This window comes from Schistocerca cancellata, chromosome 7 (assembly GCF_023864275.1).
Source record: "Schistocerca cancellata isolate TAMUIC-IGC-003103 chromosome 7, iqSchCanc2.1, whole genome shotgun sequence".
NCBI lineage: Eukaryota > Metazoa > Arthropoda > Insecta > Orthoptera > Acrididae > Schistocerca > Schistocerca cancellata.
Genome location: NC_064632.1, coordinates 200,312,567 through 200,384,655, shown reverse-complemented (window position 1 = coordinate 200,384,655; position 72,089 = coordinate 200,312,567). Strand labels below are relative to the sequence as shown.

General features: G+C 44.3%; 1 pseudogene; it reads left to right on the top strand.

Annotated features, from left to right (window-relative positions):
- Positions 1-42,772: 42,772 nt before the first annotated feature.
- Positions 42,773-42,890, top strand: LOC126093169 (5S ribosomal RNA; annotated as a pseudogene).
- The last annotated feature ends 29,199 nt before the right edge of the window (positions 42,891-72,089 follow it).

Sequence of the window (72,089 nt, the reverse complement as noted above, 5' to 3'; positions counted from 1 at the left end):
TGCTCCACCGGCGGGTTTTCCGGGTGAATGAGTGATGAGGGAGTCTCTGGTCGGCGTTCAACGAGCCAACTTGTGTTGAAAACAAGCCCGCGTCCCTAACCGTGGTGCATGGGCCTCGCCGTGCTCGCCGCCCTTGTCTTTTGTCGCTCCGGATGTACGGCGTCGATCATTGGGCAAAATTGTTTTGGTTCGTCGTCTCACGCTGAACAGCTTCCCAGATCGTAATCTGCAAGCTCCAAGTTACGTATGACTTTTATTCTGTGTTTAACTCAGCAGATTGTCGAAGCTTATTGTGGCATGGGTAGCTGCCGGGGTTGGTTCTGAACTTGGTTCCACAGTGGCTATTTTAAGGAGGCCGTTTTTGATCATCCGTGGAGTGTGTGTTTTAAGTGGTTTTCATGCAAATTTTAACTTGTTTTAGGACATATTGTCCGCTTTGGGACTGGCTGCTATTGTGTACGTGCCCGGCAGCCGTAGAGTTGACGGTTTAATCATTTGTCACGGCAGCATTTGGTATGTTTATTTAATGTTGGAAATGCCTTAAGGCAACTGGAAGTGATCTCTACGTTTCCTGCTAATTTACTGGGAGACGGGTAATGTTAAAGTATTGCTCCTTAAGAATTTGGGGGCGTGCTTATTATATATTCCAGTGTGGCTGTGATTTGACCTTGTTTTCATTGTAATCTTTGTGCTGCAGGCCATTTGTTAAGACTGCTCGTTCCGCGGCGTCGGCTCGGTTATGGATTCTTGTCAGGACCGCTCATTGTGGGTCCGGTCGGATTATATACACTCCTGGAAATTGAAATAAGAACACCGTGAATTCATTGTCCCAGGAAGGGGAAACTTTATTGACACATTCCTGGGGTCAGATACATCACATGATCACACTGACAGAACCACAGGCACATAGACACAGGCAACAGAGCATGCACAATATCGGCACTAATACAGTGTATATCCACCTTTCGCAGCAATGCAGGCTGCTATTCTCCCATGGAGACGATCGTAGAGATGCTGGATGTAGTCCTGTGGAATGGCTTGCCATGCCATTTCCACCTGGCGCCTCAGTTGGACCAGCGTTCGTGCTGGATGTGCAGATCGCGTGAGACGACGCGTCATCCAGTCCCAAACATGCTCAATGGGGGACAGATCCGGAGATCTTGCTGGCCAGGGTAGTTGACTTACACCTTCTAGAGCACGTTGGGTGGCACGGGATACATGCGGACGTGCATCGTCCTGTTGGAACAGCAAGTTCCCTTGCCGGTCTAGGAATGGTAGAACGATGGGTTCGATGACGGTTTGGATGTACCGTGCACTATTCAGTGTCCCCTCGACGATCACCAGTGGTGTACGGCCAGTGTAGGAGATCGCTCCCCACACCATGATGCCGGGTGTTGGCCCTGTGTGGCTCGGTCGTATGCAGTCCTGATTGTGGCGCTCACCTGCACGGCGCCAAGCACGCATACGACCATCACTGGCACCAAGGCAGAAGCGACTCTCATCGCTGAAGACGACACGTCTCCATTCGTCCCTCCATTCACGCCTGTCGCGACACCACTGGAGGCGGGCTGCACGATGTTGGGGCGTGAGCGGAAGACGGCCTAACGGTGTGCGGGACCGTAGCCCAGCTTCATGGAGACGGTTGCGAATGGTCCTCGCCGATACCCCAGGAGCAACAGTGTCTCTAATTTGCTGGGAAGTGGCGGTGCGGTCCCCCACGGCACTGCGTAGGATCCTACGGTCTTGGCGTGCATCCGTGCGTAGCTGCGGTCCGGTCCCAGGTCGACGGGCACGTGCACCTTCCGCCGACCACTGGCGACAACATCGATGTACTGTGGAGACCTCACGCCCCACGTGTTGAGCAATTCGGCGGTACGTCCACCCGGCCTCCCGCATGCCCACTATACGCCCTCGCTCAAAGTCCGTCAACTGCACATACGGTTCACGTCCACGCTGTCGCGGCATGCTACCAGTGTTAAAGACTGCGATGGAGCTCCGTATGCCACGGCAAACTGGCTGACACTGACGGCGGCGGTGCACAAATGCTGCGCAGCTAGCGCCATTCGACGGCCAGCACCGCGGTTCCTGGTGTGTCCGCTGTGCCGTGCGTGTGATCATTGCTTGTACAGCCCTCTCGCAGTGTCCGGAGCAAGTATGGTGGGTCTGACACACCGGTGTCAATGTGTTCTTTTTTCCATTTCCAGGAGTGTATAAATGTATACCGCCTGCTATGTGACCCTGTGCACAAGCCATGGGGAGTGAACGCTCGTATTGCCTGCCGACCATAGCGTTATTGCTTCCAAACACTGCTATGGGCCTTAACGCTGTTCTCTAAAGTTAGGTACAATTTGGGATACATTGAGTCATTATGTCCGTTAATTAAGTGACACCACATTGTTAATATTGGCGTTTCTGTAAGTCATTTTATTGGTTATTACTAGCCCTTCTTATTTAACACTTATGTTAATCATTTGTGTATCTTTAGTGAACGTGCAACTTGTTATTATTCCTGTGTGCAAGTTTTGCGACCTTGGTTGGTCCACTTTGTATTTTTAGTAAAAGCATGTTTCACTGTGGACCTTTATGTGGGCAGTTCAGTTTTATTAAGCTTTAATATCTCATTGTTCTTTATGAAGTTGTGGTATTATGTGGCTGTGTAACTTTTGCTGGAAGTGTATAGTGTTATTAGTCTCTTGAGACATGGTTAAACAAGAACGATTGTTTGTGATTCATTATCCACCGTGCCTACTATCAATGATTTTGATTGCTGTCGCAAAATAATATGATCCTTATTCGTGTTTATGTAATTCAATCAAGATTTGTACATTTCATCAGTAAGAGGGTAAATGTCCGAAATGAAGTTTATAATAAAGTCTGTTTTGAGTCAAAATTGTAAAACAATCACAAGCTTGTCCATCACCAGTGATCCCGGGCTTCCTATTTCCTTTAAATAACTGTAGTGAGATTCTAATTTTGATTTTCTAAAGAATTGGGTAGTACCACGGTCCACCTGTCTTTCGATTAAAGTGTTTGTACATCCTTCTTTTGTCGATTAGTTGAAGTATTTGTTTTACTCAAGGTTGCTTTGCAGTTGCATTCTTTGTATGTACATTTCTTTGTCCAGCGCCTGTGATTACCCTTCTTCGAGGTGTTCATTCCTCTTCAATTGAACTGCCTGCTGTGGTATTCATTACTGCAGTGTTTACGGCGTTAGAGAATTTCAAACGCTTATCGTCGTTCTTCATCGTCGTACCTTGGAATACTTTCCATACTTCAGCCCCTAGTCAGCAGTGTAACGGAAGTTTAATATTTTTATTATTCTACTACGAAATGGTTGCATATACTTCATGAGTATTACAGTGTTTTCCTGAAATTAAAAAAAAAATTACTCCGGAAAAGTAACATTTTCCAAATTTCAAAAACGGTTCCAAGGTACGACAGGCCATGTACGTGGGAAAAATCTTCTTCTCGAATGTAAAAGATTACAGTCGAGAAAATCTTGTCGGCACTGTATTTAATAGTCTATATGTTACATTATTAGCCTACTACATACCAATAATCAGTAACTGAAATCAAATTAAGTGGAAATATTATAAAAAACCAGTTAGACTTAAATGTTTTTGAAATAGAAGCTAAGGACAGCTAACACAAATTTCCATTTACAAGAAGGGCAAAGTTGTTAAAACATGTAACGAACTCAGATCAGTTGCAAATATCTCGCGTTCCATGGTGAAAGACCTTCCATTTCAAGGTAAAAGATGGTGCACGGCTGACAAAGTATGGCTTAACCGTTCACACGTGCTGTAGCTAGTTTTAAAAACATACAGAATTTTACTCACCACAAAACTGTGTTATTGGAACATAAACAATATCCTCCAAATAGCTTTAATATATTATACAGCTCTTAATTTGTAGAACTCATAATATTTACAGCCTCATGTCATAATAACAGTAGACAGTGCCGGTAACTACTTACGGCGGTTTCTAGTGCCCATATATTCATGTAATTCTAAAATCACTCACTCAATCGAACCACCGACCAGGAAACATCATGTGTTCCTAGGTACACTATCCTCTAGATACAACACTCGCCCCTGCTTCAGTATCCCATTTGTTTCCACGTAGATTCCTCCGGATGATACTTTCAAATATTAGCCGCCTCTTCGTCATTACTAAACCGTGATCTGGATCTATATCCGCTCCTGTTACTCCTTACAATCGTTTATCTGATTTTGAAATCTCTCCTTCACCATAATGTAATCCAGCTGGCTGGTGACATCAGCATGTATAGCTGAACTATACGTATTTGTTGGGACTGGTCTGATGTCCTAACATTGGATTGTTCACATTAACTTACTCTCTACCTTACCTTCTTTTTCATGCCTAATCCTACTTCTTTCATAACAATTTCTGCTGCTATTATTATAAATCTATATTCGTCTCACCAGTAATCCTTGCCTTCTTTACATTTCACTTCACTTTCATGTCTCAAGGCCGTTTCCAAGTATACTTCCTCCTCTTCTGACTTTTGAACACTGTATTCGCTGTTACTAGCTGAAATTAACTGTAGAACTCAATTAACCTTTCTCCTCAAACATTCCTACCACCAACCCCATCTTCTACCCTAACCCATTCTTCTATTTCCATCCCTACTACAGCGTTCCCGTTCCCCGTATCATTTCCCTTTACATACTGTGTTACTCGTTCTATGTCATCATGTACTTTTTCTATCTTCTGCTGGTGACATCGGCATGTATGCCTGAACTATATTTGTTGGGAGTTGTCTGCTGTCCTATCACTGGATTGTTCACATAAAGTCACTCTCTACCTTACCTTCTCATTCATGCATAATCCTACTTCTTTTATAACAATTTCTACTGCTATTATTATAAATCTATATTCGTCTCACCAGTAATCCTTGCCTTCTTTACATTTCACTTCACTGACCCCACTATATTTACACTGAAGCGCCAAAGAAACTGGTATAGGCATGCGCATTCAGATACAGAGATATGTAAACAGGCAGAATACGGCGCTCCTGTCGGCAACGCCTATATAAGACAAGAAGTGTCTGGTGCAGTTGTTAGATCAGCTACTGCTGCTACAGCGGCAGGTTATCAAGATTTAAGTGGTGTTAAAGTCGGTGTACGAGCAAAGGGGCAGAGCATCTCCGAGGTAGTGATGTCGTGGGAATTTTCCCGTACGACCATTTCACAAATGTGCCGTGAATATCAGGAACCCGGTAAAACATCAAATCTCCGACATCTCTCCGACCGGAAAAAGATCCTGCAAGAACGGACCAACGATAACTGAAGAGAATCGTTCAACGTGACAGAAATGCAACACTTCCGCAAATTGCTGTAGATTTCAATGCTCGGCCTTCAATAAGTGTCAGCCTGCGAAGAATTCAATGAAACATCATCGATATGAGCTTTCGGAGCCGAAGGCCCACTCGTGTACCCTCAAGACTGCATGACACAAAGTTTTACGCCTCGGCTGGGCCCGTCAACACCGACATTGAACTGTTGATGACTGAAAATATGTTGCCTGATCGGACGAGTCTCGTTTCAAATGGTATCGAGTGGATGGACGTGTACGGGTATGGAGACAACCTCATGAGTCCAAGGACCCTGCATGTCAGCAGGAGACTGTGGAATCTGGTGGAGGCCCTGTAATGGTGTGGGGTGTGTGCAGTTGGAGTGATATGGTAGCCCTGATACGACTCTGACAGGTGACACGTACGTAAGCATCCTGTCTGATCACCTGCATCCATTCATGTCCACTGTGCATACCGATGGACTTGGGCAATTCCAGCAGGATAATGCGACACCCCGCATGTCCAGGCTCGCTGCAGAGTGGCTCCAGGAACACTCTTCTGAGTTTAAGCACTTCCGCTGTCCACTAAACTCCCCAAACATTAACATTATTGAGTGTATATGGGATACCTTGCAACGTGCTATTCAGAAGAGATCTCCACCCGCTAGTACTCTTACGGATTTATGGGCAGCCCTGCAGGATTCATGGTATCAATTCCCTGCAACACTATTTCAGGCATTAGTCGAGTCCATGGCACGTGGTGTTGCGACACTTCTGCGTGCTCGCGGTGGCCGTACACGATATTAGGCAGGTGTACAGTTTCGTTGGCTCTTTAGTGTAGAATGAGCGTGGTATTTCCCATTTTAGATTTTCTAACTTCCCTCTCACATTGAAACTTCTAACTGTATACTCCGACTAGCAGAATGTCGATTACTCCGTCTTTTCCTCCTGGTCACCTCCCACTTGGCAGTCCCTTTCTGGAGATCTGAACTGAGCTCTAACGTGGAATCTCTTGCCCATGGAGAGATCATCATGACTCTTTTTCAATCACAGGCCACATGTCCCGAGGGGTCCCAATATAAATGCAGTTGTTTCCACTGCCTTCTGCGTTATTATTCTTCACCCTTTCAATGGCAGTTTGCCACTCAAAGGGCAAGAGTGTGCCTCGAACCTCTAGTGGCTCCGCCGACCTCTTTGACAAGGCAGTTTTTGATGATTTTTATTCGAAAGGCTTGATAAGGTCACCGAAATTAGAGGAGCCAACATTATGAACAAAACACAAATGAAACACTGGATTAAAACACGGCAGAGAGAGTGGGACGCATCTGACAAGGGCCGCCAAGTACACTCTTTCTTTCCTGGCGTACTGAAACATGTAAACCCAAGCCGTTGGATGGTCCATTTCCTGACAGGCCACGGGCCTTATCCGGTACATTTAAAATGCATGGAACTAACTAACGATGAAATATGCATTTGCGGAGAAAACCAGAACATGTCACACTGCTACGCAACAAATTTGCACAAGTGAGACCTATACAGAACGACAGTGACATCACCAGAATAATACGTAATCCCGATGATTGGAACACAATAAATAGCGTAGCCGATATTGTATCGAACACACTGCATGAAGAATACAAGCGCCAGAACCCATACGGAAGGAGGCGTAGACAAGCACAAACAACATAATAAACCACTTGGGAAGACACAGCACGATCACAGATTCCGAAACCGAGGAAGGAACCCACACACTAAGTGAACATGACTGAGAAGGGGTCAACACGTAAGGGACCCAACCCAACTACGCATGACACTGTATGCCACGACACAGATACAAACAACACAACAGGCAGTAACTATAATAAAACAAACAAATACCGACACCACGTACTAAGACTCTAGTAATAATGTAACGTCGCTTGGGAGGAGAAGGCTCGAAGAACTTTTATTCCCAGGCTCCTACTCCCCGACGACATATTGCATAGTGTTTGAACTATACTGCACAGAAGCAGTAATGTATTGTTCGTCTTATGATGTGTAGACGGAAGTATATTCTCTTCTCTATTTAAAGCTACACTGAATTGATTTTCCACATCAAATGCATTTTCTGTATAAAGTATGTATAAAACTAAAAATGTAATGTATTAAGTTATTTAAGGAATAATGCACTCAAGTAGCAATGAACTACATTCTTTTTCTACTAACAAATTTACAGACATAACTGTATTTCTCACGTAAAGCTAAAATTCATGTATTCCATGTATCAAATGCTCAGTCAGTATTGAATCTCTATAATACCAGGTGTATATATCTAAGGTATCACATAGAATGCACCGCAACTACCAACAACAGAACAAACAAGCAGCTGCTGAATATCATGTAGTGTCCTGACTTGCAACACTCCCAGTAATACACCAATACACACAAACACAGTAAACATACGTAGGCACAAACCATTTCAGATGAGAAAAGCTCGAGGTTCTACCGAGACCTTCTCACCTGAAATAGGTAGAAATAGGCCATTACCAACCAGCATGCTACATAGGCTCTATTTCATACCGAGATATAGTATATCACTTCCCTGTACATATTGCAAGTTATTTCCAACACACTCATTGTATTACTTTTTTTAAATTTTACTTTGACTTCCGCATGTATAAATTACATTCTCATCAGCTAGGCAGAAACAAATTGTATAGAACCATTTGAACTACTGTTAAGCACTCAATTCGCTGTAACCTCAGAGAAATTTTTATTTTATGTTCTTTATATTATTTAAAAAAGCATTAACAACTGTACACCAATAACACTGTAATACTGAGAAGTTTTTGCTGTTGGATTCAGAAGCATCCGACCCACCTTACATTTTAAGGCGGTGGGTTACTTTGTACTGTTAATGAAATAAATAAATAAATATTCGAAACTTTAACAGAGCCTGGGTACGAACCTGATTCCTATGCAAATACGGTACCGCTAGCCCACAGTGAACCCCCAGGTAGGGACTACGTGAACATCACTGCGGACCACCTGCCTCGTTTCATTCTCGATGTGTTGCCGCGAGGTTAAGATGTCGCCCAACAAGATAACTGTCCACGTCACAAAACCAGAGTCTTCCTACCGTTGTTTGTGGAGCATGGTAGTGAACCGATGTCTTGCCACTATATTTGCGTGGTCTGAACCAAACGAAACAGCCGGCCGCGGTGGTTTAGCGGTTCTAGGCGCTCAGTCCGGAACCGCGCGACTGCTACGGGCGCAGGTTCGAATCCTGCCTCGGGCATGGATGTGTGTGATGTCCTTAGGTTAGTTAGGTTTAAGTAGTTCTAAGTTCTACGGGACTGATGACCACAGCAGTTGAGTCCCACAGTGCTCAGAGCCAGCCAGCCAAACGAAACACACATGGGCACCAGCTTCGCGCCCGCAAATCACCAGCCCGTAATTTATGTGACCCGTGCATAGCCATATGGCGCCATATGCATTCGAAAACCTGCTGAAGACTTGTTGAATCCGTGACACGTAGAAACGCTGTTGTATTGGTTTCCAAAGGTGGACCAACAAGCTATTAATCAGGTGATCATAATATTTTGGCTCAACTGTGTATATCTGTGGAAAAGTCTGCAGCTCGTGGTCGTGCGGTAGCTTTCTCGCTTCCCGCGCCCGGGTTCCCGGGGTCGATTCCCGGCGGGGTCAGGGATTTTCTCTGTCTCGTGATGACTGGGTGTTGTGATGTCCTTAGGTTAGTTAGGTTTACGTAGTTCTAAGTTCTAGGGGACTGATGACCATAGATGTTAAGTCCCATAGTGCTCAGAGCCATTTGACCCATTTTTATCTGTGGAAAAACGCAACTTTAGAGCTAATTTTTGGTTAATACACTACTGACCATTACAGTTACTACACCAAGAAGAAATGCAGAGGATAAACGGGTATTCATTGGACAAATATATTATACTAGAACTGACATGTGATTACATTTTCACGCAATTTGGGTGCATAGATTCTGAGAAATCAGTACCTCTGGCCGTAATAACGGCCTTGATACGCCTGGGCATTGAGTCAAACAGAGATTGGATGGCGTGTACAGGCACACCTGCCAATGCAGCTTCAACACGATACCACAGTTCATCAAGAGTAGTGACTGGCGTATTGTGACGAGCCAGTTGCTCGGCCACCATTGACCAGACGTTTTCAGTTGGTGAGAGATCTGGAGAATGTGCTTGCCAGGGCAGCAGTCGAACATTTTCTGTATCCAGAAAGGCCCGAACAGGACCTGCGACATGCGGTCGTGCATTATCTTTCTGAAATGTAGGGTTTCGCAGGGATCGAATGAAGGGTAGAGCCACGGGTCGTAACACATCTAAAATCTAACGTCCACTGTTCAAAGTGCCGACAATGCTAACAAGAGGTGACCGAGACATGTAACCAATGGCACCCCATACCATCACACCGGGTGATACGCCAGTATGGCGATGACGAATACACGCTTCCAATGTGCGTTCACTGCGATGTCGCTAAACACGGATGCGAGCATCATGATGCTGTAAACAGAACCTGGATTCATCCGGAAAAATGACATTTTGCCGTTCGTGCACCCAGGTTCATCGCTGAGTACACCATCGCAGGCGCTCCTGTCTGTGATGCGGCGTCAAGGGTAACCGCAGCCATGGTCTCCGAGCGGATAGTCCATGCTGCTGCAAACGTCGTCGAACTGTTCGTGCAGATGGTTCTCGTCTTGCAAATGTCCCCGTCTGTTGACTCAGGGATCGAGACGTGGCTGCACGATCCGTTACAGCCAAGCGGATAAGATGCTTGTCATCTCGACTGCTAGTGATACGAGGCTGTTGGGATCCAGCACGGCGTTCCGTATTACCCTCCTGAACCCAATGATTCCATATTCTGCTAACAATCTTTGGATGTCGACCAACGCGAGCAGCAATGTCGCGATACGATAAACCGCAATCACGATAGGCTACAATCCGACCTTTATCAAAGTCGGAAACGTGATGGTACGCTTTTCTCCTGCTTACACGAGGCATCACAACAACGTTTCACCAGGCAACGCCGGTCAACTGCTTTTTGTGTATGAGAAATCGGTTGGAAACTTTCCTCATGTCAGCATGTCGTAAGTGTCGCCACCGGCGCCAACCTTGTGTGAATGCTCTGAAAAGCTAATCGTTTGCATATCACAGCATCTTCCTCCTGCTGGTCATTTTCGTGTTGTAGCAATTTTAATGGCCAGTAGTGTATTAAATTCTTCATTTTTGTTTCTTTTGTTTTATCCTACATTTTTAAAACACTTCATCAGTTTCTTTCATCTGTTAGTCTCTCTTATCCTACAGAATGACCCAAAAGTCCCTTAACATTTGAAAACGAACCAATTTAGGGAATAACGTAGGTAGAGAAATAAAAAAGATATATATGCCTGAACTGATACGGTGCTTAAATGAAACCAGAAACATGTACAACAACTGACCAAAAGACGGCAATGGACAGCAAGACTTTATTGACGCCAACTGAAATCGGGTCTGAAAAGAGCTGTAGAGGTAGGTGGAGTCAGACCATCCATAGCCTGGATGACAAACACCTTCTGGATGCTACGACTTTAATTCAGGATCGGGCTCCATATTGCTTCACGTGGGAAAGATCTCTCGCGCAAATCGTTTGGTGAGGAACGTGTGCTGAACTGCCATGTCCGTCGTGGTTGGCCTACCAGGCCCCCAGACCCCAGTCCGATTGATTATTGGTTGTCACATTACCTGAAGTCGCAAGTGTACGCAGAAGTTCGACTTCATTGGGGATACTAAAAGACAACATCCCAAAGCATTTTTTCACTATACCTGCTGATATGCTGTACAGTGTTGCTCACAACATTGTCCCTCGACTACAGGTATTGTTAATGAATGACGGCCGATATGTTGAGCATTTGTTATAAAGAACATCGTCTTAACTAAAAAGTAAGTTGTTTTGCTAATTATTAGTTTTGTATCATACAAAGAGGTCCGCCCCGGTAGCCGAGTGGGCAGCGTGACAGAATGTGAATCCTAATGGCCCGGGTTCGATTCCTGGCTGGGTCGGAGATTTTCTCCGCTCAGGGACTGGGTGTTGTGTTGTCCTAATCATCATCATTTCATCCCAATCGACGCGCAAGTCGCCGAAGTGGCGTCAAATCGGAAGACTTGCACCCGGCGAACGGTCTACCCGCCGGGAGCCCCTAGTCGCATGACATTTATTTATCATACGAAGCACTACCCTTTTGTCATTTTGTGCACTGTTTTGGTTTCAGTAAAACCTCGTGTTATTTCAAGTATGTGAGTCAATTTTTACCTCTCTACCTACATTATTCCGTGAAGTAACGAATTTTCAAATGTTAACTGATTTTTAGGTCACCCTATATATTAGTTACAAAAGTTACCCACGTTTATACGCATACTCCAAGTCACCGTATGGTGCATGGCGGAGGACGCCTTGTACCGCTGCTAGACATTTCCTTTCCTGTTCCACTCGCAATTAGACCGAGTGAAAAACGATTATGTATATGCCTCTGTATTAGGCTTTTCGTGATACTTATGCGAAATATGCATTGGCAGCAGTATAACGATTCTGCGGTCACCTTCAAATGTAGGTTCTCTAAATTTTCTCAGTAGTGTTTCCCGAAAAGAACGTCGTCTTCTCTTTCACATTTGAGTTCACGAAAAATCTCTGGAATGCTCACGTGTTAATCGAAATTATCTGTAGCAAATTTAGCAAGTCGCCTCTGAATTCGTTCGAAGTCTTGCTTTTTTACGACCTGATGCGGATCCCAGACGCTCGAGCAGCACTCAAGAATGGATCGCACTGGCGTTCTATACGCGGTTTCCTTTATAGATAAACTATAATTTCCTCAAACTCTCCCAGTAAATCGAAGTCGACTATTCGCCTTCCATAATACCGTCCTTCCGTGCTCGTTTCATTTCATATCGTTTTGTGGTGTTACTCCTGGAAATGTAACCGATATGTCTGTGTCAAGCACCGTCATCATTAGTGTTTTCACTCGGTAACGCTCCCCGCTCTCCTGTCCTCTTCCATCTTCTTCAGGTCCGCGAAATTTCCGCTGACAAATCTAGTTTCCCTGTTGTGGATCGTTGGGTAGTGCTGAAGCTCATTTTTCAGCCTCTCACAGTGTTCGTTGTTTAGTAAACAAACAACAACCTTGCGTGATCTTGTATGGGAGATACGATTCAACGGTGCTCACCGAGCATTTGAATGTAAAACTGTGCCTTCGTGGCATCTCCGAAGACTGGAAATCTGGTTAAAATCCTGATCAAACTCACACATGTAGCTAATAAAGTAAGTACTTAGCATGGAGTAAGAAATCAATAATGACACTAGTAATGGTTCACACAGAGTGTACGGGCCAGAAATTTGACTCTGGGATTCTGTATTCTACCTCTTCCCACAAGCCATGGCAGGTCATCACCGTTTCTTCCAGATGGTTCGCCACGTAACGGTTTCCAAAACATCACATTTTCTAGACATTCCATCACATCATCCGAGCATTGTCAGTGAAAACAGGTAGGACTAGGAGCTACAACACTTGAGCCACATGTTTTGAGCGCAAGTGCAACTAAGCAGGACGAAATTTTAAATTCTTCGTCTCCTAACACTTCGCGATTCATACCTGTTTCAGACACAACATTCTTCAAAAAATATAAGAAGCTATTTTCGCTTTTTGCCCAATGTAATTTCCGAAAGAGAAGAAATCGGAAATCGTATGGCCCATACAATATTACGAACGGTTTTTTATTGTTTACTAAACAATGAACATTGTGAAAGGCTCAAGAATGTAGTTCACCTCTGAAACGCAGCTTAAACTGTATACCCAAGGGCTATGAAACGGTAAAACTAGATTTGTACTGTACTTTATTAAAGGCATCAGGATAGGCTCAGCGCATAGAGGCGCTGCCATGAAATTACCGTTCTTACATCGTCACTGGTCATGTGAAAAGGAAATGAGTCAGCACAGCAAGATGTTTCAGTGCTACAAACTTCCGTCAGCCGGTGTCAAGTGCGTCTATTAGTGAGGTGACGATATAGGGAGGAGCAAAGCAGGTTCGGGAACACGAATGAAGAGCGTTTGTGGTGAACGAGAAGCTGTGGAGGCCAAGGGAAACAAGAGGCAGCAAATACTTCCTGCTTAGTGGTGTAACTAAACAGACTTTGTGGCTGTTACTGCCAGTGTATTGTAATTAACGGTCGTTGGCCTTAACCGCAGGCGGTCGGGCGCTTCGTAAGGATATTACGTGACTTCGGGTCAACTCTGTTATCGTGCCATTAGCTGATATCGTGAGCATAGTTTCTTACAAAAGCAAGATGGGCAGCATTATTTCTACTCAACTGTCCACACCCGCTGTCACCATCGGCGGCGCCAGCAGCGAGAGGCAACGCCCGTAAGTTGCTGCTTTATTAATACCACCAGCGCGAAGCTGACATTCTGCCTTCCTCTTCCTCTCTTTTCCCTCCATTCCTCCTACACTGCCTCTAGTCCTCCCCACTCTCAATCCACCTTCTCTCTCTCCCTCTCTCTCGCTCTGTGAAGTGTCCACCCCTACACGTCCGTTCAGCGTCCCTAGGAGAGCATCGGCCGTCGGCAACGCTCTGCGCATGCGCAAACAGCGGCGTGGCGCTGGATATAGTACGACCTTTCCACGGCTAGATGGCAGGCGCGGTAGCTGTGCGGCCAGCCACTGCGAACGCGTACCATTTGCATTCCAGCGCCCCTGGCCGTTGCCGCTCTGGTGGTTTCTGTGCGCGTCGCGTCAACAGGGCTCTCTTCCAGCCATGGCGCCGAGGCTAGCGACCGTCACGGGAAGCGGAGCACGGCGTGAGAACATGCCTGCAGAACTCGCCTTGACGAGCCAAGCTATGCGGGACCCACTTGGCGAAAGAATACGTATAACGACTGGACTTGCTGTGGCAACAAAGACACATTTCAGCCAACAATGCACTGTTATCATATCACTAAATCGATAGTTTTCGGCACTTGTCTTTAACAGACGGCCATGGTCGAAAAACAGCCATTACGGCTCTAGGTTATATCAGAAATGTTGTTTTTCTGCAAGACTTTGAGAACAATCTTCGGCACTATGTTGTAACAATCGAACAAGATTCGGTTCTTAGGGGTAGGGAGCTGGGAGGGGGTTCTCTAAGTGAGTCTCCACACTCTGCCCTCCTACTCTTAAATATATTTGTCATCAGGACCTGTTAGAAGACGTTTCCACGTGAACAAAACATCATTTCCCATCCCCCCCTCACCACACAATCTCAACAGAGGAATGTCGGCTGGACCTGACGGGATACCAATTCGATTCTACACAGATTACGCGGAAAGAATTTGCCCCCCTTCTAACAGCCGTGTATCGCAAGTCTCTAGAGGAACGGAAGGTTCCAAATGATTGGAAAAGAGCACAGGTAGTTCCAGTTTACAAGAAGGGTCGTCGAGCAGATGCGCAAAACTATAGGCCTATATCTCTGACATCGATCTGTTGTAGAAATTAGGAACATGTTTTTTGCTCGCGTGCTCTGTAGGAATCAACATGGATTCCGGAAACAGCGATCGTGTGAGACCCAACTCGCTTTATTTGTTCATGAGACCCAGAAAATATTAGATACAGGCTCCCAAGTGGATGCCATTTTCCTTGATGTCCGGAAAGCGTTCGATACAGTTCCGCACTGTCGCCTGATAAACGAAGTAAGAGCCTACGGAATATCAGACCAGCTGTGTTTTTAGCAAACAGAACACAGCAGGTTGTTCTCAATGGAGAGACGTCTACAGACGTTAAAGTAACCTCTGGCGTGCCACAGGGGAGTGTTATGGGACCATTGCTTTTCACAATATATATAAATGACCTAGTAGATAGTGTCGGAAGTTCCATGCGGCTTTTCGCGGATGATGCTGTAGTATACAGAGAAGTTGCAGCATTAGAAAATTGCCGCGAAATGCAGGAAGATCTGCAGCGGATAGGCACTTGGTGCAGGGAGTGGCAACTGACCCTTAACATCGACAAATGTAATGTACTGCGAATACATAGAAAGAAGGATCCTTTTTTTATGATTATATGATAGCGGAACAAACACTGGTAGCAGTTAATACTGTAACATATCTGGGAGGATGCGTATGGAACGATTTGAAGTGGAATGAATGATCATATAAAATTAACTGTTGGTAAGGCGGATGCCAGGTTGAGATTCATTGGGAGAGTCCTTAGAAAATGTAGTCCATCAACAAAGGAGGTGGCTTACAATGCACTCGTCCGACCTATTCTTAAGTATTGCTCATCAGTAAGGGGTCCGTATCAGGTCGGGTTGACAGAGGAGATGGAGAAGATCCAAAGAAGAGCGGCGCGTTTCGTCACAGGGTTATTTGGTAAGCGTGATAGCGTTACGGAGATGTTTAGCAAACTCAAGTGGCAGACTCTGCAAGAGAGGCGCTCTGCATCGCGGTGTAGCTTGCTGTCCAGGTTTCGAGAGGGTGCGTTTCTGGATAAGGTATCGAATACATTGCTTCCCCCTACTTATACCTCCCGAGGAGATCGCGAATGTAAAATTAGAGAGATTCGGGTGCGCACGGAGGCTTTCCGGCAGTCATTCTTCCCGCGAACCATACGCGACTGGAACAGGAAAGGGAGGTAATGACAGTGGCACGTAAAGTGCCCTCCGCCACACACCGTTGGGTGGCTAGCGGAGTATAAATGTAGATGTAGAACCTTAGACATTCTGTTAGGGTTGTTTTTCCTTTTAGTAGTACACACACATTCCTCTGCAACAGAATAATTTCTGAATCTTAGCCCACTATCAAGTACTAAAAGAAGAAACACTTAATTTTCATTTAAGGTAGTTCCTGGAATCTTTATTTATAGTGAAAGCAGGAAGAGCTAGACCTATTGTATTGCTCTAGCTTCAATAGAACTAGATCCCCACTGTACTGTTGTAGCTTCAATAAAAATGTGTTATAAACTGAGTGGAAGGTGAATCACAATTAGGGTTTCATATGTTCGGGTTTCCCCGGATTTGTCCTAGTTTTCGGGGCATCCAGAGGCATCATGATGTCTTTTTTACAACTGTGCGGAGAAAACCATGACCTTTTTTGTGTCTAGAGAAATTCGATAGATTGGAAATAAGTAGATTATAATGAACGATAAAGTTCAGTAAAGAAGGACTGGCACGAAGGTAATTTCGTTAGTTTTATATTAAAAATCCTCCCCCTAAGAACCATGGACCTTGCCGTTGGTGGGGAGGCTTGTGTGCCTCAGCGATACAGATAGCCGTACCATAGAAGCAACCACAACGGAGGGGTATCTGTTGAGAGGCCAGACAAACGTGTGGTTCCTGAAGAGGGGCAGCAGCCTTTTCAGTAGTTGCAGGGGCAACAGTCTGGATGATTGACTGATCTAGCCCTGTAACACTAACCAAAACGGCCTTGCTGTGCTGGTACTGCGAACGGCTGAAAGCAAGGGGAAACTACAGCCGTAATTTTTTCCGAGGGCATGCAGCTTTACTGTATGGTTAAATGATGATGGCGTCCTCTTGGGTAAAATATTCCAGAGGTAAAATAGTCCCCCATTCGGATCTCCGGGCGGGGAATACTCAGGAGGACATCGTTATCAGGAGAAAGAAAACTGGCATTCTACGGATCAGAGCGTGGAATTCAGATCCCTTAATGGAGCAGGTAGGTTAGAAAATTTAAAAAGGGAAATGGATAGTTTAAAGTTAGATATAGTAGGAATTAGTGAAGTTCGGTGGCAGGAGGAACAAGCCTTTTGGTCAGGCGAATATAGGTTTATAAATACAAAATCAAATAGGGGTAATGCAGGAGTAGGTTTAATAATGAGTAAAAAAACAGGAGTGCGGGTAAGCTACTACAAACAGCATAGTGAAAGCATTATTGAGGCCAAGATAGACACGAAGCCCACGCCTACTACAGTAGTACAAGTTTATATGCCAACTAGCTCTGCAGATGTCGAAGATATTGAAGAAATGTATGATGAAATAAAAGAAATTACTGAGATAGTGAAGGGAGACGAAAATTTAATAGTCATGGGTGACTGGAATTCGGTAGTAGGAAAAGGGAGAGAAGGAAATGTAGTAGGTGAATATGGATTGGGGCTAAGAAATGAAAGAGGAAGCCGCCTGGTTGAATTTTGCACAGAGCATAACTTACTCATAGCTAACACTTGGTTCAAGAATCATAAAAGAAGGTTGTATACATAGAAGAAGCCTGGAGATACTGACAGGTTTCAGATAGATTATATAATGGTAAGACAGAGATTTAGGAACCAGGTTTTAAATTGTAAGACATTTCCAGGCAGATGTGGACTCTGACCACAATCTATTGGTTATGAACTGTAGATTAAAACTGAAGAAATTGCAAAAAGTTGGGAATTTAAGGAGATGGGACCTGGATAAACTGACTAAACCAGAGGTTGTACAGTGTTTCAGGGAGAGCATAAGGGAACAATTGACAGGAATGGTGGAAAGAAATACAGTAGAAGAAGAACGGATAGATTTGAGAGATGAAGTAGTGAAGGCAGCAGAGGATCAAGTAGGTAAAAAGACGAGGGCTAGTAGAAACCCTTGGGTAACAGAAAAAATATTGAATTTAATTGATGAAAAGAGAAAATACAAAAATGCAGTAAATGAAATAGGCAAAAAGCAATACAAACGTCTCAAAAATGATATCGACAGGAAGTGCAAAATGGCTAAGCAGGCATGGCTAGTGGACAAATGTAAGGATGTAGAGGCTTATCTCACTAGGGGAAAGATAGATACTGCCTACAGGAAAATTAAAGAGACCTTTGGAGAAAAGAGAACCACTTGTAGGAATATCAAGAGCTCAGATGGAAACCCAGTTCTAAGCAAAGAAGGGAAAGCAGAAAGGTGGAAGGAGTGTATAGAGGGCCTATACAAGAGCGATGTACTTGAGGGCAATATTATGGAAATGGAAGAGGATGTAGATGAAGGTGAAATGGGAGATACGATACTGCGTGAAGAGTTTGACAGAGCACTGAAAGACCTGAGTCAAAAGAAGGCCCTGGGAGTAGACAACATTCCTTTTGAACTACTGACGGCCTTGGGAGAGCCATTCTTGACAAAACTCTACCATTTGGTGAGCAAGATGTATGAGACAGGGGAAATACCGTCAGACTTCAAGAAGAATATAATAATTCCAATCCCAAAGAAAGCAGGTGTTGACAGATGTGAAAATTACCGAACTATCAGTTTAATAAGTCACAGCTGCAAAATACTAACGTAAATTCTTTACAGACGAATGGAAAAACTGGTAGAAGTCGACATCGGGGAAGATCAGTTTGGATTCCGTAGAAATGTTGGAACACGTGAGGCAATACTGACCCTACGACTTATCTTAGAAGAAAGATTAAGGAATGGCAAACTTACGTTTCTAGCATTTGTAGACTTAGAGAAAGCTTTTGACAATGTTGACTGGAATACTCTCTTTCAAATTCTAAAGGTGGCAGGGGTAAAGTACAGGGAGCGAAAGGCTATTTACAATTTTTACAGAAACCAGATGGCAGTTATAAGAGTCGAGGGACATGAAAGGGAAGCAGTGGTTGGGAAGGGAGTGAGACAGTGTTGTAGCCTCTCCCCGATGCTATTCAATCTGTATATTGAGCAAGCAGTAAAGGAAACGAAAGAAAAGTTCGGAGGAGATATTAAGATCCATGGAGAAGAAATAAAAACTTTGAGGTTCGCCGATGACATTGTAATTCTGTCAGCGACAGCAAATGACTTGGAAGAGCAGTTGAACGGAATGGACAGTGTCTTGAAAGGAGGGTATAAGATGAACATCAACAAAAGCAAAACGAGGATAATGGAATGTAGTCGAATTAAGTCGGGTGATGCTGCGGGAATTAGATTAGGAAATGAGACACTTAAAGTAGTAAAGGAGTTTTGCTATTAGGGGAGCAAAATAACTGATGATGGTCGAAGTAGAGAGGATATAAAATGTAGACTGGCAATGGCAGGGAAAGCGTTTCTGAAGAAGAGAAATTTGTTAACATCGATTGTCGATTTAAGTGTCAGGAAGTCGTTCCTGAAAGTATTTGTATGGAGTATAGCCATGTATGGAAGTGAAACATGGACGATAACTAGTTTGGACAAGAAGAGAATAGAAGCTTTCGAAATGTGGTGCTACAGAAGAATGCTGAAGATTAGTTGGGTAGATCATATAACTAATGAGGAGGTATTGAATAAGATTGGGGAGAAGAGAAGTTTGTGGCACAACTTGACTAGAAGAAGGGATCGGTTGGTAGGACATGTTCTGAGGCATCAAGGGATCACCAATTTAGTATTGGAGGGCAACGTGGAGGGTAAAAATCGTAGAGGGAGACCAAGAGATGAATACACTAAACAGATACAGAAGGATGTAGGCTGCAGTAGGTACTGGGAGATGAAGAAGCTTGCACAGGATAGAGTAGCGTGGAGAGCTGCATCAAACCAGTCTTAGGACTGAAGACCACAACAACAACAACAACATATTAAAAATCCTGCGGCAAGGACGTTTGGACGGTGTCCTTTACACACATTTTCCATAATTCTTTATTGAGAACAAGAGAAGCCACCGACAATCGACGACTGCTTGCTCCGCGCCAGTCTGTTGTGCATAGGGAAGCCGATTGTGCAAGTGTATGTTTCACTCCAAAAGTCCGTGTCGCAAACATACCATAATGCCTCGGGTTCTTCGACAGACGTTCGTCTGACGATTTTACTGACGTTTCGCCAACACGAGTGGCTGTTATTGTCAAGGCTTCATCCTCCATTCCTGGTGGTGAACTGGAGCCGAGATCGTGGTCGCAGACTACACTATGTGATCAAAAGTATCCGGACTCCCCCCTCCCCCTAAAAAAAAAGAACCATACGTTTCTCATATTAGGTGCATTGTGCTGCCACCTACTGCCAGGTACTCCATATCAGCGATCTCTGTGGTCATTAGACATCGTGAGAGAGTAGAATGGGGCACTCAGCGGAACTAAGGACTTCGTACGTGGTCGGGTGATTGGGTGTCACTTGTGTCACACGTCTGTACCCGAGATTTCCACACTCCTAAACATTCCTACGTCCATTGTTTCCGATGTGATAGAGAAGTGGAAACGTGAAGGGACACCTACAGCGCAAAAGCGTACAGGCTGACCTCGTCTGTTGACTGACAGAGACCGCCGACAGTGGAAGAGGGTCGTAATGTGTAATAGGCGGACATCTATCCAGATCAGCACACAGGAATTCCAAACAGCATCAGGATCCACTGCAAGTACTATGACAGTTAGGCGGGACATGAGAAAACTGCGGCTGCTCATAAGCCACACATCACGCCAGTAAATGCCAAACGACGCCTCGCTTGTACAAGGAGCGTAAACACTGGACGATTGAACAGTGGAAAAACGTTGTGTGGACTGACGAATTACGGTACACAATGTGGCGATCCGATGTCAGGGTGTGGGTATGGCGAATGCCCAGTGAACATCTGCTAGCGTGTGTAGTGCCAACAGTAAAATGCGGAGGCGGTGGTGTTACGGTGTGGTCGTGCTTTTCATGGAGGGGGTCATCCCTCGTTGTTTTGCTTGGCACTATAGCAGCACAGGCCTGCAATGACGTTTTAAGTACTTTCTTGCTTCCCACTGTTGAAGAGCAATTCGGGGATGGCGACTGTATCTTTCAACACGATCGAGCACCTGTTCATAATGCACGGCCTGTGGCGGAGTGGTTGCACGACAATAACACCTCTGTAATGGACTGACCAGCACAGAGTCCTGACCTGAATCGTATAGGACACTTTTGGGATGTTTTGGAAAGCTGACTTAGTTCCAGGCCTCACTGACCGACGTAGATACCTCTCCTCAGTGCAGCACTCGGTGAAAAATGGGCTGCCATTCCACAAGAAACCTTCTAGCACTTGACTGAACGTTTGCCTGCGAGAGTGAAAGATGTCATAAAGGCTGAGGGTGGGCCAACACCATATTGAATTCCAGCATTACCGATGGAGGGCGCACGAACTTGTAAATCATTTTCAGCCAGGTGTCCGGATACTTTTGATCACGTAGTGTATGTACCCGGCGCGCCATTGTCGGAGGGCTTCTCCGCGGTCTTTACCTAAGACCCATAAGAACAACGTTCCACTAAGACCGATTGTTAGCGATCCTGGCTCACCGACGTATAAACTGGCGAAACACTTAAACTGGCGAAACACTTAGCCTCTCTGCTCCAGCCTCGCGTGAGGAAGACGGACACACACATAAAGGACTCACGACATTCCATCGAGAAGCTGAAGAAACTAAAACTTGCACCAGAAGACATCCTGGTCAGCTTTGACATTGTTTCTTTGTTTACGAAAGTGCCACTCAGTGACTCTCTGGAGCACATCGGTTCCATTTTCCGGCAAGACATCACAAAGCTCTTTCGTGCATGTCTCACCACGAGCTATTTCACGTGGAATGGCGATTTCTACGAACAGCTGGAAGGCGTCGCCATGGGTGGTCCTCTTAGTCCAGTGGTGGCCAACTTCTTCATGGAACATTTCGAAGCACAGGCACTGGACTCGGCGACTTGTAAAACTAAGGTGTGGTACAGACACGACGATGATACTTTAAGAGGTGTGGAGCCACGGTGAAGAACACTCGGTGACTTCCTAAGACACTTGAACAGCCTCCATGCCAATATAAAATTTTCCATGGAAGTAGAAAAGGACAAAAAACTACCATTTCCAGACGTGCTAGTCACAAGGGATGGCGAAAACCTGGGACACAGCGTGTATCGAAAACCGATACACACGGACTGATACCTACACAAACTATCAAACCACCACACGAACCAGATAAGAGACATGATCAATATGCTCGTAAAGCGAGCCGCAGCACCTCAGACACGAAATGCAACACCTGGAAAGTATGCTGAGAGCAATGGGTACTACACAAGTTATATTAGAAGTGTAACAGAGCCAAACACTCGGCGAAATGACAAATCAGGAAATTAAATGTCGGGTTCGGCATTTCTGCCATACATTCTCAGAGGGACAGACAGAATCGGCCATATATTGTGCAAACACTCTGTGAGCGTGTGGGTGCTATTCTGTCATTGTGTGCAACGGATTAATCTGAGATGTACCCTTTACCCTGCGGCTCCTGCAAGATGCAATTTCCACCCCCACACTACTACAGAAGTCAGACAGACGCTCCTAACGTTCTAAAGAGAAATGCCTGAAAAACTTTCAGCAATAAATATCTTCTGGAGTCGTCCGCTGTAAGGAAATTACACAAAAATTCACAAAATTTCTTATGTAGCTAGTGGGATACTTGGGTACTGGAGTAGTGCTAGTTAGTTTAAGAAAAACAGGAAAATAACGAAAATTATTATTAATATTTTTTTTTGCAAGATTTCTGAAAAATCACAATGGCACCTTTAGTTCTGAACTGAACAAGTTATTTCCAGGTTCTTTTCGGAATGTGAAGTTACCTCTTAAGCATAGGATTCACTAATGAAATTTCTATACAAAGTTTAAGATTATTATTGACTTGGCAGAATAGCTCAGAGCCGCGCCTACTCAAATTGAATAATTATCCGTTAGAATGTTGCTAGGCATGATCGAGGCTGTTGCATGTGAAATGCAGTGAAGTGTACAGTTGTGGAGGAAATATGGTGCTCGAAAGAGCTGTAGCGCACAATACCGTAAGCTGCGATGACTGCTGTGTGCTACGCTCGCTGCTGACAAATAAGATATCTCTCGTTCTATCTGGATTGACCTTCGCCAATCAAACTCTCCCTATGTCTTGATGAAGCCAAGGACTCCTATTCGCTTCTAGTCTAACTATTGGCGTGGTACACTGGTCAGATAACCAGTCCACCGCGATGCCACTCAAAAATTCGCTCGCAGGTGTTTAACTCTGTCCGTTCACACCGCACAATAAGTGTGGCGGCCATCACAGTGAACAATGCTTAATCGCAAGGACTCAATATAGTGTCGCACTCCGATTCACTCTCAACAGAGGTGCTCTCCCAGTGAAGTACTGAGGAGAGACTTGTTCCTCGCTCTTTGAGTACACGTACGAGAGCACACGCTCTCGTTATGTGTTCTCGCTCCAAGAGCGACAACGGAACAGCTCCTGTCCACACCAGATGTGAAGGGGTATATCTTTCAGTCTCTTCCATTACTCCTTCAGCTCAAGGCGTCAGGAATATCGTCTGCCAATGAGCATTGCTCTTATAAAATGGGAGAACGACGTTTCGTTTAAGGCGACCAATCCGGAAATCTGTAGCATCGGCGTTTGGCGTTTGCTGTCTCCCTGTGAAAACCTCTGAAACTGTGTGCTATGTTTGTATAGAATGCGTAGGCTGGGCAATCCCACACAATGTAGCGGAATTTGCTTTTAAGCCGAACACGGGGTCGTTCTTCCTTTCACTTGGGCAAATGCTGTCTGCTCTACGGGTGGTCACTGGCCGACGTTGATAGGCTGAGTCGTCCTCTGAAGGGACTGGCCTCCTGGCATGCGGTTGCCTCTCCCGAACTAAAAGCCCTTGTGACCATCATGTCTTGAATGTGTGTTTGTATTCCAGCCTCGAGTATTTCAATCTCGGTGCGCACGTGCAATTCACTAGTCATTTGCATATCGTTTACATGAATTCATACAACATTTGCTTTATCTTATCGAGTTTGGGTTCGAATGAAGCGTCTTGATGTGTGGAATATGATTGTGAGGGCGGAATATGTAAGCAATGAAAGTCAGGAGACCACGACTTCTTACATACCTCCCTCCTTCTGACAAAATTTTTGTTTGGGGTTTGTTAATGCCGAGGAAAACATTGACAAAATCAGGCAAAAATTATTCTTTTAGATTTTCTAATAAACTTTTCTCAGCCATTCTTAACAATTTTGTCTAATGATTTCTTTATAGCTGTTGTTTCTATTTTATAATTCTACAATTTATGTTCTGTTGTTAGGCAAATATAAACTTTACAAAGTTTGTTATTCTTTGTCATTGCCAGTACGTGTCTCTGTTTTTCTTTTTCATTTCCAAAAAATTGTTTTTACAATATTAATTTTTCTAAACTCGTTCGTGTACAGTGTATCATGTTTTAGTGTGGTTATATCTTTTCTTTACTTAAGATTCGCGTGAACATTCGCAAAAGCTCTGTTATGTGACTTTGTTTTATTTATTTAGGCGTTATTTATCTTGTGTCACTGTTTTAAGAGTGAAGAAGTGGAAGAAGTGTTTTTTCTTGATTAACCAAAACCTTTTTTATATAAAAAACCAACTTGGATTTACAGGGATTTTTGAGATTATCTACTTATATTAATTAATTTTCTTTACATAATATTTTAAGGTCTCTATCACACTATGGGCTTTACATATACGATAAAACAATTACTTTTACAAAAAGGAAAAACATATTTTTACAAATATATTATTTTCTTAACTCTACATTTGTATTTTATCAGTCTTTTCGTATTGTGCTGCGTCAGTTTCTGTGCTCGACGATCCCCACTGAAATACTGGAAAGTGTCGACTCATTTGTATGGGTGTCACAAATCATGAGAGAAGCACTCTAGCATGCGATGCCAGGTCTTACTTGTTGACATTGTCATCATGGAGTGGTACTTTTAATCGAAGATGATGACTGTGGTTTACTGCATAAACGGTGATGTCTTGGTACTCCTTTGCTGTCGCACCTGGGACGGTATGACAGTTCGATGACTGTAGTTGACTACCGACGATCGCCACCCAATATTGTGCTGTGACGTCTTGGTACCTCACATTTGGTTCGGTATGGCAATTTGATGATGTGGTAGGGAGAACACTGTTCATTTTGCTGAATTTATTCCTAGATAATGTTGGTTGGTACTACATAACATTCCGTTTGCCGTTCGCTTGTATTTATTTGACGATTCAAGGTTTATTTTTGGAGAAGTGGTTGTAGTAGTTGCCATGCCTCAAAGTACATGGAAAGACGTTTGTAGCAATTTGCTTTGTAGGATAGGAGAGAAAGGTATCTTGCATCTTCTGTTCTTCTCTTCTTTCTTGCATTCTTCTGTTCTTCTTGGCTAGGAATATGTGAATTTTAGTGTAGGAATGACATAGGATTTGTAGGATCTGACTGCCTTTCCAAATGTTACTTGATGAGTTTGTAGATCATAGCAATTTTTTGTATCTTCATTGTCGTCTCGTCGTATTATGATTCTCCCCACGCTCTTCCGTTGTGTAACAGTGTTGTGACATATGAAATTTTCGTGCTGTGCGTTGTCCTCCTGAAGTCCAACCTGGTTGCAACCTGCATTTCCAGTGTGGCGTTGGTCTTCATGTTGTTGTTATTGCCCTAAGTGTTTTCTCAACATGTCTGTACCCTCTCCGTCCATCTCGAAGCATCTGGTGTTAAGGGAGCTGGTGATTGGTGTTGGTGGCGATGTCCCTTTTCTCGTGTAGAGAAATTTGTTTTGCAATGTTTTGTTTTATACGAACAACAAAAAATTTTGACTCTATACAATGCAATGTTTATAAAAATGAAGAAAATTATTATTTATTTCTCATATGATAATTTAATTACAGCATATATCTATCATTTTTATAGCCTACCACTTCTTCATTCTTTTAATTGTTGTGTACCATTTATTGTTTGTGTGCATGCTGTAATGTACTTGATACTACAAGAGATTGTTAGTGTGTATTGTGTCCCTTTTTCTTTTAATTAATGTGTTATTTTGTTGATTCTTAATTTATTTTTTGATTTAGTGGTTAGTATAAGATAGGGTGGACGTTAGTTTGTCTAACCTCTTCCGCATTTTTCAATTCAATCTTTACGTTTTGCAGTATTCGGTGGCTTAACTTCTACATCTGGTTTCTCTTTGCTGTGTTGTTCTTGTCTCTGTGGACCATAATTTCCTCGGTAATTATTCGCGCCCTGGTCTCGCCAGTTGCTGTTTCTAACTTCGTGACCTCTTTCAAAGTACCCTTGACCGTTGACATTTTGATTCCTAAACCCAAATCCACCACTGTATGAGTGTCCATTACCGTTCCTATTTCGGTACCAATTATTCTGGTTATCGTTTCTATGCCAATTGTCTCCATTGTGCCACTGTCCTTGTCTGTTAAATTGCTGAAATTATTGGTGTTAGGATTACGATTATTATTACTGGAATATTCGTTCCTAGTCCTCTCCCTTTGCTGTTCCCTTTCCTTTCTTTTTTCTTTCACCTCGTCTTCTTTAAACATAAATTCAAGTTCCCTTAAAATCTCTTTGAATTCTTCGGTATTTTCATTTTTTCCTACTGTCGCCTGTTGATACCTTACCGGTAATTTCATTCTGCATAGACGTATCAGCTGTCCGTTACTGTATGGTTTGTCTAGGCATTGATTCTTTTTGTCCATTGTATCAAAGAATTTTACCACGCTTTTCTCTCCTGAGTTTTCATATGGTGTCATCTGAAGTACCTCGTATTCAATTTTGTTTTGCACCTCAGTAGACCAATATCTTTCGATAAATGCTGTTCTGAACTGTAGGTAAGACGTACAGGTAGCCACTATCTTTTGCATCACCTCTGCTACTGTCCCTGACATGTGTGCACAAATGCAGTCAAGTTTGTGAGCTACGCTCCAGTGGTTTAGTAAGCCTACTTGAAACTGGTCGATGAATGTGCGTGGATGCAAGCTACCGCCTTCTTCCTTGAAATGCTGAAATTTTCTAACTGTAAGGAAGTGGTCTGTATCAAATCTACTCATAAATCCGGTTTGTGGCTGATTCATGGATTCAAATAATCTACCATTGCTTGTGTCGTCGTGTTTATTCTCTGGTAATCTGCTGCCTGTCTACCTATTCTCAATTTCCTGACTCATGTCCGCGTCTTGTCGTATCATTGGTGAACAAAAGTGTTGTTCGTGTGTTTCTACTCTCGTCGTCCGCGGTATAGTACCTGTGCTGCTATTACGTTGTGTCATTGGATTTACTGGTTCAGTTGCCTGTCTTTTGATTGGTATCGGCTGAATGTACGAGGGCAGTTCAATAAGTAATGCAACACATTTTTTTCTGAAACAGGGGTTGTTTTATTCAGCATTGAAATACACCAGGTTATTCCCCAATCTTTTAGCTACACAACACTATTTTTCAACGTAATCTCCATTCAATGCTACGGCCTTACGCCACCTTGAAATGAGGGCCTGTATGCCTGCACGGTACCATTCCACTGGTCGATGTCGGAGCCAACGTCGTACTGCATCAATAACTTCTTCATCATCCGCGTAGTGCCTCCCACGGATTGTGTCCTTCATTGGGCCAAACATATGGAAATCCGACGGTGCGAGATCGGGGCTGTAGGGTGCATGAGGAAGAACAGTCCACTGAAGTTTTGTGAGCTCCTCTCGGGTGCGAAGACTTGTGTGAGGTCTTGCGTTGTCATGAAGAAGGAGAAGTTCATTCAGATTTTTGTGCCTACGAACACGCTGAAGTCGTTTCTTCAATTTCTGAAGAGTAGCACAATACACTTCAGAGTTGATCGTTTGACCATGGGGAAGGACATCGAACAGAATAACACCTTCAGCGTCCCAGAAGACTGTAACCATGACTTTACCGGCTGAGCGTATGGCTTTAAACTTTTTCTTGGTAGGGGAGTGGGTGTGGCGCCACTCCATTGATTGCCGTTTTGTTTCAAGTTCGAAGTGATGAACCCATGTTTCATCGCCTGTAAGAATCTTTGACAAGAAATTGTCACCCTCAGCCACATGACGAGCAAGCAATTCCGTACAGATGGTTCTCCTTTGCTCTTTATGGTGTTCGGTTAGACAACGAGGGACCCAGCGGGAACAAACCTTTGAATATCCCAACTGGTGAAGAATTGTGACAGCACTACCAACAGCGATGTCAAGTTGAGCACTGAGTTGTTTGATGGTGATCCGTCGATCATCTCGAACGAGTGTGTTCGCACGCTCCGCCATTGCAGGAGTCACAGCTGTGCACGGCCGGCCCGCACGCGGGAGATCAGACAGTCTTGCTTGACCTTGCGGCGATGATGACACACGGTTTGCCCAACGACTCACCGTGCTTTTGTCCACTGCCAGATCACCGTAGACATTCTGCAAGCGCCTATGAATATCTGAGATGCCCTGGTTTTCCGCCAAAAGAAACTCGATCACTGCCCGTTGTTTGCAACGCACATCCGTTACAGACGCCATTTTAACAGCTCCGTACAGCGCTGCCACTTGTCGGAAGTCAATGAAACTATACGAGACGAAGCGGGAATGTTTGAAAATATTCCGCAAGAAATTTCCGGTTTTTTCAACCAAAATTGGCCGAGAAAAAATTGTGTTGCATTACTTATTGAACTGCCCTCGTATGTGTTTCGTTTTTCTAGATACTGTGCCTGGTCCTGTGGCATGTCATGTTTTACTTTAATCGGGGTTTTCTGTTTCGATTTTTGCGCGAGTGTTACGTCTAGCCTTGGTTCTACTTGAACTTTCTTAGACGGTGCGTGTTCGTATACTGAATTAATACTTGACGTGTCAGTTGTTTCGCTACAGGTGTAATCGGTCTCGATCTTTTCTTCGATAGTTTGAATCAACTCTGTTCGAAGCTTTTCAAACTGATCTTTGTTTTTAAGTTCTATTTTATTGATCCGCTGATCATATTTTTTCAGTGCAACCTTTGCGACCTTGCTTTGAATTGCTTCTTCTTCCGAAATTTGTATTGCTGTTCGAGTGGCTTTTTTCGTGGTCGCTCGGTTCCAGACTGTAGCGCCTAGAACCGCACGGCCACTCCGGCCGGCGGAAATTTAAATGATAACTGGCCTAACGACAGTTAATAATGGAAACTGACACGTATGAATGTACACGATGAAGAACAAAAGGCTTCCTGGAAACGTGGCTCTGAAAACGAGCTTTTGCGGATTGACTGCGACTGTGTGGTGACATGCGACTTCTGACTTCAGTATTCAGTATTGCAGGGGCGTATCCGGGGCTCGTTTCTGGAGGGGGTCACAGGTCACTGTTTGTGTTTATGTCTCTGTCTCCATCCTCTCTGTCTCCATTTTCCCTCACTTTTAGCATGCCACTGATGTCTTCAGTTCTAGTAACAATAAAATATGTAAACTGCTTTAATATGATAATAATAATAATACATTGATTAATTATATATGAAATATATGAAATATTATATACGAAATGTCCGCAGCTCGTGGTCTCGCGGTAGCGTTCTCGCTTCCCGAGCACGGGGTCCCGGGTTCGATTCCCGTTCGGGTCAGGGATTTTCACCTGATTCGAGATGACTGGGTGTTGTTGTGTCGTCCTCATCATCATCACTCATCCCCATTACGGTTGGAGGAAGGCAATGGCAAACCACCTCCACTAGGAACTTGCCTAGTACGGCGGTGCGGGTCTCCCGCATCGTTCCCCTACGCTCTGTCACGGAGTATGGGACTTCATCATCATCCTCATATACGACATATTATAATGTAATAATAACAATTTGTTTACATCAGTGCGTAGTTCAATGCTTCAGTATAAAGTCCAATAAATTGCAGTTCAGAGAAATATTGCTTCCTAAAAAGTATGGTCCAAACATTTGAGAACTACATGTGAGACAGTTTATTTAACTGTGAAAGGATCTTCGGTAATGTGTAAGAGGTCTACTAAAGTGACTGCTAGTACCACCACTTGTCCGCCGTCTTCTGGAGTTTTGCTGTGAGGTGTAGAATCCACATCAGATGGGACTGAGGGAGGGCAGCTCGTTTTGTATTGTAGCGAAATAGGGGAGACAGTGCCACGGACGTGATACGTGCATTGCGGTGGAAATCATTACGACAAAGGCGTTTTTGTTGGGGCAGTATCTTCTCGTGAAAAGTCAATCACCATACTTCTCCTCCGATTGCGAAATTATTTTGTTGGCGCTCAACTACATAGATTCTGAACTTTGACACTGTACTTTTGGTACTCCAATTTTTATGAAGAAGACAGCATAATTCATTAATTGATTAAGCCACTAATTAAGATACTACATAATTTATCATAATGTAAAATCGTTTTCAAGATAACCACCATGCTTGTAACTAGGGTATTCCCAAAGCAGATGCATAAGATGGTTATATGTATTTTAAAAATGTATTAATCTTCAGCGTAATTTGCAAACCACATTATTGTCTTGGTGCAAAGTCCATTCAGAATAGAAAAAACCTAACCTAGCCGTTTTTCAAATGATTCCAAATCAACAACTATATCAACCCCAGTCTTTGTTACATCGACCCCACCACAAAATAATAAGTCAGCACTCGAATGTGAACATGCTACCACTTACGACAAGGCTGCAGTTGCCAAGTAATCATATAAAATTTGTGTAGCTTAAAATGCTGGATGTGCTACCAACCATACAACATCTGCGTATTAAGTTGTAATATCAAACAATGGAAAATCATTGATGGAATGTAACAATATTATGAGAAGGAAAGTTGCTACTCACTATATAGCAGAGATGGTCAGTTGGAGGTAGGCACAACAAAAAGACTCTCAAAATTAAAGCTTTTGGCGATTAAGGCCTTTGTCAACAATAGACACACATACCCACACATGTACACACACTTCTGCAAACGCAACTCACACGCACTCCATACAGCAGTGGGAGGCTGCGTGCCAGCAGGGGAGGGAATGGGATAGAGAAGGGGAAAGGATTATGTGGGTGTGTTGGAAGGATAGAAGGCCCTTGCTTTGTGGCTCATATCCCTGCAAAGCATCTAGGTGCAAGACTTATACCAAACATCCTCCCACTACCACCTACTCCAGTCCTCTCATGGGCATCTCCTGCGCCATCAAAGAGAGAGCCGCCGGCCGCGGTGGTCTAGCGGTTCTGGTGCTGCAGTCCGGAACCGCGGGACTGCTACGGTCGCAGGTTCGAATCCTGCCTCGGGCATGGGTGTGTGTGATGTCCTTAGGTTAGTTAGGTTTAAATAGTTCTAAGTTCTAGGGGACTTATGACCTAAGATGTTGAGTCCCATAGTGCTCAGAGCCACAAAGACAGAGCCACCAGTGAAACCAGTTGCGTGTGTGTGTGTGATTTGCATTTATGTGAGTGTTTGTGTGTACGTGTGTGTGTCTATTGTTGACAAAGGCCTTAATGGACAAAACCTTTAATTGTTAGAGTCTTTCTGTTGTGCCTATCTGCGACTCAGCATCTCCGCTATATGGTGAGTTGCAACATTCCTTTTCATAATACTACTAAGTTGTAATATTTTTCACGAATCTCTTTGATTTCTTCTCGAACAACTTCAGACTTTGGAGGAGTATTATGTCAACAATACAAGCATTTATTTTATTTACTTGTGCTATTCTGACAAAAGGTGTAATGTGTTCACTGCCTGTAACAACTGAAACCAATTTCATGACATCATGTAAATGACACTGTAATTGTTTTGTCACTGAGAAACTGTTTTGCACGGTTTGGTAACTGACTTCCTGTGATGAACTTTTATGTGTAATATGAGACTGGTTACCACAGCGTCAAAAAGTGACAGTGAAAGTAAAAATCTGTTGAAACTATTTAGAGTTTTGTTTTATATGTTACTGGACACTTTTCCATTTTCAGCGACTAACTGAACTTCCACCAATGATACTCCAATCAGAACTCGCACAAGAAGATTTAAGTGCTCATTTTCCCTCGCGGCGTTCGAGAAAGAGCTTGAGCGTGATTCGATGAACCCTTTTGCCAGGCATTTGATTGTGAATTGCAAAGTAATCATGTAGAGGTATAATGTCATAATCTACACAATATCAAATCTGTGTACTCGCTAGTACCAATATTTCACCTAGCATTACGACCGCATTCTAGTATAAAAATTGTCACTACGCGAGTGTGTAAATGAGGGGACTGTTGATTCTTTCAGTGCTTTTCGCCTGCATCCGGGAAGTGTGTTTTCATTCTTCTCCCTTTCTGTCTTCAACTTTATGTCGTTTGCCGGATCGACTGTGCGCTCACGAACCGTGTTAGGTTTACTGTGTGCAGCAGGTGGATCTTCGTGTGCGTCGGCACCTTTCCCCTCTGGAATGTTACAAGTTAGAGTTTTAGACCGCAAGCCCAAACACCTGAGCGGGCCTTCACGTAGGCAACTGAAAAGTATCCGATGTAAAATGTAAGTGTTGTAAGTACTACAATTCAATGTGATTTTCGACAAGCTTAGTTTCCATACTACTTTGTTCTCCAGAAGTTAAACCCTCAAATTTGAAATCTGAGCCACAAGTTCATCTACATCTACATCTACATCCATACTCAGCAAGCCACCTGACGGTGTGTGGCGGAGGGTACCTTGAGTACCTCTATCGGTACTCCCTTCTATTCCAGACTCGTATTGCTCGTGGAAAGAAGGATTGTCGGTATGCCTCTGTGTGGGCTCTAATCTCTCTGATTTTATCCTCATGGTCTCTTCGCGAGAAATACGTAGGGGGGAGCAATATACTGCTTGACACCTCGTTGAAGGTATGTTCTCGAAACTTCAACAAAAGCCCGTACCGAGCTACTGAGCGTCTCTCCTGCAGAGTCTTCCACTGGAGTTTATCTATCGTCTCCGCAACGCTTTCGCGATTACTAAATGATCCTGTAACGAAGCGCGCTGCTCTCCGTTGGATCTTCTCTATCTCTTCTATCAACCCTATCTGGTACGGATCCCACACTGCTGAGCAGTATTCAAGCAGTGGGCGAACAAGCGTACTGTAACCTGCTTCCTTTGTTTTCGGATTGCATTTCCTTAGAATTCTTCCAATGAATCTCAGTCTGGCATCTGCTTTACCTACGATCAACTTTATATGACATTCCATTTTAAATCACTCCTAATCCGTACTCCCAGATAATTTATGGAATTAACTGCTTCCAGTTGCTGACCTGCTATATTGTAGCTAAATGATAATGGATCTTTCTTTCTATGTATTCGCAGCACATTACACTTGTCTACATTGAGATTCAATTGCCATTCCCTGCACCATGCGTCAATTCGTTGCAGATCCTCCTGCATTTCAGGACAATTCTCCATTGTTACAACCTCTCGATATACCAGAGCATCATCGCGAAAAAGCCTCAGTGAACTTCCGATGTCATCCACAAGGTCATTTATGTATATTGTGAATAGCAACGGTCCTACGACACTCCCCTGCGGCACACCTGAAATCACTCTTACTTCGGAAGACTTCTCTCCATTGAGAATGACATGCGGCGTTCTGTTATCTAGGAACTCTTCAATCCAATCACATAATTGGTCTGATAGTCCATATGCTCATACTTCGTTCAGTTGTTCAAAAGAATCGGGATTTTGTTATATCACACGTTGTATTAGTTTGATACGTGCAATTTTTTCGTTGTTCCCTTGATAAATACGACTGAAAATTATCTGAATATAGTCAGCCTTATCGGACATTTAGTCCATTGTGAGCTATTAAAAAGGATAGACGTGTCTTAGTAGTATTGGCGATTATTTATTTTGTATAAGATGAAGTGAAGAATTTTTATTACACTACTGGCCATTAAAATTGCTACACCACGAAGATGACGTGCTACAGTCGCGAAATTTAACCCACAGGAAGAAGATGCTGTGATATGCAAATGATTAGCTTTTCAGAGCATTCACACAAGGTTGGCGCCGGTGGCGACACCTACAACGTGCTGACATGAGGAAAGTTTCCAACCGATTTCTCATACACAAACAGCAGTTGACCGGCATAGCCTGGTGAAACGTTGTGATGCCTCGTGTAAGGAGGACAAATGCGTACCATCACGTTTCCGACTTTGGTAAAGGTCGGATTGTAGCCTATCGCGATTGCCGTTTATCGTATCGCGACATTGCTGCTCTCGTTGGTCGAGATCCAATGACTGTTAGCAGAATATGGAATCGGTGGGTCAGGAGGGTAATACGAAACGTGGTGCTTGATCTCAACGGCCTCGTATCACTAGCAGTCGAGATGACAGGGATCTTATCCGCATGGCTGTAACGGATGATGCAGCCACGTCTCGATCTCTGAGTCAACAGAGGGGGACGTTTGCAAGACAACAACCATCTGCACGAACAGTTCCACGACGTTTGCAACAGCATGTCCTATCAGCTCGGAGACCATGGCTGCGGTTACCCTTGACGCTGTATCACACACAGGAACGCCTGCGATGTTGTACTCTACGACGAACCTGGGTGCACGAATAGCAAAGCGTCATTTTTTCGGATGAATCCAGGTTCTGTTTACATCATCATGATGGTCGCATCCGTGTTTGGCGACATCGCGGTGAACGCATATTAGAAGCGTGTATTCATCATCGCCATACTGGCGTATCACCCGGCGTGATGGTATGGGGTGCCATTGGTTACATGTCTCGGTCACCTCTTGCTCGCACTGACGGCACTTTGAACAGTGGACGTTACATTTCAGATGTGTTACGACCCGTGGCTCAACCCTTCAATCGATCCCTGTAAAACCCTACCTTTCAGCAGGATAATGCACGACCGCATGTTGCAGGTCCTGTACGTGCCTTTCTGGATGCAGAAAGGCCAGCACATTCTCCAGATCTCTCACCAATTGAAAACGTCTGATCAATGGTGGCCATACAACTGGCTCGTCACAATACGCCAGTCACTGCTCTTGATGAACTGTGGTATCGTGTTGAATCTGCATGGGCAGCTGTACCTGTACACGCCATCCAAGCTCTGTTTGACTCAATGCCCAGGTGTATCATGGCCGTTATTACGGCCAGAGGTGGTTGTTCTGGGTACTGATTTCTCAGGATCTATGCACCCAAATTGCGTGAAAATGTAATGACATGACAGTTCTAGTATAATATATTTGCTCAATGAATACCTGTTTATCATCTGCATTTCTTCTTGGTGTAGCAATTTTAATGGCCAATAGTGTGACTTTTGCTTTAAGAACGTAGTAAAATGCAACAAAGTTTTAAAAATGATAAATATTGCTTATGGTGGGTTTGCTATGAGCAAAACAAGGGGTGTAAGCGTTTCGTAGAAGGCCATGAAGACATTCAAGATCAAATGATCAAATCATGGAAAAAGTGAAGGAGTAATAATGAACGATTGGCGAATCAGAATCGAAAAGTCGCTGATGATGTTTCTACATAAACTGGCTCGCGCTATGACATTGTTGTTAATATTTTACTTAGGAAACGTTCGACAGAAAAATATGTTCCAAAATTGTTTAATTACGAACCAAAAGACTGGCGAATGTCAGTAGCGCAGGAGTAGCTAGATGATGTCAAAAATGATGCGTAACTACTGAAACATGTCATAACAGGTGATAAAAATGGGTGTACGGACATGACGTCGAAACTAAGGCACAATGGTCCCAGTGAAAAGCATTCTGGATGTCCAACACCAAAAAAAGCTCGTCGGATAAGTCGGTCAAATATGAAGGTTACGTACACGGTGCTCTTTGATGTTAAAATTATAGTGCACCACGAGGTCGAATGGTCAACAAACAATACTCCTTACAAGGAAAACCTGTTTCGGTATCTCCCTCTAGACGAAGCAAGATGTATGCGAAGTAGTCCATTTCTCTGCGCCCGATATGTGGCCTAACGAACCATTGCTTTTGCATCGCGATATTGCAACTGCTCACTCTTAACCGCTTCTTCGTGAATTTTCGGCCAAAAGAATACCGTAATGACGCGTTAAAATCCATTTTGCCACGTACCGCCAGATTTCTCTTTGCGAAACTAAAGAAATCTTAAATAGGTCGTCATTTTACATTGAAGCGCCGAAGAAACTGGTATAGGCATGCGCATTCAAATGCAGCGATATGCAAGCAGGCAGAATGTGGCGCTGCAGTTGGCAATGCCTACATAAGAGAAGAAGTGTCTGGCGCAGTTGTTAGATCGGTTACTGCTGCTACAATGGCAGATTATCAAGATTTAATCGAGTTTGAATATGGTGTTATAGTCGGCGTACGAGCGATGGGACACAGCATCTCCAAGGTAGCGATGAAGCGGAGAATTCCCCGTACGACCATTACACGAGTGTATCGTGAATATCAGGAATCCGGTAAAACATCAGATCTCCGTCAACGCTGCGCTAGTGTACCGTGAATATCAGGAATCCGGTAAAACGTCAAATCAGCCGGAAAAAGATCCTGCAAGTACGGGACCAACGACGACTGAAGAGAATCGTTCAACGTGACGGAAATGCAACCCTTCCACGAACTGCTGCAGATTTCAGTGCTGGGTTATCAACAAGTGTCAACATGCGAACAATTCAAAGAAACATCGTCGATGTGGGCTTTCGGAGCCGAAGCCCCCGTTCTTGCACCCTTGATGACTGCACGACACAAAGCTTTACGCCTTGCCTGGGCCCGTCAACACCTACATTGGACTTAAATGATTGGAAACATGTTGCCTTGTCGAACGCGTCTCGTTTCAAATTGTATCGAGCGGATGGACGTGTACGGGTATGGAGACAACCTCATGAATTCATGGATCCTGCATGCCAGCAGGGGACTGTTCAAGCTGGTGGAAGTCTGTAATGGTGTGAGGCGTGTGCAGTTGGAGTGATATGGGACCCCTGATACGTCTAGATACGATTCTGACAGGTGATACTTATGTAAGCATCCTGTCTGATCAGCTGCATCCATTCATGCAGTTGAGCATGCCGACGGACTTGGGCAATTCCAGCAGGGCAATGCGACACTCCACACGTCCAGAATTGCTACAGAGTGGCGTCAGGAATACTCTTCTCAGTTTAAACGCTTCCGCTGGCCCCCAACTCCCCAGACATGAACGTTATTGAGCATATCTGGGAATCCTTGCAACGTGCTGTTCAGAAGAGATCTCCAGCCCCTCGTACTCCTACGGGTTTATGGATAGCCCTGCAGGATTCATGGTGTCAATTCCCTTCAGCACACTTCAGACGTTATCTGAGTCCATGCCACATCGTGTTGCTGTACTTCTGCGTGCTTGCGGGGGCGGACCACGATATTAGGCAGGTGCCAGTTTCTTTGGCTCTTCAGTGTATAAACGCAGATGAAATTAAAAGCGCATCACGCACAGCTAAAAGCTATACCAAATATCAAGTTTGGAAAAAGTGGTGGCATAGGTATGTAATATCTAATGGGGAATAGTTTGAATGGGATAACGCTGATGTAGAGGAACATATAAAATTATTTCGTAAAAAAGAAAAATTTCCTTTGTTTTTTGAACACTCCTTCATGGCATCTATGACCCCGCGTCCCTCCTTGGATCCGCATCTACAATATTTTCCTAGTTAGTAAAATGTATTAGAAAATGTAAACTTTTCGCTTCAGTCCTCATCTCATTGGGCTCAAATTACAGCCATGTCCTACCCTACCTTGCCGGCCGCGGTGGTCTCGCGGTTCTAGGCGCGCAGTCCGGAACCGCGCGACTGCTACGGTCGCAAGTTCGAATCCTGCCTCGGGCAGGGATGTGTGTGATGTCCTTAGGTTAGTTAGGTTTAAGTAGTTCTAAGTTATAGGGGACTGATGACCACAGCTGTTAAGTCCCATAGTGCTCAGAGCCATTTGAACCATTTGAACCTACCCTACCTTGCGACATGTTGGGGCACATGGACACTTTACCGCTGATATAAGACCACATCTAACGCGCTAATGTGGTCCAAGATGACTAGACGAAGCATAGCCTGTATCTAAGCCTCCAAGGTCACCTGAACACAATCTTTTGGATTTTTCAGTTTGTGTCTTCTCAAAAGCCAAGTGTATACATCTTCATAAGGTTAAAATGTAGGGCAGCGAATTAAACGGCCTTGTCAAGATTTACAAAGTGGTGCAGGGCTGTTTGAAGGATTTCGTAGCTCTTTGCAGAGACGAGTGCAGTATTGCCTGCAAATGTGGTCACGACACGCGGAACAGCTACCTTAAAAAATACGAGTGTACGATACACTGTAACATGTAACGTGCTGAAGTAGTCTAGTATTTAAGTAAGAATCGGAATGCAATTTGAGCCCTATTAGAAGGGGTACTGAATCGAAAAATTTACATTTTAAATACATTTGTACTAATTTCGAAGAAAGACCGACGCCAGCCTCAATGGGGCATCGAAATAATTCGATGGTGAAAGTTAAAGATTTGTGCCAGACCGGGACTTGAACCCAGAGCTCCTTCTTAACGAAAGCAGTTGCCTTAACCACCTGGGCCATCCGAACACGCTTTCCAGCCCACACAAATTCTCAACTTGTCACACGCTAGTTGCGTCCATTGTTTACCTACTTGCACGGAGCGAGTCTTTTATCCTCGCAAGAGCTTCGGACCCTCTGTTGTCCATCAATACTGAAGCTATCAAGGCAGTGAAGTCTGTATTAGTGGTTGTGTGTGCGTGCGTGCGTGCGTGTGTGTGTGTGTGTGTGTGTGTGTGTGTGCACAGGATGTCTGTCGTGTCGAATGGCCAGTGTATCAACGACAGAGTGATGTCCCTTCTGTTGTACATGACCAACAAAACAGATACCACACACACCCACACACCACACATATATATGAGTCCTCAATCTTCTGATTGGTTTGATAAGACCCGCCAAGAAATCGTCTCCTGTGCCAAACTGTTAGACTAGCACTTGCAACCTTTCTTGCCCTCTACAGTTCCGTCCATTGTCATGGAAGTCATTCTTAACAGACGTCCTATAATTTTGCCCTTCTCCATGTTAGTGTTTTCCAAATATTCCTTTCCCCCCAGTACTGCGCAGAACCTCCTCATTCTTTAGATTATCAGTCCACCTAAATTTTCAACATTCATCTGTAGCACAAATGCCTCGATTCACTTCTGTTCCAGTTTTGCCACAGTCCATGTTTCACTGCCATACAATTCTGTGCTCTGAACGCCCATTCTCAGACATTTCTTCCTCAAATGAATGCCTGTGTTCGATATAAATAGACTTCTCTTGGGCAGTGCTAGTCTGCTTTTGATGTCCTCCTTCCTCCGTTCGTCATTGGTTATTTTGCTGCCTAGGTTGTAGAATTCCTTAACTTCATCTACTTGGTGACCATCAGTCTTGAAGTTAACTCTCTCGCTGTTCTCGTTTCTGCTTCTTCTCATTACTTTCGTTTTTCTTCGATTTACTCTAAATCCATTGCTTTCGCCTTTCTTCAGTTTACTCTCAATCCATATTCAGTACTCATTAGACTGTTCATTTCATTCAGCAGATCATGTAGTTCTTCAATTTCACTCAGGATAGCAATGTCATCAGCGAAACGAATCACTGATATCCCTTCACCTTGAATTTTAATCCCACTGCTTTCTTTTATTTCCATCATTGCTTCTTTGGGGTACAGATTGAACAGTGGGGTGGGGGTGAGGTGGGGTGGGGGGGTGGGGGAGAAGACTGCATCCCGGTTTCACACAATTTTTAATTTGAGCACTTCGTTCTTGGTCATCCACTCTTCTTATTCCTTCTTGGTTCTTACATATTGTAGGTTTCCCATTCTCCCTGTAGCTTACCCCTATTTTTCTATTTCGAACATCTTGCACCATTTTTCTACATTGTCGAACGCTTTTTCGAGGGTAACAAGTGCTATGAACGTGTCTTGGTTTTGCTATATTCTAGCTTCCGTTATCAATTGCCTTTCTGGTGCCTTTACCTATCCTAAAGCCAAACCGATCGTCATCCAACACATTCTCTATTTTCTTTTCCATTCTTCCGTATATTATTTTCGTCAGCATCTTGGATGCATGAGCTGTTAAGCTGATTGTGCGATGATTCCCGCACTTGTCAGTTCTTGCAGTCTTCGGTATTGTTGGATGATATTTTCCTAAAGTCAGGTGGTACGTCGCCAGGCTTATACATTCAACACATCAACGTGAATTGTCGTTTTATTGCCACTGCCCCCAACTATTTTAGAAATTCTGATGGAATGTTATCTATATCATCTGCCATATTTGATCTATGGTCCTCCAAAGATCTTTTAAATTCTGATTCTAATACTGGATCCCCTATCTCTTCTATTACATCAAATTTTTACCCTCATAGAGACCTTCAATGTACTCTTTCCACATATCCGCTCTCTCCTCTGCATTTAACAATGGAATTCCCTTTGCACTCTTAATGTTACCACCCTTGCTTTTAATTTTACCGAGGTTGTTTTCATTTTCCTATATGTTGAGTCGGTCCTTCTGACAATCATTTCTTTTTCGATTTCTTCACATTTTTCACGCGGCTATCTTATCTTAGCTTCCCTGCACTTCCTATTTATTTTATTCCTAAGCGATTAGTGTGTCTGTATTCCTGATTTTCCCCAAACATTTTTGTACTTCCTTCTTTCATCGATTAACTGAAGTATTTCTTCTGTTACCCATTGTTTCTTCTCATATACCTCCTTTGTACCTATGTTTTTCTTTCCAACTTTTGGACTGCCCTATTTAGAGATGTCCATTCCTCTTCAACTGAACTGCCTACTGAGCTGTTCCTTATTGCTTCAAGTATATCTCGTCTTACCTTAGTACTTCTGAATACCACTTCTTTGAACATTGTTTCTTCCTGACTAATCTCTTAATCTTCAGCCTACTCTTCATCACAACTACACTGTGATCCTAATCTATATCTGATTACGGAATCTCTGTCTGATCATGATGTAACCTAACTGAGATCTTCCAGTATCGCCCGGCCTTTTCCAAGTATATCTCCTCTTTTTGTGATTCTTGAACAGAGTATTCGCTATTAGTAGGTGAAATTTATAAGGGAACTCCGTTAGTCTTTCCCCTCTCTCATTCCTTGCCCCAAGCTCTTTTTCTCCTGTAACCTCTTCTTCTACTCCTTCCCCTAGAACTGCATTCCAGTCACCCATAACTATTAGATTTTCATCTCAGTTTACGTAGTGTATTGCCCTTTCAGTATCCTCACATACTATCTGTCTTTTCATCTTCAGCTTGTAACGTCGGCATGTATACCTGAAGTATCGTTGTCGGTTTTAGTTTGCTGTCGGTTCTGGTAAGAACAACACTGTCACTGAACAGTTCCCAGTAACACACTCTCTCCCATCTCTCCCCTACCTTCCTATTCATAATGAATCCTACTCCTGTTATAACATTTTCTGCTGCTGTTGACGTTACCTTATACTCATCTAACGAGAAATTCTAGTTTCTTTTTTTTTCATTTCATTTCATTTCATTTCAACTGTAGCTAGATTGAGCCTTTTCATTCCCATTTTCAGATTTTCTGGCTTCCCTATCACGTTCGAGCATCTGACAGTCCACTCCCTTGGTTTTTCAATCCTTTTCTCGCGGTCACCTCCCCTTTGGCAGTCTTCTCTCGTGATCCGTGGGAGACTATTCCGAAATGTTTTGCCAGTGGATAGGTCATCATGACACTTTTTCAGTTACGGGCCAAATGTCCAGTGGATACACATTATGTGTCTTTAATGCAGTGGTTTTCATTGGCTTCTGCTTCCTCGTGTCGTTGATCATTGCTGATTCTTCTACCTTTAGGCGCAGCTTCCCTTCCCAACGACAAGAGAGTAACCTGAACCTCTGTCGCTCCTCCGCCATCTTTGATAAGGCTATTGGCAGAACGGGGGTGACTTTTTTACGTCGGAAGTCAGTGACTAGAACAACATTTGATACTGATGTCAGTGGCGAATCGTAACCAAGCAGTTACGGTCATTTCGAAATCGGTTCATTGGCAGACCCATGTTTCCTGGAGTTGTTCTGCTACTATTGTCGTTTACTTTTACGCGTGTCCGTTTTCGCTAATAATTATAAGTATGATACACCCTGTACACCAGTTTTTCACTGGGACCGCCTTGGCGCCGTTTTCAGCTTGCCGCACCAAGCGGCCGCTGGTGTCTCTTGGGTCCGCATGTTATCCCTCCCGCACGCACCCCCTCTCCCCCATTTAACGTGTCACGGATGCCCAGGATTTTAATAATAGTAACATTAAATATATATAAAATGTATAAACATAATAATGACAACAATTTATTTGGATTAGTTTTGTACATCGCTAAAAAACAGTACTGCATACAAGCTGGATAGGTCACTCAGTGAAATGTCATGATTTCGTGAACAGATGGCTTTATTATAAAGCGTTTCCGGTTTACCCATCATCAGATAATCTGAAAATACAGGGTGCAATGTGAATTTTGTTTACAGCAGTGACATGCCGTATGAAGAAGAACTAACATTCGTTACAACAAAATGAACACATACCAGATACATCACGTTGTTCAGATGAAATGATAGTATATGTTGAGAACATAACTGTCAGGAACAAACTGGTAGTCCTTGTAAGGTGACGTCATAAAGCGTTCATATTTATTGACATGCCAATAGTACCCTTATTCTGTGTGGCTCTTACATTGCCTTTTTGTATATTTATCAAAAAAAAAAAAAAAAAAAAGAAGAGAAAATCTCTTTGATTTTGTAACTATCTACGCGTTATGCCTGGCATACCGACGTAAATTCCCTTCTGTTGAATACGTATATATTTTAAATTGTTATACGGTATAACTATAGGTTAGGCAACGGCCTTGCCGCGGTGGATACACAGGTTCCCGTGAGATCACCGAAGTTAAGCGCTGTCGGGCGTGGTCGGCACTTGGATGGGTGACCATCCAGGCCACCATGCGCTGTTGCCATTTTTCGGGGTGCATTCACCTTCATGATGCCAACTGAGGAGCTACTCGACCGAATATTAGCGGCTTCGGTCAAGAATACCATCGTAACGACCGGGAGAGCGGTGTGCTGACCCCACGCCCATCCTATTCGCATCCTCCATTGAGGATGACATGGCGGTCGGATGGTCCCGGTAGGCCACTCGTGGCCTGAATACGGAGTGCTATAGTAAACCCTCGTAAAACTTGAGTTCAGTTGGTATCAATTCGCGGGTCCAGCCATCTGGTATTGTCAGTATATGGTGTAAAACAGGACATTTTGTACTTAATTTTTGGAGACCTTTTAACTGTAATTAACTAGTACATAAACTACAAATTATGACTTCCTTTGAATAAAATATGGGGTAGTAAAATTTACAATGGCTCAGTAATAATGCACCATTTTCTCGCCTGTATTGTTCAAGCGTTAAATTACCATCATTGTAAATAACATAATGTACTTTGTTTTACGATTTCTCGCTGCGGGCACCACCTTGGGCAAACTAGTGCCTCCTATCGGTAGCTTTTGTTTCATTGTGATGTCAACTTAATAGCACTACCATCCTGCCTTTGACAGTCATTTATTGGACGTGTACTTTCAGTTCATCTGAACAACTTGATGCATTTGGTATGTGTTCATTCTAATGTGCCCAATGTATCTTCATCTTCATACAGTATGTCATTGCTGAAAAAACTTTTATTTCATAACAATGTATTCTTTATTTTCAGAATGTCTGATGGCGGGTAAATCAGAAACGCGCTACAATAAAGTCACTTGTTCACCAACTGACGATATTTCATTGAGTGACCTATCCAGTATTTGAGCAGTACTGTTTAACTCAGGCATTATGATTGCATGATGCCTAAATGACTTTCTGTGGCACCTTCAATTTAATACATCGCTTCAGTATAGCTTCCAAGAAATTGTAGTACGTCATCTGAAAACCAATCGTCGGAAAATCTGAGAAGTACATATAGGCCGGCATAATTAGCTCCAAGAACGGGGTTGCTTTCCAGAGATTAGTGGAATTCTGCAAACTGTTTCAATTTCTGAAGTAGGCCTCTGATATAAATACTCTGAGATTGCCCGATCTCTGAATGGAGCTTCAGCAGTGATGAAAAGTAAACCTCCAATATTTCGCAACCTTGTTTTTCAGATCCCTACGAAACTAAGCGCTTAATCGCAAAAGCCAAAGTTACCAAAAACGCAGAGCATTAAATTCTTTAAAATCTTTGCTATTTCATCAAAATTTGATATAGGAAAGCTACGTCAGAAAACAGCATCAGAGAAATGACCAGTTTGATGCAAAATTTTATAGGAGAAAAGTTGTAGAGTATCAGCTTGTGTTTTCTGAAAGTTAAGGAAAGTGACAATAAACGTAGATGGCAAGTAAATATGGCCATTATTGAATTGTACAGGGTGTTATCGTAACAGCGTGTAAAAATTTTCCAGGATGCAGTGGAAGCTCCACTGAACAATTTGAGGTAGGGAAACTGGGATCGGAGAAGCCAACTTAAGGAGATAAAAGGAATAAAATCACAGTACTGCATACTTTTTATTGGCAATAGTTACAGTTAACTGCAAATACCACCACTGACAAAGGAACGTACATTTGCAATGCATCTTACGAAATGTACTGGAACTCTAACAAGATTCTGACGTACCCTGACAAATATCCTTGGTGTGTTTCGAATCACATCACACGGAACTACATCACTGGCTACTAATTCCATCTCTGTATGTAGTGGGCTCTCATATGCAAGTGACTTCAAGTATCCCCACAGGAAATAGTCATGGGGATTCATGTCAGGACCTGAGAAGGACCTCACCTTCCAGTCCAGCGACCAGGAAACACAGCATTGAGATGCTTGCGGACATCCACACTGAAGCGAGGCTGTGAACTGTCATCTTGTATCCACATCCTCTCACGAACAGCCAAGGGGACAATGTGCAATCTTGGCCATTAAAATTGCTACACAAAGAAGAAATGCAGATCATAAACGAGTATTCATTGGACAAATACCTTATACTAGAACTGACATGTGATTACATTTCCATGCAATTTGGGTACATAGATCCTGAGAAATCAGTACCCAGAACAACCACCTCTAGCCGTAATAACGGCATTGATACGCCTGGGCAATGCGTCAAACAGAGCTTGAATGGCGTGTACAGGTATAGCTGCCCATGCAGCTTAAACACGATACCACAGTTCATCAAGAGTAGTGACCGGCGTATTGTGACGATGCGGTTGCTCGGCCACCATTACCCAGACATTTTCAATAGGAGAGACATATGGACAATGTGTTGCCCAGGGCAGCAGTCGAACATCTTCTCTATCCAGAAAGGCCCGTACAGGACCTGCAAATGATGTCGTGCATTGTTGTTGCTGTAGTGGTCTTCAGTCCTGAGACTGGTTTGATGCAGCTCTTCATGCTACTCTATCCTGTGCAAGCTTCTTCATCTCCCAGTTCCTACTGCAACCTACATCCTTCTGAATCTGCTTGGTGTATTCATCTCTTGGTCTACCTCTACGATTTTTACCCTCCACGCTGTCCTCCAATACTAAATTGGTGATCCCTTGACGCCTCAGAACATGTCCATCAACCGATCCCTTCTTCTAGTCAAGTTGTGCCACAAACTTCTCTTCTCCCCAATCCTACTCAACACCTCCTCATTAGTTATGTGATTTACCCATCTAATCTTCAGCATTCTTCTGTAGCACCACATTTCGAAAGCTTCTATTATGTTCTTGTCTAAACTACTTATCGTCCATGTTTCACTTCCATACATGGCTACACTCCATACAAATACTTTCAGAAACGACTTGCTGACACTTAAGTCTATACTCGATGTTAACAAATTTCTCTTCTTCAGAAACGCTTTCCTTGCCATTGCCAGTCCACATTTTATATCCTCTCTACTTCGACCATCATCAGTTACTTTGCTCCCCAAATAGCAAAACTCCTTTACTACTTTAAGTGTCTCATTTCCTAATCTAATACCCTCAGCATCACCCGACTTAATTCTACTACATTCCATTATCCTCGTTTTGCTTTTGTTGATGTTCATCTTATATCCTCCTTTCAAGACACTATTCATTCCGTTCAACTGCTCTTCCAAGTCCTTTGCTGTCTCTGACAGAATTACAATGTCATCGGCGAACCCCAAAGTTTTTATTTCTTCTCCATGGATTTTAATACCTACTCCAAATTTTTCTTTTGTTTACTTTACTGCTTGCTCAATATACAGATTGAACAACATTGGGGAGAGGCTACAACCCTGTCTCACTCCCTTCCGAACCACTGCTTCCCTCTCATATCCCACTGCTCTTATAACTGCCATCTGGTTTCTATACAAATTGTAAATAGCCTTTCGCTCCCTATATTTTACCCCTGCCACCTTCAGAATTTGAAAGAGAGTATTCCAGTCAACATTGTCAAAAGCTTTCTCTAAGTCTACAATTGCTAGAAACGTAGGTTTGCCTTTCCTTAATCTAGCTTCTAAGATAAGCCGTAGGGTCAGTATTGCCTCACGTGTTCCAATATTTCTACAGAATCCAAACTGATCTTCCCCTACGTCGGCTTTTACTAATTTTTCCGTTCGTCTGTAAAGAATTCGCGTTAGTATTTTGCAGCCGTGACTTATTAAACTGATAATTCGGTAATTTTCACATCTCTCACACCTGCTTTCTTTGGGATTGGAATTATTATATTCTTCTTGAAGTCTGACGGTGTTTCACCTGTCTCATAAATCTTCCTCACCAGATGGTAGAGTTTTGTCAGGACTGGTTCTCCCAAGGCCGTCAGTAGTTCTAATGGAATGTTGTCTACTCCCGAGGCCTTGTTTCGACTCAGATCTTTCAGTGCTTTGTCAAACTCTTCACGCAGTATCATATCTCCCATTTCATCTTCATCTACACCCTCTTCCATTTCCATAATATTGTCCTCAAGAATATATCGCCCTTGTTTAGACCCTCTATATACTCCTTCCACCTTTCTGCTCTCCTTTCTTTGCTTAGAACTGGGTTTCCATCTGAGCTCTTGATATTCATATAAGTCCTTCTCTTTTCTCCAAAGGTCTCTTTAATTTTCCTGTAGGCAGTATCTATCTTACCCCTAGTGAGATAAGCCTCTACATCCTTACATTTATCCTCTAGCCATGCCTGCTTAGCCATTTTGCACTTCCTGTCGATATCATTTTTTAGACGTTTGTATTCCTTTTTGCCTGCTTCATTGACTGCATTTTTATATTTTCTCCTTTCATCAATTAAATTCAATATTTCTTCTGTTACCCAAGGATTTCTACTAGCCCTCGTCTTTTTACCTACTTGATCCTCTGCTGCCTTCACTACTTCATCCCTCAAAGCTACCCATTCTTGTTCTACTGTATTTATTTCCCTCATTCCTGCCATTTGTTCCCTTACGCTCTCCCTGAAACTCTGTACAACCTCTGGTTTAGTCAGTTTATCCAGGTCCCATCTCCTTAAATTCCCACATTTTTTTGCAGTTTCTTGCATTATCCTGTTGAAATATAAGGTTTCACACGGATCGAATTAAGGATAGAGCCACGTGTCGTGACACGTCTGAAATGCAGCGTCCACTGTTCAAAGTGCCGTCAATGCGATCAAGAGGTGACCGAGACGTGTAACCAATGGCACCCCATACCATCACGCAGGGCGATATGCCAGTGTGGCGATGACGAATACACGTTTCCAATGTGTGCTCACCGCGATGTCGCCAAACACGGATGCGACCATTATGGTGCTGTTAACAGAACCTGAATTCATTCGCAAAAAAGACCTTTTGCCATCCCGGTTCGTCGTTGAGTACACCATAGCAGGCGCTCCTGTCCGTGATGCAGCGTCAAGGGTAACCGCAGCCATGGTCTCCGAGCGGATAGTCCATGCTGTTGCAAACGTCGTCGAACTGTTCGTACAGATGGTTGTTGTCTTGCAAACGTCCCCATCTGTTGACTCAGGGATCGAGACGTGGCTGCACGATCCGTTACAGCCATGCGGATAAGATGCCTGTCATCTCGACTGCTAGTGATACGAGGCCGTTGGGATCCCTCACGGCGTTCCGTATTACCATCCTGAACCCACCGATTCCATATACTGCTAACAGTAATTGGATCTCGACCAACGCGAGCAGCAATGTCGCGATACGATAAACCACAATCGCGATAGGCTACAATCCGACCTTTATCAAAGTCGGAAACGTGATGGTAAGCATTTGTCCTCCTTACACGAGGCATCACAACTTTTCACCAGGCTACGCCGGTCAACCGCTGTTTGTGTATGAGCAATCGGTGCCGGCCGGGGTGGCCAAGCGGTTAAAGGCGCTACAGTCTGGAACCGCGCGACCGCTACGGTCACAGGTTCGAATCCTGCCTCGGGCATGGATGTGTGTGATGTCCTTAGGTTAGTTAGGTTTAAGTAGTTCTAAGTTCTAGGGGACTGATGACCTTAGAAGTTAAGTCCCATAGTGCTCAGTGCCATTTGAACCATTTGAGAAATCGGTTGGAAACTTTCCTCATGTCAGCGCGTTGTAGGTGTCGTCACCTGCGCCAAACTTGTGTGAATGCTCTGAAAAGCTAATTATTTGCATATCACAGCATCTTCTTCCTGTAGTGTAAATACGATACAACGGACAAGTAAAGTAAACAAACCCTGAATCATGACGTCCTAGTAATCAGGCTCATCCTCCTTGCAGGAAATAAATATTGTACACGTAAATAAACAGCACAGTGTGTGTAAACTTGTATTTATATTAGTTGTAAATAAGATGGAGAACTATAATGCTGTACACAACGGTAGACAAGTTTACTTCCATATCTCCTTAATTCAGTGGAGAATTCTCTATGTCCTGTTATATTTTTGCACGCTCTAACGGAAACACCCTGTATGTAAATCACATGATTAACGACCAGCATCGGCTATCTACTTTCACTTGTATGGTTTCTTCCAGTGTTCACTAGTGTTCATTACTTTTCAGTACTCTCATTCTCTGTCTACGTATGCATGCAAAAAGCTGTGTTTTATAAGTTGTTTGATGCCTTTAAAGACCCAATTTATTTCGAAAAGACAGAGCGCGTTGTAGATGGAGGATTCCTGTTGTACAGAGTGTCAAAATAACTATTTTCTTCCACAATTGCAAAGTAGGTATATTACATCAAGCGTTTGTATGGCAGGAAGGTCACGTTTATGTTTAATGGACACCCTGATATGACAAGTGACAGGACCACGAAAGGAGCTGAGCGGCTGCGTAGAGTGGCCAAAAAAACTGCACCAACTGTCGCAATTAAGAAACAACTCCAGTAATGCTGGCAAAAGATTTGTCTCTGTCGAAGAAACAAAATGAACGGCGCCTTATTTATTTTCTGACTGCACAACTTGAGGACGACCAGTTCAGTATTAAACAAGCTCTTGAGGACACCAATACTGTAGTTGTAGCAACTGCTGTTGACTTTGCTCAGCAGTCTGTGTTGTTTTTGTAGGGAAGGACACTGACCTCCTGACCGCTTCTGCACCATTGTCCCCCAACATTTTTCTACTGAAACCAGGCAAAGGCAGAAAAGACAAAGTAGTCTCCAGCCCTCTAAATTTCAAGTTGTCTCAAGTATAGGGTACATGCCTTCAGTGGCTGCAATACGACTTCGTCGTTTTTCGGCAAAGGAAAACTGAGACTGCTCAGTGCACTGAAGACAAAACAATCTACAGAAAGCTGCAGAGATATTCAGGAGTTCTTGTGCTAGTACTGATGAGACTGGACAGAAATTCATAGCAGCCCAGTACTGCGAAGAGGAAACAAAGCTGTTAAATATGCTTCGGTATCAAATATTTGAAAAATGTGTACCAAGACATAATTCAACGTCACCTCTTTGCCTTCTACAGAAGCATCTGCTCGACAGCATTCCCTGGGAACGTATTTGCAGGTGCAAACTTGCACAAAAAGAATCCACTAGATCCACTGCAATGGGCTAGAAAGTTTCAAAATTCGGCCTCTTGCCAGTTCTCACTGTTAAAGAAGCAGAACCAGCGAAACTGTTGAAAACTATTTACTGAACGCATGCCACAGGGTCCTATGGAGTATGCTCCTGCAGGAAATTCAGCATTAAGTGTACCACCGTTCGCAAAGTATGCAAAAACCAACGGTACACCAGTGTTCCAACTGACATCCCTATTATTGACACTGATGACTATGACACAGATACTGAAGATACTGACATTCTGGAAGAAGAGATTCCACCGAGGATATGGAAGAATTAGAGTTCAGGTTATGTAAAAAAGTAATACTGGAAACTTAAGAAAAACAGATTTGCGTAGGTAAGCACTAACATTTTTCTCTAAGATTGTTTGTTTGTAGTACTACTTTAATGTAATTTTATATGATCATACGAGGTGCGACAATAAAGTAATGAGACTGATGCGAAAAAAAGTGTTGCTTACCGTTTTAGTCAAGTTAAGTGTTGTCTCCTTCAAAGTAGTTCCCTTCTGATTGCACACACTTTTTCCTGCGCTTCTGCCATTGATGGTAACATTTCTGGAACTCATCTTCTGTAATATCCTCCAAGACCCTCGTCACACCTTTTTGAACATCTTGTGTTGTTTGAAAATGGTGTCTCTTGACCGCCGTTTTGACTCTTGGGAACAGAAAAAAGTCGCACGGAGCGATATCTGATGAATAAGGTGGCTGTTGTAGTACTGAAATTTGTTTTGAGGTTAAAAATTGCTGTACTGACACAGCACTATGGGATGGCGCATTATCGTGATAGATAATCCAATTATTATTAGACGAACCGTTTCTCGATTGATGTTCAGTTCTTCTGCAAACATTTTCACGGATAATCTTCGATCAGATCGTTCGAGTTCACACACCCTGGCCATGTTCACATCCATCTGTGAGGTTGATGGTCGTCCACTGCAGTCTTCATCTTCAACATTCGTCCTGTCTTCACTAAACATTTTATGGCAACGAAAAACTTGAGTTCTTGACATAACCTCCTCTCCAAAAGCCTTCCGAAGCCTTACTGTAAGTTGTCGTCGCGTTTTCACCCAATTTAACACAAAAAGAAATGGCATACCGTTGCGCAATATTATATGGTTCCATTTCCGTGACGAGAGACACAAACACGTAATAACTGATTACAGTACTACTCACGATTGAGCAGTTGCATCGATGTGCCACTTGGACTAGAAGCAGATTACAGACCAAGGTCAAAGATATTGTGCCTATGCAAGCCTACAGGGTTGCCACATCTTGCAAAGAAAATCAGTCTCATTACTTTATTGTCGCACATCGTATGTTACTCAATTTATTGTTAATTGAATTGAATTTCTTTATTTGCAATAAAACAATAATAAACCTAAGGCATTTCTTTTCAATAACACCCTTATCCGAGGGGCATTTAGTAAGTAACATAACACTTTTTTTTTTGAGCAGTTCGATTTTATTCAGAATTCCAATACCCCATATCATTCCCCATTATACAACCCTATTTTCCAGTCCAGTCTCTGTTCAATGCGACGGCTTTACGCCACCTTACTGGGAGGGCCTCTGTGGCCACATGGTAACACTATCCCCATCATCCATGTACTGCTTTCTACAGAGTGCATCCTTCATTGGGTCAAACAAGTGAAAGTCGGAAGGTGATAGATTTGGACTTACACGGTGGAGAGGAAGGACAGACTGATGAAGTTTTGTGTGCTCCTCTTGGTTAAGCAGACTTGTCTGAGACCTTGGGCGGGGCTGTCGTGGAGAAGGAGAAGTTCGTTTGCATTTTTGCGGCGACGAGCAGGCTGAAGTCGTTCCTTCAGTTCCCTGAGGGCAGCACGTTACACTTTAAAGCGTCCACCGTGAGGGGGGGCATCAAACAGAATAACCCCTTCAGAGTCCCAGAGAACCGTCGCCATGACACTGCTTTGGTGTGGCGACATCCACGAATTTCGGTTTTGTTTCCGGTTCGAGGTGATGAATCCATGTTTCATCATCTGTGACGATGTTCGACATGGTCTTCTGTTAGGCGGCGAGGGAGCCAGGGGTACACACCTTTGAGTGCCCCAGCTGGTGGACGAGTGTGTCCGCACTACCAACAGAGGCGTCCAGGTGAGTAGCAAGGTGAAACTTTCTGGCAGATTAAAACTGTGTGCCGAGCCGAGACTCGAACTCGGGACCTTTGCCTTTCGCGGGGAAGTGCTCTACCGACTGAGCTACCCAAGCACGACTCACGCCCCGTCCTCACAGCTTTAATTCCGCCAGTACCTCGTCTCCTACCTTCCAAACTTCACAGAAGCTCTCCTGTGAACCTTGCAGAACTAGCACTCCTGGAAGAAAGGATATTGCGGAGACATGGCTTAGCCACAGCCTTGGGGTTGTTTCTAGAATGAAATTTTCCCTCTACAGCGGAGTGTACCCTGATATGAAACTTTCTGGCAGATTAAAACTGTGTGTTGGGCCGAGACTCGAACTCGGGACCTTTGGCTTTCGCGGGCAAGTGCTCTACCGACTGAGCTACCCAAGCACGACTCACGCCCCGTTCTCACACGCTGTAGAGTGAAAATTTCATTCTAGAAACAACCCCAAGGCTGTGGCTAAGCCATGTCTCCGCAATATCCTTTCTTTCAGGAGCGCTAGTTCTGCAAGGTTCGCAGGAGAGCTTCTGTGAAGTTTGGAAGGTAGGAGACGAGGTACTGTGAGGACGGGGCGTGAGTCGTGCTTGGGTAGCTCAGTCGGTAGAGCACTTGCCTGCGAAAGGCAAAGGTCCCGAGTTCGAGTCTCGGCCCGGCACACAGTTTTAATCTTCCAGAAAGTTTCATATCAGCGCACACTCCGCTGTAGAGTGAAAATTTCATGCTAGATTAGCAAGGTGTTTGACTGTGATCCTTCGATCACCTATAATGAGAGTATCCACACATTCCAACATCGCAAGAGTAACAGCTGTGTGCTGCCTGGCGACACACGGGAGATCGGACAGATTTACAGTCCTTGTTGCGTTGATGAGAGACGCGTTGCCCAACGACTCACCGTGCTTTTGTCCACTGCTAGGACTCCGTAGACTTTCTGCAAGCGCCTATGAATATCTACCATGATCTGGCTTTCCGAAAGAAAGTCAATGACAGCTCTCTGCTTGGAGCACAACTCCCTTGCAGACGCCACTTGGTAGGCTACGTTTAGCACCACACCTAGCGCCAGTATTAATATTATGCTGCTAATTTTATAGTTTTCAAAATCATTATCTCGATAACGTTAGTGAAGGGATTATGTAAAATTAACAAAAATACATAAAGTGAATGTTGGAAAAAATAATTGCATGGGAAGTAGAAAGTTAATGTTGATCTTTAACCACTTACAATTGAATAATGACAATATTTACTTACCATCTGGGTTTTTGTCACTTTCTCTTAGTTTCTGAATTTGTTTCTCTACAAGCGGAAACGGAGCGAATTATCTGAGGTCCTCCAAGATGCTACTCCAGGCGGGTGTAAAATGCATGTGCGCAACGGAAAAATATTGAACGCTGAAACGATGAATTGGCCATGTCTGACTACCCCCTGAAGCAGATCTTAGGATCTCTTAATGGTCTTTAACATATAAATTACAACCTCAACTTAAATGATTCATTAAGGCAACTAATACTACTAAATGATAAATGTTTTTTCTTTTATACATTTATTGTAGATTAAAAAACAACCCTTTATTACAAATGTCTATATTTCCTACCTAACATTTCTGATCAATTTCCCAGCTCTGCCCCTTTTTATGGCCACGCGATCTAACAAATAACGCGAAATGACTGACATCATCTACGTACCAAACACTAGAAGACACTACTTTCAAAGATGATCTACGGTGGTGTGGAACCTCAGTGGAAATAAACTAGCGTGATCACAGCTGTTTAGCTTTATAGTCCTAATAAGCCGAAGCAGTTAGCAATATCACCATATGTACTGCGTCCGGTTAGTCGGAGAGATGGTTCCCGTACACATCTGCGACGATGGAAGAACTCCAGCCACAAAATAAAACTCTTTCAACCACTAGAATGGCAGAAGGCGGTAGTCTGACTAATATACTCGAATACTGTCTTCTTCTCTCTGTGTTCTACAGACGAAAAACGCAAACTCAAACCCACAAGGACGGAGTTCAAATAACGCCTCAGCGTAAGTATAGGCAGAAGAAGTGCTCGCAATCACTGAACGCTACGTACTCAACGACGACTTCCAACCTGGAGGCGAAGTCCAGAATCGTATAAGTTCGCAACAGTACAGTGCCTAACCGTTCTAACTATAAAAGCTACTGAGAGCAAAGGCAGAAAATCCGTCTGAACCAACAAAGCTGATACTGAGCGACCGTCACACACAGGCCCTCAAAACGGAAGACCACTTCCACTCCACTGCTGGCTTCCCAGAAAGATTTGGCTGCTCTTCCTCGTAACTGCAGAAGGCGAATCATCTTCACGAAACCACGGAATATTTTCCCTCTCTACAGATTCTTCTGAACGCTGACCAACCATATTTTAGTCTTTTGTCGTCCAGCGTGGAAAGTTTGCGAGGAAATACCTATACTCATACAATGATACGCTTCTGAGTAAAAATCCTTGGAAATAACCAAACCTGCGTGATTTTCGAGGTGACGCTTCCTCATTCCTTTCAGCTGCGTCCAAGATTTGCAGAGTTCTCGGTGATCCTTCCGGCCTAGCTACAAGACCAGCCAGCCGCCGCTGTATTGTTGAAACGTCCCCTTTTAAAAGTTATGAATTACTGTGCTGATAAACCTCTTACGTTATTTGATTTTCAAACAGCTGAGCAGAACTGAACGTACTCAGACATTTGTCTCTTTACTTATTCTGATCAACACTAAACTGACACACAATATTTTTAGCGCAACGCAATCTGACTTTCAAAAGACTACAAAAGAATGGCCCTGACTAACAGTAACCTATACCTTTCATGAATCAGTTACCTCAAACTCGTTACTCAAACTACTGCAATACAGCGAGCGCCAATACTGCCAGCTAAATAAAAGATTCTAACTACTGAAGGCACTAACTACTGATAGGCATAGTCAGAAAATGAAAGATTTTGATAGAGACAAACAATGTATTTACCTTAATAGTGTTCAAAAGTCATATATATCAATTCATGACATCCAGTCTTACAAATTTGCTCTCTCTGATGGTCACACGTCCAGATCATCCGCTCTCTAAACTCCGCCATCTCACTCCCCACATCCACCACTGCTGGCGGCTGACCTCCAACTGCGCAACGCTACGCGCTGTTCACATCCAACTGCCCAACACTACAGTGGAAAATATTCCAACAATGCCAACCAGCCACAGACTGCACACAGCACAGCCATTGATTTTCATACAGAGCGCTACGTATCGTTACCAACATAAAAACCTAAACAGCCTACTTTCATTGTGTTTCCGCGCCCAGGTGTCCAGACTGTCCGTCTTGGCACTTCCTGTGTCAGGCAGAACCAGCACACCTCTGTGGGCTTTCTCCACCCAGGGTTTGAGTCCTGCTTGCCGTTTCATCTCCATTGGCGTTACAACCTCTACTAGTACAGGCAATCATTCATTACGCCGTTTTGATAGTAAAGACACACCGTCACCTTTCATACAAAAGCGTTAACAATTATTTACTAGGTGTACGTGACAATGTCAGTCTTCTTTAAATATTCATATATCCGATGTACAACCTACCAAATGATGCCTAATTGTGGTTGTAGATCACGGCAAAGTATGTAGATGAGTGCTTGTAAGGTGCGAAATTATAGCCGCCTTACAGTTCAAAAGGGCACTGGCTTTCGGACCAAGGGTGGAAGCAATTTACGAAACGTTTAAGTTTATAAACCGTTCACATGCCGCCTAGGTTAAAGTACACAGTGCATGACAGAAAGACGCTGTCCAAAACCGGCTCCGAGACAACAGTGGTGCAGCACGGGCCACAGATGACAGGGATGAACGAAGGCTGCAGAGATGTGTATGGGCGAATAGAAGTTGAACAACTGACAACTCAGATGAACCAATGGGCTACCGACAGCTTCTCCACACAGATAATTCAGTGAACGTTGCTGCGTATGGGCCTCTGCCGCAGGAACGTGGGTCATGAGTACAGCTACATCTACATACATACTCCGCAATCCACCATACGGTGCGTGGCGGAGGGTACTTCGTACCACAACTAGCATCTTCTCTCCCTCTTCCACTCCCAAACAGAACGAGGGAAAAATGACCGCCTATATGCCTCTGTACGAGCCCTAATCTCCCTTATCTTATCTTTGTGGTCTTTCCGCGAAATGTAAGTTGGCGGCAGTAAAATTTTACTGCAGTCAGTCTCAAATGCCGGTTCTCTAAATTTCCTCGGTAGCGATTCACGAAAGAACGCCTCCTTTCCTCTAGAGACTCCCACCCGAGTTCCTGAAGCATTTCCGTAACACTCGCGTGATTATCAAACCTAGCAGGAACAAATCTAGCAGTCCGCCTCTGAATTGCTTCTATGTGCTCCCTCAATCCGACCTGATAGGGATCCCAAACGCTCGAGCAGTACTCAAGAATAGGTCGTATTAGTGTTTTATAAGCGGTGTCTTTTACAGATGAACCACATCTTCCCAAAATTCTACCAATGAACCGAAGACGACTATCCGCCTTCCCCACAACTGCCATTACATGCTTGTCGCACTTCATATCGCTCTGCAATGTTACGCCCAAATATTTAATCGACGTGACTGTGTCAAGCGCTACACTACTAATGGAGTATTAAAGCATTACAGGATTCTTTTTCCTATTCATTTACATTAATTTACATTTATCTGTGTTTAGAGTTAGCTTCCATTCTTTACACCAATCACAAATCTTGTCCAAGTCATCGTGTATCCTCATACAGTCACTCAACGACGACACCTTCCCGTACACCACAGCATCAGAAAACAGCCGCACATTGCTATCCACCCTATCCAAAAGATCATTTATGTAGACAGAAAACAACAGCGGACCTACCACACTTCCCTGGGGCACTCCAGATGATACCCTCAACTCCGATGAACACTCACCATCGAGGACAACGTACTGGGTTCTATTATTTAAGAAGTCTTCGAGCCACTCACATACTTGGGAACCAATCCCATATGCTCGTACCTTAGTTTGGAGTCTACAGTGGGGCACCGAGTCAAACGCTTTCCGGAAGTCAAGGAATAAGGCATCCGCCTGATACCCTTCATCCATGGTTCGCAAGATATCACGTGAAAAAAGGGCGATTTGCGTTTCGCAAGAGCGATGCTTTCTAAAGCCGTGCTGATGCATGGACAGAAACTTCTCTGTATCAAGGAAATTCATTATATTCGAACTGAGAATATGTTCGAGAATCCTGCAACAAACCGATGCTAAGGATATTGGTCTGTAATTTTGAGGATCCGTCCTTCTACCCTTTTTATATACAGGCGTCACCTGCGCTTTTTTTCCAGTCGCTCGGGACTTTGCGCTGGGCAAGAGATTCGAGATAAATGCAAGCTAAGTAAGGAGCCAATGCAGTTCCTCCTGCGCCAGCACACAGCACGCTCACACCCTATCCATCCTACTGCTAATGTCTAACGACTCCGCGAATTTATACTCTACGGCTATCAATAAGCAATATTACTCCTCTCAAATACGAGAATATGCAAGGATTTTATATAATTAAATATGCAAGCGCACAAACACCCGGAAAGAAATTAAGAATCAAACTACAGAACAAATATGAAAACTAAATATGCGACTCGCTACTGCACTGATGCTGCACTGATACTTCACCAGCGCCGACCGCGGTGGCCACGCGGCTTAGGCGCTGCAGTCCGGAACCGCGCGACTGCTACGGTCGCAGGTTCGAATCCTGCCTCGGGCATGGATGTGTGTGATGTCCTTAGGTTAGTTAGGTTTAAGTAGTTCTAAGTTCTAGGGGACTGATGACCTCAGATGTTAAGTCCCATAGTGCTCAGAGCCATTTGAACCATTTTGAACTTCACCAGCGGCTGCTCAAGGCTCATACCGACTGCTGTTCATCGGCGACGAAAGCTGGAACTGGAAACACTAATTCTGCAAAGTGGACGTCCACTGGGTGGCGACAGGTGGCCTTTTCAGATGAGTCAATTATTATCCTCCATCTGACAGACGGCCTTTGGCATGCACGGCGTGAAAGGTCTCGAAGCACACATCATGCAACCAGGAGGGAACGTTGTATTCTGGGGAATGATTACGTACCATTCCCTGGGTGATCTCTTCAATGTGGTAGGCACAGTTTACCAACCAGAAGTGAACACCTCTACATAGAGATTTTTTTCCTTGACACGATGGCAACTCCCAGCGGGACAGTTCAACGTGTCACCCAGATCTCAGTGTACGTGCGTGGTTCGAAGAGCACCAGAATGAGTTTACCGAAAGCCCCTGGCCACCAAACTTCCCTAATTTAAGCCCAATCGAGTATCCATGGTCCCACCTCGACCGGGAAGTTCAACCCATGGATCCTCAGACGAGAAGTCTAGCACTGTTGGCCACGTATTTCTACCGCACATTCACCTCTCACTAGACTTCTATTATGTTGTTCGTGGCGCTCCCTTCTACCACTGTACAAAAATTTCCAACTACCCGAACTTTTCCCGATATTCAACCTTTTTTTGTCTCTATTGATTGTGCGATTGCACCGTCAGCATAGTCGACTGTTTCATTAACATTATTAATTTAAATTTGTGCGTGAGGTAGATAAAAGAAAAACGAGTTTTGTAAACGATTCTCTAAAATTGGTTAAGTTGATATTTCGATTCAAACTTAACCATTAAAAGCATAGTAGTTTTCCGTACTCAGAGGCCCCGACTAATACAGCGACGTAATTGTTGATTTCATGCTGTTAAAATTCAGAAAATTATCAGACAAAATTTTCACATACATTTTCGGTAACTATTACTTTAGGCTAACAGATGATACACTCCTGGAAATGGAAAAAAGAACACATTGACACCGGTGTGTCAGACCCACCATACTTGCTCCGGACACTGCGAGAGGGCTGTACAAGCAATGATCACACGCACGGCACAGCGGACACACCACATCGCAGTCTTTAACACTGGTAGCATGCCGCGACAGCGTGGACGTGAACCGTATGTGCAGTTGACGGACTTTGAGCGAGGGCGTATAGTGGGCATGCGGGAGGCCGGGTGGACGTACCGCCGAATTGCTCAACACGTGCGGCGTGAGGTCTCCACAGTACATCGATGTTGTCGCCAGTGGTCGGCGGAAGGTGCACGTGCCCGTCGACCTGGGACCGGACCGCACCGACGCACGGATGCACGCCAAGACCGTAGGATCCTACGCAGTGCCGTAGGGGACCGCACCGCCACTTCCCAGCAAATTAGGGACACTGTTGCTCCTGGGGTATCGGCGAGGACCATTCGCAACCGTCTCCATGAAGCTGGGCTACGGTCCCGCACACCGTTAGGCCGTCTTCCGCTCACGCCCCAACATCGTGCAGCCCGCCTCCAGTGGTGTCGCGACAGGCGTGAATGGAGGGACGAATGGAGACGTGTCGTCTTCAGCGATGAGAGTCGCTTCTGCCTTGGTGCCAATGATGGTCGTATGCGTGTTTGGCGCCGTGCAGGTGAGCGCCACAATCAGGACTGCATACGACCGAGGCACACAGGGCCAACACCCGGCATCATGGTGTGGGGAGCGATCTCCTACACTGGCCGTACACCACTGGTGATCGTCGAGGGGACACTGAATAGTGCACGGTACATCCAAACCGTCATCGAACCCATCGTTCTACCATTCCTAGACCGGCAAGGGAACTTGCTGTTGCAACAGGACAATGCACGTCCGCATGTATCCCGTGCCACCCAACGTGCTCTAGAAGGTGTAAGTCAACTACCCTGGCCAGCAAGATCTCCGGATCTGTCCCCCATTGAGCATGTTTGGGACTGGATGAAGCGTCGTCTCACGCGGTCTGCACGTCCAGCACGAACGCTGGTCCAACTGAGGCGCCAGGTGGAAATGGCATGGCAAGCCGTTCCACAGGACTACATCCAGCATCTCTACGATCGTCTCCATGGGAGAATAGCAGCCTGCATTGCTGCGAAAGGTGGATATACACTGTACTAGTGCCGACATTGTGCATGCTCTGTTGCCTGTGTCTATGTGCCTGTGGTTCTGTCAGTGTGATCATGTGATGTATCTGACCCCAGGAATGTGTCAATAAAGTTTCCCCTTCCTGGGACAATGAATTCACGGTGTTCTTATTTCAATTTCCAGGAGTGTAGTTAAAAGAATGTAATACAATGACAATAATACTCTTATCTACACCACAAAAACGGAAAAAAGCGGCAGTTTCAGTTTAGGCCTAATATTTTGGGAAATGTACGTAACATAATATTGAAAAAATCCGGATTAATTGCAGATGACAAATTGTAGCAAAATATCAGGTATAGTGCGAATGTCAGACAGCCACGGAAACCAATAGGTAATCTTAAGGAATATATTTTATAAGTGTAAATAATTTAATAAAACTTAACTCCGGCATCAGGCCTCAGAAGGCCGGATGGTATCGGCGGACCGCCATGTTGTCCTCAGCTGCTATTCGTCACTGGATGCGAGTATATAGGTACATATGGTCTGTACACCGCTCTTCCATCCGTTGTCACTTTTCGTGATCGGAGCCGCTGCTTCTCAATCAAGCAGCTCCTCAGTTTGCCTCACAAGGGCTGAGTGCACCCCACTTGCCAACAGCGCTCTGCAGACCCGGATGGTCACACATCCAAGGGCTAGCCAAGCCCGACAGCGGTTAACTTCGGTCATGTCATGGGAGCCAGTGTTACGATTGCGGCCCGGCCGTTGGCTAAATAATTTAATAATAATAATTAACTTGATGATGACTTAATAACAATTAATCGCTTATAATTGTAAATATCATTAATGGCCAACTTACCTCCTTGCTATGGAGTGACAAAATTACAAAGAGAACGAAGTCTTGCTGTACAAATTAACCGCAGAAAGCATCGCCATATATTGCGCTGAAATAAGGGAGCTAACCAAAAAGTAGAAAAATGAATTGATGTCACTTGAAGTGGACTTTTAGTGAGGAATTTTTGCGAACTCCAGGGTGGAACATGTCAGAAATGACATAATACGGGAAATTGTAGGACGAAAAAGACAATATTCTCGATACCATGGATAGAAAAATATTAACTTGGTATGGCCACCCCCACCGAAATGATATAATCTGTTATCAAAAGTAATCTGTGAATGCGCATCAACTGAGCGAAAAAACGTGGATGACCACCTACAAGAGAGATACGAGATGTTAAGTGGGAGATTAGTTAAAAAACAACGAAAGGAGAACTGCGGAAGCTGAAAAGCGGAAGCCGACAACGGTCGTAAAAAAAAAAAATTCCCATATATACCGTGGTCTGTACTGTTATGTATTAACAGGCAACATTTCTTAACGTCATCGACACACATTTCATTTATAACAAGAAAAATTTGTAGTAGAACCACGTTTCCATAATTGTATGCCAGGAAGCAATCAAGGACAAAAAGAGAGCGCCAATCGCAATTTGAAGGCGTATGTAGGAAGCTGAGACGAACGGCAGATCATTCTGGCGACGATACGGCTCACAAATGGGGAAATCCCCTGACATAGGCAACTTTGACAGAGGGCAGGTTGCTATTGCGGAAAGAGAATCTCGGAAGGGGAGACTTTGGTCGACTTTTAGCGTGCTACTACAGTGAGCATCAGTTGTCATCAGATTTGTCCTACTGCAAATACCACATGTATACTGATGACCTCCAGATATATCTAAGTGCAAAGCACACGAACCTGAAGACAGCTTTCGAGAATCTCAGTGCTGACCTGAGTGCACTGTCAAAATGCGCGCAGGCTATAGCGTTAAAGCTCAACCCATACAAAACTCAAGCGATACTCGTTGGTCATTCTATTGTCATTATCCTGAAATATCGGGAATCCATAAATGGGACTAAACGTCCTCATCAAACAGTCAAGGAGACCCATAGCGAAATGATTTCTCTTTTTTTTTGTCAGTCTTCTGACTGATTCGTTGCGGACCGTTAGGAACTCCATTCTTGTGCCAATGTGCCAACCTTTTCATCTCAGAGCAGCACTTGCAACTTACGTTCTCATTTATTTGCTGGACGTACTCCTAATCCAGTTTTTGTCTGCCTCTACAGTTTTTATCCTGTCTACCTCTCTCTAATATCTGATGTCTTAACAGATTTCCTATCATTTTCCCCGTTCTTCTCGTCACTCTCTTCCATATAATCCCTCACAGTCCTATTCTGTGCAGAACCTCCTCATTTCTTGTCTTATCAATCCACTTAATTTTCAACATTCTTCTGTAGCACCACATCTCAAATGCTTCGATTCTCTTTCGTTCCGATTTCCTAAAGTCCTTGTTTCATAACCATACAATCCTGTGCTCCAAACGTAAATTCTCAGAAATGTCTTCTTCAAATTAAGGCCTATATTTGATGCTAATAGACTTCTCATGATCAGAAAAGCGCTTTTTGCCAGTGCTAGTCTGTATTTTAAGTGTTTCTTTGCTCCGTCCATTATGTGTTATTTTGCTGCCGACGTATCTGAATTCCCTAAATTCGTCGACTCGGTGATCCCCAATATCGACGTTAAGTTTCTCGCTGTTCTCATTTCTGCTACTTCTCATTACTTTCGTCTTACTCTCAATCCATATTCGATACTCATATTCAGTGCTCATTAGATTACTCGTTCCATTCGGCAGATACTGGAATTATTCTCCACATTGACTCAGGTTTGCAATATTATCAGCGAATCTTAGCACTGACATCTTTTCACTTTGAATTTTAATCCCTCTCTTGAACCTTTCTTTTATTTCTATCACTGCTTCTTCGATGTATAGATTGAAAAGTAGGAGCGAAAGACTGCACCTCCGTCTTATACCCATTCTAATTCGAGCACTTCGCTCTCGGTCTTCCAGTCTTATTATTAATAAATTTACCTTTATTTTCTCAGCATTTCGAACGCCTTGCACCATTTTACACTGTCGAACGCTTTTTCCAGGAAGACAGATCCTATAAACGCGACTTCATTTTTCTTCAGTCATGTCTTCATTATCAACTGCAATGTCATAACTGCCTCTATGATGTCTTACATTTCCTAAATCCAAATTGATCGTAGTGTAACAGATCTTCAACTTTCTTTTCCATTCTCCTGTGTATTGTTCTTGTCAGCAACTTTGATTTGAGAGCTGTTAAACTGGTTGTGCGATAATTGTCATACTTGTCGGCTCTTGCTCTTGGATGATGTTATTCCTAAAGTCATAAGGCATATCGCCAGTCTCATAAATTAAGCACAATAACGTGTATTGTTACATTTAACACAATGAACTTAGAAATTGCAATGGAACGTAAGCTATCCCTTCTAGTTTAGTTGATTTTTAAGTCGTTCGCCCGTGGTCTAGGGATTAGTAATCGAAACGTCCTCGGTCCTGGGTTCGAATCCTACTACCGCTTAAATTTTGATCAATAATCATCATTGGCGGCCGAAGACTTTCCGGCACTGTAGCTCAGCGTGTTCGGTCAGAGGGCTGGTTGTCCTCTGAGTCAACTTGAACGGATGTCATGTGACATCTGCCCAGACAAAATGCAACGAAAAATACAAAAAAAAAAGACTTCCAGCATAAGATGTCATCCTCATCTGCCAACGACCTTGTCAAAGAGGGTAGAGGAGCAGACAGAGGTTCAGGCCACTTTCTTGTCCTAGGGGTTGGAAACTGCCCATAAAAGCGGCATGAGGATGCAAAAGGCAATGGAAATGTAAGGTATGAAGGCAGACGAAAATTTAATAGTCATGGAGGACTGGAATTCGATAGTAGCAAAAGGAAGAGAAGCAAAAGTAGTATGTGAATATGGAATGGGGGTAAGGAATGAAAGAGGAAGCCGCCTGGTAGAATTTTGCACAACGCATAACTTCATTATTGCAACCACTTGGCTTAAGATTCATGAAAGAAGGTTGTATACATGAAAGAGGCCTGGAGGCACTGGAAGGTTTCAAATAGATTATACCGTATAGTGGTAAGACAGAGATTTAAGAACCAGGTTTTAAACTGTAAGACATTTCCAGGAGAAGATGTGGACTCTGACCAAAATTTATTGGTTATGAACTGTAGACTGAAACTGAAGAAACCGCAAAAAGCTAGGAATTTAAGGAGATGGGACCTGGATAAACCGAAAGAACCAGAGGCTATTGAGAGTTTCAGAGAGAGTATTAGGGAACAATTGACAAGAACAGGGGAAAGAAATACAGTAGAAGAAGAATGGGTAGCTTTGAGAGATGAAATAATGAAGACAGCAGAGGGTCAAGTAGGTAAACAGACGAGAGCTAGTAGAAATCCTTCGATAACAGAAGAGATACTGAATTTAATTGATGAAAGGAGAAAATATAAAAATGCAGTAAATGAAGCAGCCAAGAAGGAATACAAACGTCTCAAAAATGAGATCGGCAGAAAGTGCAAAACGGCTAAGCAGGGACGGCTAGAGGGCAAATGTAAGGATACAGAAGCATATATCACTAGGGGTAAGATAGGTACTGCCTACTGGAAAATTAAAGAGAGCTTTGGAGACCAGAGAACCACTTGTATAAATATCAAGAGCTGAGATGGGAAACCAGTTCTAAGCAAAGAAGGGAAAGTAGGGAAGTGGAAGGAGTATATAGAGGGTCTGAACAAGGGCGATGTACTCGAGGGCAATATTATGGACGTAGGTGAAGATGAAACGGGAGATATGATACTGCGGAAGAGTTTGACAGAGCACTGAAAGACCTAAGTCGAAACATGGCCCCGGGAGTAGACAACATTCCATTAGCCCTGACAAAACTCTACCATGTGGTGAGCAAGATGTATGAGACGGGCGAAATACCCTCAGACTTCAAGAAGAATATAATAATTCCAATCCCAAGGAAAGCAGGTGTTGACAGATGTGAAAATTACCGAACTATAAGTTTAATAAGTCACGGCTTTACAGACGAATGGAAAAACTGGTAAAAGCCGTCGTTGGGGAAGATCAGTTTGGATTCCGTAGAAATGTTGCAAGACGTGAGGCAATACTGACTCTACGAATCATCTTAGAAGATAGATTAAGGAAAGGCAAACCTACGTTTGTAGACTTAGAGAAAGCTTTTGGTAATATTGACTGGAATACTCTCTTTCAAAGGAGGATATGAGATGAAAATCAACAATACCAAAACGAGGATAATGGTATGTAGTCAAATTAAATCAGGTGATACTGAGGGAATTAAATTAGGAAATTAGACACTTAAAGTAGTAGATGAGTTTCGCTATTTGGGGAGCAGAGTAACTGATGATGTTCGAAGTAGGGGGGATATAAAAGGTAGACTCTGCAATGAGAAGAAAAGCGTTTCTGAAGAACGGAAATTTGTTAACATCAAATGTAGATTAAAGTGTCAGGAAGCCTTCTCTCAAAGTATTTGTATGGAGTGTAACCATGTATGGATGTGAAACGTGGACGATAAATAGTTTGGACAAGATGAGAATAGAAGCTTTCGAAACGTGGTGCTATAGAGGAATGCTAACTAAAGAGGAGGTACTGATTAAGTTTGAGGAGAAGAGGAATTTGTGGGACAACTTGACTAAAAGAAGGGATCGGTTGGTAGGACACGTTATGAGGCATCAAGGGATCACCAATTTTGTTGTGGAGGAAAGTGTGGAGGGTAAAAATGGTAGAGGGAGAAGAAAAGATGAAAACACTAAGCATATTCAGAAGGATGTATGTTGCAGTAGTTACTCGGAGATGAAGAGGCTTGGACAGGATAGAGTGGCATGGAGAGCTGCATCGAATCAGTCTCTGGACTGAAGACCACAACAACAACAACAACCCCGAATACCATTGTGTAACGAAGGGTGAGTTATTCATGACAGTGATTTATTCAGTGACATGTGAGTTATACGCACAGAGGCAAGTGAGAATAAGTTTTATACCATGAGCCTTCTACTTCGGAGTAAATGAGACTTCGTGAATCGAGGAAGTCAGCTACGGTACGGGTGTTTGTGTACTAGGAGACTGTGCCGTTGGCAAGCTAGATTATACAGTGCAGTGCTTTCCTTCGTGCAGTGAACGTAGAAGGTGCTCTATGGTCCCTTCTCACAGCCAAGACGCATGACGAGGTGAAGAAGGTTCAGTAGTTTTGTAAATGCTGCGTCCGCTGCACAAAACACTTCATAAAGATTCATTGACCAGCACGCGTGGCATAGCTACCCGATGGTGGGTGCGCGAATAGCTTGACTCCTGTAACTGATGCATTATTGACTGACGGCGTGATGCAAGAGGACAATCTGAATGGAAAGCAAAATCTGCCTACAAATGGACACTCGCCATACTGCAAAGAGATGTAGAGACACGATTTCCTGACCCGTTAAAAAAGTCTTACCACTACAGCTCATGATCTAAACCCCCCGTTACGAAATACAAACCACACCAATGTTCATTGAACTTAAGGCAGAACAGCACCTACGTTTATGTATGTTAGTGTTGAATTAGACTAAGTATTAATCTCTGTGAATTTTATTTGTTACATGTTTATCTTGCCGATGACGAGACAACTATAAAACCCAGAAAGGAGATATACTGGGACGTTATGAAATACATCCTGGAATAAAAGAGGGAGGCAGTGGGGAGCATAAGCAACTACAAGCAAGAATTTCTCACACTTACCACTTCAATTACCCTTGCTAATCTTACAGCCTGGTTCGGCACATCAAAATATACGACGATCTTGTGAAACCTTTTTCTGTTTTCAGGAAAAATGTAATCGTAGAATCATAGAAAAGATTTGAGAAATGTAATTTTGTTGTCACTATTCAAAATGTTATTTGTACGCATGAACAATGACACTGCAAATCATCGTAAAGAACTGAAAAATGGCTCTGAGCACTATGGGACTTAAATTCTAAGGTCATCAGTCCCCTAGAACTTAGAACTACTTAAACCTAACTAACCTAAGGACATCACAAACATCCATGCCCGAGGCAGGATTCGAACCTGCGACCGTAGCGGTCGCGCGGTTCTAGACTGTAGCGCCTAGAACCGCTTTTTTTTTTTTTGTTTTTTTTTTTTGAAGTTTTACGAACTCGGGACCTTTGCCTTTCGCGGGCAAGCGCTCTACCAACTTTTTTTTTTTTTTTAATGTCCCAAAAGAAAAATCATATATAAAAAAGAAGGAAAAGAAATATAGGACTGAAGTGACATCCTCGTCACTTCACTGGGAGTACATCCTATCCCTCGAAACAACGTAAACCTGGGACTCCCCACCGCTTCGGGGGGTTATGAAACATGCTGCCTAGAAAGTTCGCAAAATTCGTCTTATATTTAGAGTGGCGTCGGATGATTTCGTGTTGTTCTAGTAGATAATGCCAATAGTCCATGCCCGATATCAATGTCCGCGAGAGCACGTAGTGCGATGCGTGTCCACCAATCCATCGGATTGCCGAAGTTTTTTGTGAGGGGAAAAACACAGCGTCAGGGAAAAATAAAGCGTCCGTCGTGATTGTTGATTCGTCGGTGCGTCTGAGGAGGGCCATGATGCGTTGCGTCAGCCGCCAAACATCCGTTGCCTCACCGCACTGCAGAGAATGTTCGTCGGTGTCCTGCATGCCACATATAAGGCAGAGCGGGGAATCTACCATGCGAATGTCGTACAATCGTTGGCGGTTGACTGTCTTGCGGTTGATTAGTGTATACCAAGACGACCGCGCTGCTGTGGTAAGGAGAGGTGTATGGACAGCTCGCCAAATCTGTCGCCAGTTTCGTGTTGGGTATTTAAGTTCGACAACATTGCTGCCATGATGACGCCGCAAGTAACAATATATCTCACGGGTAGTGGGGATTCTTGTAGAAGGTATCTGTAACTGAACATAACTAAAATCAACAAAAAAACGCGCGACGTGAGAAAAAGAGGGCGAGATTGTGCCTACCGCCACCGGTGGTTCAAAGGACGCGGGAAGAAGCACATCCAGGATGGCCGACGTGATGGCGTGTCGCCGTTGGTTCCAAGTGCTTAGCGTCGCTCGCAGGTATAGAGCTAGAGCCTTGTTCCGCACATCCGTGAGGTTAAGTCCTCCAGCATGGTGTGGGAGAGTTAAAGTCTTGTATTTGACCTTAAACAACATTCCTTGGCTGACATAGTATCCAAAGGCCGCCATTAATCTGTCAGCAATACCATGTGGCATTGGCAGTACCTGTGCCAGGTGCGGCAGTCGCGAGGCGAGGTGAACATTAGTGTAGTCCACCCTTTGGAGCAGGTCGTGCGTTCGGAGTGAATTGTTGCGTATGTGCAGTCGGACGTTCTGGAGGAGACGTCGATAGCTCGCCGCCGCTGATTTCCGTAGCGATCGGGTGAACAATACACCTAAGCATCGCAAGATGTCCACCGTCGTAAACGGACTGTGGAGATCGTCCAGCCCTCGACCGATGTGCATGATCTTGGTTTTATTCATGTTGACCCTGCTTCCCGCAGCTACTCCGTACGTAGTAAGAAGGGTAACCACCTGACTGACTTCGTTCTCCGACCGGACGAGTATCATCAAGTCGTCGGCATATGCACGACACGTGAAGGAGCTCGCACGGAGTCGGACGCCTGTGAGAGTCCGTCTAAGAGTCTGCATCAATGGTTCGAGCGCTATTGTAAACAGTATCATCGACAAGGGACATCCTTGCCTAACTGAGCTGCAAACAGGAATCGGTCCTACCTCCCTGCCATTGACTCTCACCGTCGAAGAAGCGCCGCGAAGGAGGCGCATGAGGACGGTAATAAAATCCTGTGGTATCGCCATGCGTCGCATGGTCGAGTCAAGGAAATCGTGGTTGATCCTGTCAAAGGCACGATCAAAGTCCACCGATACGAACGCCGCTCGCATGCGACAAGCTTCCGTCAGGGAAATTACGTCACGGTATTCGCCGAGGATAGAATGTATGTTGCTCCGAACCCCTAGACAAGCCTGGTCTGGTGGTATCGTCTTGGATATTACAGTCTTGAGCCTTGCCGCCAACATTCGCGCAAAGATCTTATAATCAGTATTGAGCATCGTGAGCGGTCTAAATTGATGGGCGCTGACACTCGCTGTCGATTTCGGTATTGGTATAAGCAGTCCCGCCATGAACTGCGACGGAACGTCCGTGTCAGGGCTCAATAACTCATTATACATCAATACCAACTGGGACATCATTAAATCCGCAAATGCGCGGTAAAATTCGAGCGTCAACCCATCTGGCCCAGGGGATTTATGCACCGCACCCTTCGCGAGTGCGCCCCGGATGTCATCTTCCGTTAGGGGTTCCAATAGCGCCTCTGCATCCGGACCATCCACCTCCGTTTGCATCTGTAGCAAAATTTCTTCTCCTGTCCGATTGTCCGTCGGCGTCCCAGTGAAAAGGAGGCGGTAATGCTCCAGAAACTCAGCAGCAATGTCCTGTTGTGACGTCAAGGGCCGACCATCGTCATCATGGAGGACTGTGATTAGGGATCGGCGATTACGCGCATGTCCCTTGGACACATGATGCATGCCAATACGTTCTCCATCGACGTTGTCCAAGCACCGAGCACGGATCGAAAGTCCCTCCAGTCGACGTTTCGTGATCGATAAAATGCAGGCCTGAATGCGATGGACTTCCGCTTGACGCTCGAGCGATGGGGCCATGGAGGACAGGTCGCGGAGCACCATGTAGTAATAATCAAGTGTATCTCGGAGCCATTTCGCTTTTTCCTTGCCATACGTGATGAGAGCTCTTCGTATCGCCGGTTTTGCACACTGCAGCCACCACGAAAGAACCGTACGGTGCAGCGGCAGACGGCGAGTGCAAGTCTGCCATGTTTCTTCGATCCGCTGGCGACATTCGAGATCCACCAATAAGGATGAATTGAGTTTCCAGGAACTACGACTCCGCCAGACCCTCTGCCGTGGGAGGGTTAACGTGCATAAATATGCAAGGTGATCCGTAAAAGCTGTGGGCCAACATTCAGCAGCCAACACGTGATCTCTTAATCCGTCAGAAACATAAATCCGATCCAGCCTGCTCGCCGAGTGGCTAGTAAAATACGTGTAGCCCTCTCGCTGCCCATGGATCTTTTCCCACGTGTCTATAAGGGCCACGTGTTCAATGCGTGGCAGGAGCTGAAATTAGGAGTTTGATCCTTCTGGGCGAGTACACAGTTAAAATCCCCCCCTACCAAGATGTGGTCATACCTCCCATGGAATAGGGGGGCAATCTCCTCCGAGTAGAATCGTGCACGCGCCTGTCGATTGTCAGATCCGGAGGGTGCATAGATGTTGACGATACGAATGCCGTTCACGGTCATAGCCACACCCCGAGCCGAAGGAAGGTAATCGAGGTCACACATCGGAATCCCTTCCCGGACTAGTATCGCTGTGCCACGTCCTCCATCTGGAGTCGGCGCTAGGTAAGTGTTGTATCCGTGCACGTCGGGAAAAGCAGCATTGCAGGTTTCCTGCATCAGCAGAATATCAACGTCAGTGGCGTAAATCATGTCCCGGAGAAGTTGCATCTTTGCAAGCGAACGTGCGGTGTTAATGTTCACTGTGCCCACCTTATATGCTTGGTTCGTTGTCGTTGTCATGCTCGTGTCAGTTCATTGAGAACTCCAAGGGCGTTAGTCCACTATTCTTGCTCAGAGGGGTGCCCGCCAACGGGCTGCCCTCCTTTGTTGTCGTTCCGTGGTGAGTGGTCATCATTAGGGGGTGGCAATTCCTGTATGTCCTCGACTGGTTCCGCCCAGTCGCAGTGGTCATCCATCCGAGAAACGTCCTCTGATATATTTCGACGAGGCTGCTGGGACATTGGTACCCCTGACTCCTTCGTCGGCAGCGCTGGGTCAGTCGGTGTCAATGAAGAGGGACCATCTGAAAGGCAGGACATCCGGTCTCCATCTGGCGGAATCCTGTCAGCGTCCTCTAAAGGCATGTGTTCTGTGTCAGACAGTTCTTCGGCTAGGATACCTTCCGTGTCCCCTAGGCTAGGGGGGGACGTGTCACCCGAACTATGGCGACGCTTTTTGCGACGCTTCGGCGATCGCTGTTTGCGTGCCCTGCCCTCTGCTGCCTCACTGTGTTCGTCGATCGTTCGTTGGTCCGTTGCCGGCGCCACTGTCGCGACCTCTACTTCCACGTCGCGTGCTTCATGTGAGTTGTCGGAAGGTTCCTCCCTCAACTGACGTGACGTGGGTGTAGGGACATTCTCCGACTCACCTCCATGCTCCCGTAACTCGGTCGGCTCTTGCATAAACACGTCCTTGTCACGCTCCGAACTGGGCAACACCTCCCGGCGAGCCACCGACACGTACGTCATCGGCAGTTGCGTGGGAACTTCTCGCTGTGACGCGTCACCATGTGGCAGTTGCACGACGCGGCGTTGTATGCACTCCGAGCGGATATGTCCTTCTCCACCACAGCCAGAACAAGTGCGTGGCTGGCCATCGTAGATCACAATAGCTCGACACCCGCCAATGTATAAATAAGACGGGATATGTTTAGTAAGGACGATCCGCACCTGTCGCACGCCGTTTAGCACAGGATAGGTACTAAAACTTGCCCAGCGTTCAGGCGTATGACTAAGTACCGTTCCATATGGTCGCAGCGATTCAATAACCATCGATTCTGGCACCTCAAACGGCAGTTCAAAGATCCGAATCATCCTCACACCCAATCCTGAAGGAGCTACTGTTACATCGCTGATATGGCCATCAGAGTGTCGAAATTTAAATCCTCTTTGAGCAGCGGAGAGACTTCTTTCACACGCAGCTTCATCGGTCATCTTTACGTACATTGTACTGCTTACAATGGACAGGCGTATTCCAATTATGTCCGTAGCAGGTAAACGAACTTCTTCCCTCAAAAAACGCTCTATTTCGAAAGCTTTGGGTCTGGCAAATTCGTTGTCGAACGTAAATTGGAGCGTAGTCTTTCGAAAATTGTGTGCCATGGCGATCGAGTCAGACAACAACACGCGCGAGTACCGACGGTGTAAACACTTCCTCGTCCACGCGCGCCCGCGGCCGGGACAGCAGGTCCGTGCCGCGCCACCGCCTAAAGCAGACTGTTGATTTGAGAAATGTAATTTTGTTGTCACTATTCAAAATGTTA